Source organism: Rutidosis leptorrhynchoides, chromosome 8 (assembly GCF_046630445.1).
Source record: "Rutidosis leptorrhynchoides isolate AG116_Rl617_1_P2 chromosome 8, CSIRO_AGI_Rlap_v1, whole genome shotgun sequence".
In the NCBI taxonomy this organism is placed as follows: domain Eukaryota; kingdom Viridiplantae; phylum Streptophyta; class Magnoliopsida; order Asterales; family Asteraceae; genus Rutidosis; species Rutidosis leptorrhynchoides.
Genome location: NC_092340.1, coordinates 59813109 through 59885197, shown reverse-complemented (window position 1 = coordinate 59885197; position 72089 = coordinate 59813109). Strand labels below are relative to the sequence as shown.

Here is a 72089-nt window from a genome sequence, read left to right as displayed (position 1 = left end):
TATATATATATATATATATATATATATATATATATATATATATATAAAATCCATAAAAACCTCATTATTGTAACTAATAAAATTCATATAGTTACCTTGATGTAGGAGCTAATAATCACCACAAGACTTGATTAAATCATAAAACTCTAAAGCTAAGAATTATGATTCAATGTGTTTTGATCTTACATATATATATAGTGAATGAAAAAGCATGAATCAACAATTAAAAGCATGATATTATGCCATGTGTTCAAGTCTATGCCATGTGTCAAATTCTATGCCATGTTTCAAATTCTACCATGATAGCTTGCCATGTGTCAAGTCTACCATTCTATTTATTACAATTATATTTAAATCATATTATAAAATAATATTATTTCTACATTTCGTCTAGATCATTAATCGGGGTGTTACAAATCTACTCCCCTTAAGAAGATTCCGTCCTCGGAATCTGGTCAAAGTCATAGGTCACGACAACAAAATTTCATCAATTATAAGTCAGGCAACACGGATTATCATCAATTCAAGCAGTAACCTATCCTACTTCTCTTCTAAACTTACTGAAACTTCTGCATGATCTACCAAAAGGTACGTAAGTTGGCCAGACGTTATACATCTTCATAGATCATACCTCCAATTCACGTCAGAAAGTCTAAGAAATCTAAGTCCAAATCATATAAGCATCTAGCATAGTCAGACTACACTATCTACATCAAAATATAAACACGAAGCAACACAAAAGTACAATCCCATCGTACTCTACTAGGTACAACAATGTAATAATATGTACCTTTATTGAAAAGAAGACATCTTCTGTATCTATCAATACCTCGATCTCACCCGCACCCATGACCCTCTGATATCGGCTAAAAAGCCACGTTTTCACCCCGGTATTAAGGCCCAAAAAACAAGAAAGATTCGAAATTTATCGGCAAAATACCCACTTCGTCAGTTAGAATTGAAGAACAAGTAATTACAAAGACGATGCAAAAAGAATCAAGAGAATCGGAGCTAAAACGAAGATTCTAGAGCGAAAACGGTGAAGATAAGAAATCAAGTTACGATCCAGGGAATCAGCAGGCCAAACGGCTTGCCAAACGGCCTGCCAATGTGAAAAATGGCCTGCCAAATGGCCAGATCAAACGGCCTCATTAAACGGGCTGCCTCAGCAAACGGTCTGGCCAAACGGCCTGCCAAACGGCCTGCCAGCCGTTTGCAGGCAAAAATCAAGCTTATTTAAAGGGCACTTGTCATTCATTTTCAACACACACTTCAATTCACTTCTTTCTCTCTCTTGTACAATATTAGTCATACTTTCAAGGTCTTTGACTCCGTGCGGGAAACCTAGTACCCGGAGAAGAACGCCGAAGATTGTATTAGGAGCGGTCTGGAGTCTTGAAGTTGTCACTTTTGTATTCAGAACTCGTTTAACCTACTTGTAATTCTATCCCTTGTCTTTTTATAATGTCTTCCATTATTATGCTTTGTGATATTGTTGCCATGATTAGCGAGTAGTTATCTTTAGTGTATGTTATGACGTAATCAGTTATAATGCCAAAATTATATTATGGCTTGTGTATGTTGTAAAAATGATTTCCAATTATGCTTTGAACTCAATCGCTTTCCAACTAATAGAACGTAGTTATTGGCTCTGTTATTGGGAAGTCGCGAACCCCGATTCAGAGTACACTATCTGTGTCACCCCTTGGTAAGAGAAGTCTATCGGATACAACGTGAGTTTGACTGAGGCACACCGGTTGTATAAGTCCACCGAGCCTTAGATTCTAACTGAGGACTCTTTCGTAGTGAAACATCTGACTAGACCCCTAGTACATTGTCGGTCCTAGACCATGCTAGTGTAGTCACCAAGCATATAAACTTCGTACGTGCACACTGAAGCACAACGGTTGTTGTAAGCTGTACCTCTGCTAAGTAAGGCCATGGAACACGGTTAGTGTTGACTAGTACACTTCACCATAACGCGGTCTCAAGCATTGCACCCTGCTTGAGGGATTCTTAGTTAATTAAGGAACTGTTTGTTCGAACACATAAAGGATTGGACCGTTAGGATAACCGAACATTTCCTGGAAGTCAGCTTGACTTGGCCATGGTGTTCTTTATGGTTAAACTCTTTGAAGGGCCTAACTATCTTCTAAACCAATCATTAACGAAAGCATTGCGACCCATCACGTCTCTTGGATATGGAAAACCATGTATTCTATTATACTTAAGAAAGTTTAGACCATTTCAGAATGTTAATACGTCACTCAACCGAGTCGCTCAATTGGATGAGCCGTCTGAACGTGTATGCCTGTAGTCAGACTGCACGGGCGTCGGGGGTAAGGGACGTTGCTGTCTATTTAGAATCTTCAAGCCTAACGCATTACCCAGTGACATGTCTTATGACAGGGGTGTTTAGGACTAGTGTAGTAAATAGAAGGTCACTGTCTATCCATGAGCCAGCATTCTACAATACCGGCAAAGTAACTGATGAAATCATAGCATGCACTTGCTTTAGCCTTATCTGAATTACAAATTTTATCATATTTACTTTACTTTACTTTAATCTGGAAAACCCAAAATTAGGTAATCACCAACTACTCCTGCACTTTATAATTATCTTAAGTTTTAGATATAGGTTCAATTCTACTGATATCTCAAAAATACGACTCTAGGTCATACTTCCCTTACTCATAATAAGGAGTAGTACGATTTAGGCCCCGCTAAATATAAATTTAAAACAAGTGTCCCCCCCTGGTGGCCGGCCCTGACGCGCCGCGACCTAACGATATCGCGCGAAATAAAGCTGTCCGTTTCGATCATATCACCCTCCTTCCTTCTGTAACTAATTCTCATCACTGGAACACTATAGACGGTACTAAATAAGTCTTCCATTACTTCATCTCGCAGTCTCTTTTATTACTGAAATTTTCGCCCGTCCTTATCAAAATCCATCATGAAACCATCCTGCGAAGCTCTGACAATGTTGAGGGTCATCAGGGCATCGATAAGGTTCGATCGATCTTCTCACTTGTCTCATCACAACATCTCACACAAAGCTTAGTAGATAACCAGTTAGTATTAATCAACTAACACACAAAACTCCTACATTCACTTAACTCGTCCCCTCAGATATGTTTGACACAATACTAGGTTTGGGAACATGACATTCAACACAATGTACATGCGGCCAAACTAATGCTCTGATACCAAGTTGTAACACCCTAAATTTTTTTTAAAAAATACACAGCTGAAGTCTTGACAACAGAAATACCCTTAAACATACTTAAAGCGTGATTACTACAAATCTATTAAGTTATACTATTACAAACGACCGGTGTTACGTTAAACTACATTTTTTTCATAGACACAAAAGCTTAAAAATCAGAGTTCGAATTTGTCAAACATATCGTCAACCGGAGCACTCCTTTTTATCTAGCATGCAAACTAATCAAAACCTGCAAGGGAGGAATGTGGGGGATTAGCGCAACGCTAAGTGAATAAACTACCTAACAGATCTAGTATACAGTACCAACTTCTACATAAACCACCAAACACAACAACCATAACAAGTCACAACTCCAACTAGAGGACCCAACCTAACAGATCGAGGTTGACCTCTTTGAGTATCACCTGACAGATAACTCCCACTAGAGGACCCAACCTGACAGATCGAGATTGGCCTCTTTGAGTTACCTGACAGATCGAGGGTAATCCACATAGTGCATATATACAGTCCACAAACAACTCAGCAATACAACCACAATACTAAGCATGGCAATCTAGCAACAGTTTAAACTAAGTAGCAAAACTTGCTACTCTATGCTACACTCGAAAGTTGTCCACTCACCAATTACCAGCAAAACTCAGTAGTCTAATGTCACTGAGTCTTCACATCCACTTTATCACCTGAGAATAATACGTACCAAGTCAGTACACTTATCTCAATCACCTTTTATTAAACTAAACAGTTTCAATCATCAAACGGTTCAGCATAACCAAATCATAAAATATATAAACTATATCCATTACAAATTTTAACATATGAACAACATATATTTAGATTTGATCACTACCATATTAGTTATCATAACTAATAAAAACTAAATACTAATCCATATAATATAATTTTACACTTAGAACCATCTATTTTATCATATATAATTATCACATATTCATATAAATCAAGTTATATATATATATATATATATATATATATATATATATATATATATATATATATATATATATATATATAATCCATAAAAACCTCATTATTGTAACTAATAAAATTCATATAGTTACCTTGATATAGGAGCTAATAATCACCACAAGACTTGATTAAATCACAAAACTCAAAAGCTAAGAATTATGATTCAATGTGTTTTGATCTTACATATATATATATATATATATATATATATATATATATATATATATATATATATATATATATATATATATATATATATATATATATATATATATAGGGGCAGGATCAATGGGGAAGTAACCAATCGGGGGGAAGCGGGGGGAAGCAAAAAAAAAAAATTCTTTTTTTTTAGAATTTTTTTTTCGGCATCATGATCACATGAAAATATGAACATTTAGAAGAGACACTTCGTGATGAATGTCATTATTTAGGCGGGAAAACGATCAACAAAAATAACATTCAAGATAATATTGTTCGTGAAGAATATGAACGTCTTTTTTCATGTTTTGTGAAGTAAAATTTAGCCCGATTTAGAGTTTAGGGTTTAGGGTTTAGGGTTTAGGGTTTGGTGTTTTGGGTTTATTCCATAAATCCAAAATACCAAACCCTAAACCCTAAACTCTAAACCGTTCGTGTTAAAAACTCAATCTAAATCCTAAATCTAAACCCTAAACCCTAAATTTCTAAACCCTAATATCTAAACCCTATAAACCCTAATATCTAAACTCTAATATCTAAACCCCAATAGCCAAAACCTCAACATATGCTCGAAAAACACGATAATTGTTATATATTACTTCTTCGAGCGTTTTCCCGCCAAAATAAAAACATTTATCACAAAGTGTCTCTACTAAATGTTCATATTTTCATCTCATCTATAATGTTCGTGAACAAAGTTTTTTCAAAAAACGAAAAAAAAAAGTTTTTGCTTCCCCCCGCTTCCCCCCGAATGGTTACTTCCCTCTTGATCCTACCCCTATATATATATATATATATATATATATATATATATATATATATATATATATATATATAGTGAATGAAAAAGCATAAATCAATAATTAAAAGCATGATATTATGCCATGTGTCCAATTCTATGCCATGTGTCAAATTCTATGCCATGTCAAATTCTATGTCATGTGTCAAATTTTATGCCATGTGTCAGATTCTACCATGATAGCTTGCCATGTGTCAAGTCTACCATTCTATTTATTACAATTATATTTAAATCATATTATAAAATAATATTATTTCTACATTTTGTCTAGACCATTAATCAGGTGTTACATAAATGCCGGTCATAAAGGGTCAGATCAGGTATATCATGGAATGTGGTGGATGTCTATACAGTTGAAGCAATATGTTCCTTCTTCTTTAAGCGAGTTGAAGCAATATCTCTGGGCCCCTCGTTGATTTGTGATGATTTAAATGCATGGCCATAATTAATGGAATATCAGTCTATTTGATCGCCACAAATCTCTATCGAGAAACATAATCTTGAACAATGATGATTGAAACTTAATCATGTCACACGTTCATAAAGATATCTTGAACAAAAGGATGTTTGATGTAGATCAAAACATATGAGTGTAACTTAGTAGACTAGTTGTTACACATGACGTATCTTTTAAGACTAGCCAATATTATTAATGTCAGTGCAAGTTGGAGTCTATTGGAAATATGTTCTCGGGTTGGCTAATAGTTTGACCGTGGTACATATATTCTGAAGGTTTGTCCATGACATTAAATAATATAAAGTCCATTTATCATATTCGATCACACACAAAGACCAATCGTTAATTGTTTGATATACCTTCTAATTGGAAATTAATTTATTAATCATTTGTTAATGATTTAATAAATTAAATAAGTTTTGAGATTAGTTTAATTAGTTAGTTAATTCATTAACTAGTAATTAATTAAATAATATGTAAGTTACAACTAGCTAATGTGTCATGCATGCATGAAAACTACTAGCTAATGTGTTATGCATGCATGCAAACTAGCTAATGTGTCATGAATGCATGCTATATAGATATATGTGTAACTTGCATGCATGCACATCTCATCTTTAAAAGGAATAAGAGCATGCAATCTCAAAAAAAAAAACTCTCCCGCTCTTTCCTCTCTTCTTGATCACTAAAAATAACTAGTTCTATAAGGTGTGTTTTTGTGATTTTAAAAGTAAGAAGAAAGGATTCGTTAAAGTATAAGGTATAGATCGAACAAGGTTGGAACTTTGGGTGCCTACCGTTTAGAGGAACTCTTCTTTGGGTTCTCAACTCCGATCTTCAAAAGGCTACAAAGGTTGTAATCTAAACTTATCTTGTTCATTATATTTTGTTTGCTAAAAGTTTTGTACATGGGTCCTTGAAAGAGTATGATTTTGTAATGTTTTGAATTTACTTCCGCTCGCTTTGTGTTTGTATCATACTCCAACATATAGAACAAATACTATCAATATATGAGATAGGATGGTGACCGTAGTATTAAAAACCCCGAATATATACTATAGCCCGTGACTTCTTATAATAATACGTGATTTTAGTAGTAAATTTACATTATATATTATTAAGATACTTTTTTTTTTAAGAAACAAAAACATATAATTATCTTATACTAAAATGGTTATACCACCAATTATAAATAATATTTATACATGAATGACTTCATAGCACCTGTGATATTTGTATTATGATATTTGATTTACTACCAATTGTATAATAGCTTATACAACTATAACAACAACCAAACTCAATCCTACAAAAGTGAGGTATGAGGGAGGTAATATGTAGACAAGCCGTCACTTATCCAAGAATAAATAGAAGTTATTTCTCCATCCATAGTGAAATACCCCAGAGGTAGAGAAAGTCCTCCCTCTCAATGTTCTATGGATAGAGAGATTGTTTCCGAATGGACCTCCGAACAATATGTAACTCTCATGACTACTCATATTTGGAGAATTCTTACTAAAGATATAGAAAGATTGGCAACAACTTATTATTTTGATCCTTTCTTCTATGCATACTTATTGGCAATAGGGGTTTATTTTGCCATGCGCTATTATTAAAGATATAGAAAGTCTGCTATGGGTTTTCTCCGATGCCAGGGTTCGATGAAGAAAGGTAAAGCTACGGTTAAGGGGTATGATTTATGCTTACCAAAGGAAGAAGGTGGATTGGGCATTAAGCGGTTAAAATATTAAAATGTGACTCTCATGACTACTCATATTTGGAGAATACTTACTAATAAGTCTCCGCTTGGGTTCGATGGATACATATACACATGCTTTGCAATCTTAATTTTTAAGTAGTTCGAGTCGCAGCTAATGCTAGCTAGAGTTAGCGCAAATTATTGGGTATTCGAGATGCTATTTGTGGGCGATCTATCCATCATATTGGCAATAGTGTAAGCGCATCTCTTTGGTTTGATGTTTGGAGTCCTCATGTCCCGTTAGCTTCTTTCATTACACATAGGGTGATTTTCCAAGCGGGGTGGCAAGGAAATTGTATGGTGCATGACGTGGTTGTTCAGAATGGTTGGCAATGGCCGGGTGGATGGTATGCCATGTTTCCTTTACTAGCCTCCATTCTGAACCCTTGTCTTTCTGATCGACATGATTCAGTGTTTTGGAAGGATAACGCATGTAATCTACGTGAGTTTTTTGTTCTAGTGGTATGAGATTCTATTAGACCTCATGCGCCAAAGGTGGAGTGGTATTCGATTATTTGGCATTCCCATTGTATCCCACGACATTCTTATCTTGCGTGGCTTTTATTTTGTCATTGTCTTAAAACGCAGGTAAGTTGAAGCAATAAGAGGTTCATGGATCAGATCTGGTTGTTTGTCCGCTTAGCAAGCAGGTTATGGATTCATATGATCACTTGTTCTTCTCTTGTCCTTTTTGTTTCAAGTGTGGTCATTGGTGAAGAATCACATCGACTTGCCTATTATGATGGTTGGACGGATTTTGCACATATTCTAACTCCTTTTGCGACTCAAAAGTTAACTCGGTATATTATAATTAAACTACTTTTTGGAACATCAGTGTATTTCTTATGGCAATAGGAGAATCGAAGGCTTTTTAAGAAGGCTCACGTACTAGTGAGCAGGTTTTCTAGGCTATTCACGCTACTGTTTGTTTAAAGATGATGTCGTTCAAGTGGAAGAGCTATCCTTATGTATTGGAAGATCCTTTATGGCCTGTTTACTTTTCACTAAATGATTTGTTTGTGTAAAGCACTTAATTCATTAAAGTAAAATTGTTGTTTCTTTGTCACTTAATCTGCCACTTAATCTGAAAATATATATGTTTCTAGGAGACATAGAATCAGATACCCCTTCAGAATAAGAGGCAAATGGAAACAAGCCAAATTCAGAAAAAAGTAAACATCCCCTTAGTTTGTAATTTCCTTTAGGTTGCTTGTGTTATGTTTTTTTAGGTTGAGTTGGTTTGTTTCGAGGGACTATGTGGTCTATCCTATAATCATTATATATACATAGTTCTAAGTACAGTAAGTCAACATCCAATCCCCTCCCCCCACATACATTAAGGGTCTATTCAAGAGTTTAACTCTGAAAGAAAAGAAATGAAGTGAAGAGAAGTGAAAGGGAAGAAACGTGGATCTTTTCAATTTGGAAGGAAATTTTGAAGGGAGAATTAGGTTAAATCTATCCATTCAATTCTTTCCATTCATTTTATCTTAAAACATTTTTTTGTAAGCGAGGAAATCCTCCTATGAACGATCACATTGGCTCCCTATAGAGAGTAAAACCTCGGGTAAACAAGCCCCTGAAGCGAGACCTAGTACCGGGTGAATAGCGCATTATGCGCACCCTCTAGTCACACTCTCTTTTTGAACAATTTAGAATAGCCATGAATTGACCCCGGGGGGTGTTCCATTTAAACTCTGGAACAGAGCCTAAAAACATTGTTGAAACAATTCCCTTCCCAACCCGACCCACAACCCAGGTACAAAAAGTGACAACCAAACAAACTTTAGGGACCTAACTTGCCAAACCATGATTCTTACCCCTTCCTTTTACCAAAAAATAACCAAATTTTCGAATGTCCATTCCATCTCGTTCTTCACAAACTAGGTGTCACAACCATCACTTTTAAACATGAAATACTTTTACGAACAAAATGTAACACCGTACAATTATTTTATTCACGGCGGAAGTCTTAAAACACATGTCGCATATTAATTATACGAAATAGATATAATTACATAGTATCACAGGTGTTACGTTATTACAGAACATTCCAAAACATTGTTTATACAAAACATCAGAGTTATGTGTCAAACATCACTCCGATTCCTGCTTTACCCGTCCCAAAAGAGTATTGTACAATACCTGCAGGAAAGAACACTGTGGGGAAATTAGCGCACCGCTAAGTGAATAGAAATATCTAGATGGACATCACTATAAGCTACAAGCACAGCTTAAGTCACGGTCACTAATCACGTAGTATCACAAGAGGACCGACGGCCTGGCCGGGCCATTAACTACTAGCTGATCGGGCTATAGTTTACCGATAGTCCATATTACTGAACCACTGGTATAGTCGTCCTGACGTGACACACTTGTCATTAAAACTATACCACTAATCAGCAATCACTAGGACCCAACACTTCCACCCGAAAGCACCAAGGTGGAGAGGGTTGACCTCTTACGCCGAAATTCACCATTCGACATATCACTGAGTGTACACATAGTCATGGAGAATCACTACACTGGTCACAGTCTACACTACACAGTCTAATCATAAGGATGTAATAATAGGCATGGCAATGGTCACTATACCATACTACACTATACTTGTCACAGCATAATCATATCCAGAAGGATAGTTCCACTCACCAATTACCAGCAAAACTCAGTAGTCTAATGTCACTGAGTCCTCACATCCACTTTGTCACCTGAGAATAATACGTACCAAATCAGTAAACTTATCTCATTCACCTTTTATCAAACTAAACAATTTCAATCATCAAAACGGTTCAGCATAATAAAATCATAATAGTTATATAACTATATCCATTATAAATTTTAACATATAAACAACATATATCTAGATTTGATCACTACCATATTAGTTATCGTAACTAATAAAACTAAATACTAATCCATATAACGTAATTTTACACTTAGAATCATCTATCTTATCATATATAAATATCACATATTCATATAAGTCATATATATATATATATTACTACCATATTAGTTATCATAACTAATAAAACTAAATACTAATCCATATAACGTAATTTTACACTTAGAATCATCTATCTTATCATATATAAATATCACATATTCATATAAGTCATACACACACACACACACACAGAAGATTCCGTCCTCGAAATCTGGTCACGCTCGAACAAAGAAGTTTATCGGGTCAGTCATCACAGTCTCAAAATCCTAAGTCGAGTTTAAATCATGACCTTGTTATTCATCCACTAATATCATAAAAATAGGTTTCATCAAAGTTGGTAAACTGGTCGGTCTAACAACTTAGTCGATTTAATAAGATTATTACTTTAAAGGCGAACCGTCTTACATAAGTTTACTAGGATTTCTAAATTCTGTCATGAAATCCTCCGAAAATTCAAAACTAGTCATGAATCTCCATTTAGTACAAATGACAACAAAATTGTATGATGAAAAACAGTCACATTCATATACGTTTAACCCAATTTACTTAGAGAAGCCACTTCACTGGTTGTAAGAAAATACTCACTTACTGGTAACATGTCAACATTACCCAAATCATGCTATTCCCTTTCTGAGTTTTTTTTTTTTGAAAATCTTGGTTCTAAATCCATCTTTATACCTTTCTATTCTTAATCAAATATCCCTGTTATTACAACAATTCATACGATTCTTGGTATTAAAGCATAAATCTTCTAGTTTCCACTAAATGTGATACAAACTATTTGATCATGCGTATATGTTCCAAAGGGTGAATACGCATGCTCAATACATTTAAGGAGATTTAAGGATCTTAGAACTTAGCTCTCCGGTTCGGCCACCGTGGTTAACCCTGGCCGACATGATGATGTCGGCAGGGTGGCTAAGTGATTAAGTCCATCTTCGATGACGGTCGTCGATCGTCAGGCCTAAAGTAAGGTTGTAGGCAACAGTCATAAAAGAACTAACCTGTTAACCCTAAGAGAGATGATGATGATAGCTATTACGTAAGATGTGTTACTTGTGATCACTTTAAGAATGATGATTAGCATTAGTATATATAGGCAAACCCTAATTCTAGAATCATCCGTGATTGTGATAATCCTTTCCATAACCAACTCCCCCGTATCTCGGATATAATTATGGAAAAGATTACCAAACGTGGTCAACAAGTAACCGTCATACCGGGAACAGAGTATTCAATGCGCTACCACATACCGCAAAGATTGCATGCGCATGCGTATGCTAATGCTTACCCGCGTACGTATAGCATGCGCTTGCGGGTCGCGGTATCATTATGTCCCCTTAGTTTGGTGTTATATGATGCAAGACATATGATAGCAAACTATTAAGCAAAAAGAAAAGAAAAAGAAAATGTCGAGCATTAAATTTCCCACACGCGGCTCGAGGCCATTAAATGCCTGTCACTGTCGCAGAATCCTGTTCGGCTGACAAGACATAAAGTGACAATGATCAGGCACGTGTGAGCCACTCGATCTACATTGGGAACTGTAAGCAATGATGCACGCGTGTTAAAAAACGTCCGCCGTCAGATTGAGACACGTGTACGCCTACGATGAAACTGTTTCACCCCACTATACCAACACTTCACTATAAATAGGCATGTTTTACCCTCATTTCCACTTTTCTGCCAAAAGCTTCTCCGATACTCTGCTTAATCAACTTCAATCAATCGTCTCATACTCCGGCAAGCCGTAAAAGGCCAGTAACTCTTCGATTACTATTTGAAAATGACGAAAGCCACTGAGACATTTGTAGATAGCGTAGTATCAATTATAGAACTGAAGCATATAGATTCGTTAGTAAAATAGTACCCACCATTGAAGCAATACAAACCCATTCCCCCTCTTGCTCATCAACGTTCCTATGAGCCACCTGAGAAAAAAGTGGCCATTTACGAACATGCCTTCAAACATGGCAATTTTAAGGTTCCTCCCACCAATTTTTTCCTAGGAGTTCTAACTCATTACCAAGTAGGTTTAGGGTAGTTACATCCGTATGCCATAGGGAAGATAGTGCTTTTTGAGATGTGATGTGTTGCATTAAATAAAGTACCGTTAGTGAAGGTTTTTTGCCATCTATACCGCCTGGCCATCCACCACAAGTCCTGGTTCACCTTCTTCGCCCGACAAAACTTTACCAAAACCCCCAAATAGTCGTCAGAGCCAATTTCCCGCAGACGTTAATTTGGTGCGATAGTGTGCCAAAAGATGTGAACAAGACCCCCATTCTTGATGATGAGGAAACAAAACTGTTAGCGGAGTGCACTAATGCACAGCTTGTGCATCGATCGTACGGGAACATTATGTTGTGGTTAGGAAAGATATCCGCACACTGGCCATGTGAGAACATGCGTCCATCCATAATCGCATCAAATGGAAAGGGTAGGAATAGTATACATGCATGTTAATATATTTTCCGCGGCTGCATACTTATATGTGTTCTAACTGCTCGCTTATATTTGCAGAGATGAAGATGGAAAAAGTGCTCATCGCTGAGAGATTGCGGATATCACCTTCCGCAAGCAAAATGTGGAGGAGCAGCTGGAACAGGAGAAAACTGGCGAGTATGAGGTTTCCGCCTCCACGACCTCGGCCACCAAACGTAAGGTAGCCGTGACTCCAACAAATCAGCCGAAGAAGAAGAAACTGACTCTGAAGCAGAAAGAGGACATGCAGAATGACAATTTTGTCCCCGTAGAGCAGCCTTCCGCAGATCTATCTCCCCCCCCCCCCCCCCCCCGTTACTGGTAAGCGTCTTATTATTCATATTCCGCGGGATTGTTTCCTTTATTCTAACACGCATGCTCTTGCAGAGCATATTGATGATACGCAGCAAACACCGCCGCGAGGGAATCCTGATCTTAAAGCCACCGCCACTTTGAAAGACAAGGTCATACACTTGGATTCAGATACCCCTCCGACGCCACCTCGCGGTAGCTTTCGTTTGGTGAACCTGGCCCAGCTCGTCCAGTCTTCCGCCAAAAACACCGCTGAGCAATCTGCCTTCTTACATCAGATATTTTCATCCGAATTCTGCGAGCCACTCTCCGCACTGCCATTTCGCCAAGCTCATGATGCTATTGTGTAAAATGGGCTTGTGTTTTTTGGTATATTTGCGGATTACGCCCACCGCGCCAACAACTTGTATCAAGTGGCGCTGCGGAAGGAAACTGAGCTGGGGTTACTGCAGGCAGGTGTTGATCAGCTGAGAAATGATAGGAAGGATGCGGAAGAGGCGCGTAAAGCTGTTGAAGCTACTGCGGCTGAAACCAAAACCGCATTGATTGCTGAGAGGAAGAAAAACCACGAGCTGGTGGGGGAAGTTGATCAGGGAAAGGGTGAAACTGAGCATCTGTGGGCTGAGCTTGACAGAGTCAGCAGGGAAAAGGATAATGTGACTGGCCGCGAGCTGGCAGAGGCAGATTTGTTGAAACTATGTACCTCTCTTCTGAACCTTGCACAAAAGTTTATAGACTCGGAGCCCGTAACCGAAAAGTTCAACGCTTATGTTGACGCAGTGAAGGAGCATGATCGCAACAAGGTTATGTTGGAAGTGATTAAAGGTTGCGACCTCGCGCCGCCGTACCCCGACATTGTGCAGAAATATTTGAAGGAGGGTACTGCCGCGTCGCTTCTTGAAGCAGAACATGCCATCCAATTGAAATGTCCCGTTCTTATTGATTAAAAACGTTCCATATTAATTGATTTCGTTGCGAGGTTTTGACCTCTATATGAGACGTTTTTCAAAACTGCATTCATTTTTAAAACAAACCATAACCTTTATTTCATAAATAAAGGTTTAAAAAGCTTTACGTAGATTATCAAATAATGATAATCTAAAATATCCTGTTTACACACGACCATTACATAATGGTTTACAATACAAATATGTTACATCAAAATCAGTTTCATGAATGCAGTTTTTACACAATATCATAAAAACATGGACTCCAAATCTTGTCCTTATTTTAGTATGCAACAGCGGAAGCTCTTAGTATTCACCTGAGAATAAACATGCTTTAAACGTCAACAAAAATTTTGGTGAGTTATAGGTTTAACCTATATATATCAAATCGTAACAATAGACCACAAGATTTCATATTTCAATACACATCCCATACATAGAGATAAAAATCATTCATATGGTGAACACCTGGTAACCGACATTAACAAGATGCATATATAAGAATATCCCCATCATTCCGAGACACCCTTCGGATATGATATAAATTTCGAAGTACTAAAGCATCTGGTACTTTGGATGGGGTTTGTTAGGCCCAATAGATCTATCTTTAGGATTCAAGTCAATTAGAGTGTCTGTTCTCTAATTCTTAGATTACCAGACTTAATAAAAAGGGGCATATTCGATTTCGATAATTCAACCATAGAATGTAGTTTCACGTACTTGTGTCTATTTTGTAAATCATTTATAAAACCTGCATGTATTCTCATCCCAAAAATATTAGATTTTAAAAGTGGGACTATAACTCACTTTCACAGATTTTTACTTCGTCGGAAAGTAAGACTTGGCCACTGATTGATTCACGAACCTATAACAATATATACATATATATCAAAGTATGTTCAAAATATATTTACAATACTTTTAATACATTTTGATGTTTTAAGTTTATTAAGTCAGCTGTCCTCGTTAGTAACCTACAACTAGTTGTCCACAGTTAGATGTACAGAAATAAATCGATAAATATTATCTTGAATCAATCCACGACCCAGTGTATACGTATCTCAGTATTGATCACAACTCAAACTATATATATATTTTGGAATCAACCTCAACCCTGTATAGCTAACTCCAACATTCACATATAGAGTGTCTATGGTTGTTCCGCAATACATATATAGATGGGTCGACATGATAGGTCGAAACATTGTATACGTGTCTATGGTATCTCAAGATTACATAATATACAAGTTGATTAGGTTATGGTTGGAATAGATTTATTACTAACTTTCACGTAGGTAAAATGAGTAGTTTTTATCAATCTTGTTTTACTCGCCATTTCTTCGTTTCTAATCCGTTTTGAGAGATTCCAGTGGCCACGATTTCGTATTGAACTTAACTTTATGAATATAAATAGAAAAAGTATAAGTTTATTGTTGGAAATACAAGTTACAGGTCGTTTTTGAAAGAGGTAGTCATTTCCGTCGAAAGAACGACATCTTGATGACCATTTTGAAAAACATACTTTCACTTTGAGTTTAACCATGATTTTTGGATATAGTTTCACGTTCATAAGAAAAATCATTTTTCCAGAAGTATAGCTTTTAAATCAAAGTTCTTCTTAGCTTTTAATTATCCCAACCAAAACAGCCCCCGGTTTTACTACGACGGCGTATATCCAGTTTTATGGTGTTTATCGTGTTTCCGGTTTTTAAATCATTAAGTTAGCATATCATATAGATATAGAACATGTGTTTAGTTGATTTTAAAAGTCTAGTTAGAAGGATTAACTTTATTTGCGAATAAGTTTAGAATTAACTAAACTATGTTCTAGTGATTACAAGTTTATAACGTTGAATAAGACAGCTTTTTATGTATGAATCGAATGATGTTATGAACATCATTACTACCTAAAGTTATTTGGATAAACCTACTGGAAATGAGAGAAATGGATCTAGCTTCAAAGGATCCTTGGATGGCTTGAAAGTTCTTGAAGCAGAATCATGACACGAAAACAATTTTAAGTAAGATTTCCACTCTAAATAAGATTGTTATAGTTATAGAAATTGAATTAAAGTTTGAATATGATTATTACCTTGTATTAGAAAGATAACCTACTGTAAGTAACAAAGGTTTCTTGATCTTGGATGATTACTTGGAATGGATTTAGAAAACTTGGAAGTAAACTTGCAATCTTGGAAGTATTCTTGATTTTATGAAACTAGAACTTTTGGAATTTATGAAGAACACTTAGAACTTGAAGATAGAACTTGAGAGAGATCAATTAGATGAAGTAAATTGAAGAATGAAAGTGTTTGTAGGTGTTTTTGGTCGTTGGTGTATGGATTAGATATAAAGGATATGTAATTTTGTTTTCATGTAAATAAGTCATGAATGATTACTCATATTTTTGTAATTTTATGAGATATTTCATGCTAGTTGCCAAATGATGGTTTCCACATGTATTAGGTGACTCACATGGGCTGCTAAGAGCTGATCATTGGAGTGTATATACCAATAGTACATACATCTAAAAGCTGTGTATTGTACGAGTACGAATACGGGTGCATACGAGTAGATTTGTTGATGAAACTGAACGAGGATGTAATTGTAAGCCTTTTTGTTAAGTAGAAGTATTTTGATAAGTGTCTTGAAGTCTTTAAAAAGTGTATGAATACATATTAAAACACTACATGTATATACATTTTAACTGAGTCGTTAAGTCATCGTTAGTCGTTTCATGTAAATGTTGTTTTGAAACCTTTAGGTTAACGATCTTGTTAAATGTTGTTAACCCAATGTTTATAATATCAAATGAGATTTTAAATTATTATATTATTATGATATTATGATGTACAAATATCTCTTAATATGATCTATATACATTAAATGTCGTTACAACGATAATCGTTACATATATGTCTCGTTTCAAAATCATTAGGTTAGTAGTCTTATTTTTACATATGTAGTTCATTGTTAATACACTTAATGATATATTTAATTATCATTTAACATAATTAACCAAGTGTATCAATATCTTAATATGATTCATATGTACCTAGTAAGACGTTATAACGATAATCGTTATATATATCGTTTTCGAGTTTCTTAATTTAATAGTCTCATTTTTATGTATATAACTCATTGTTAAAATACCTAATGAGATACATACTTATAATAAAATCATGTTAACTATATATAACCATATATATGTCATCGTATAGTTTTTACAAGTTTTAACGTTCGTGAATCACCGGTCAACTTGGGTGGTCATTTGTCTATATGAAACCTATTCCAATTAATTAAGTCTTAATAAATTTGATTTCTTAACATGTTGAAAACACTTAATCATGTAAATATCAATTTCATTTAATATATATAAATATGGAAAAGTTCGGGTCACTACAGTACCTACCCGTTAAATAAATTTCGTCCCGAAATTTTAAGCTGTTGAACGTGTTGACGAATCTTCTAGAAATAGATGCGGGTATTTCTTTTTCATCTGATCTTCACGCTCCCAGGTGAACTCGGGTCCTCTACGAGCATTCCATTGAACCTTAACAATCTGTATCTTGTTTTGTTTAAGTCTCTTAACCTCACGATCCATTATTTCGACGGGTTCTTCAATGAATTGAAGTTTTTCATTGATTTGGATTTCGTCCAATGGAATAGTGAGATCTTCTTTAGCAAAATATTTCTTCAAATTTGAGACGTGGAAAGTGTTATGTACAGCCGCGAGTTGTTGAGGTAGCTCCAGTTGGTAAGCTACTGGTCCGACACAATCTATAATCTTGAATGGTCCAATGTACCTTGGATTTAGTTTCCCCCGTTTACCAAATCGAACAATGCCTTTCCAAGGTGAAACCTTAAGCAAGACCATTTCTCCAATTTCAAACTCTATATCTTTTCTTTTACTGTCCGCGTAGCTCTTTTGTCGACTTTGGGCGGTTTTCAACCGTTGTTGAATTTGGATTATCTTCTCGGTAGTTTCTTGTATTATCTCCGGACCCGTAATCTGTCTATCCCCCACTTCACTCCAACAAATCAGAGACCTGCACTTTCTACCATAAAGTACTTCAAACGGCGCCATCTCAATGCTTGAATGGTAGCTGTTGTTGTAGGAAAATTCTGCTAACGGTAGATGTCGATCCCAACTGTTTCCGAAATCAATAACACATACTCGTAGCATGTCTTCAAGCGTTTGTATCGTCCTTTCGCTCTGCCCATCAGTTTGTGGATGATAGGCAGTACTCATGTCTAGACGAGTTCCTAATGCTTGCTGTAATGTCTGCCAGAATCTTGAAATAAATCTGCCATCCCTATCAGAGATAATAGAGATTGGTATTCCATGTCTGGAGATGACTTCCTTCAAATACAGTCGTGCTAACATATCCATCTTGTCATCTTCTCTTATTGGCAGGAAAGGTGCTGATTTGGTGAGACAATCAACTATTACCCAAATAGTATCAAAACCACTTGCAGTCCTTGGCAATTTAGTGATGAAATCCATGGTAATGTTTTCCCATTTCCATTCTGGGATTTCGGGTTGTTGAAGTAGACCTGATGGTTTCTGATGCTCAGCTTTGACCTTAGAACACGTCAAACATTCTCCTACGTATTTAGCAACATCGGCTTTCATACCCGGCCACCAAAAATGTTTCTTGAGATCCTTGTACATCTTCCCCGTTCCAGGATGTATTGAGTATATGGTTTTATGAGCTTCTCTAAGTACCATTTCTCTCATATCTCCAAATTTTGGTACCCAAATGCTTTCAGCCCTATACCGGGTTCCGTCTTCCCGAATATTAAGATGCTTCTCCGATCCTTTGGGTATTTCATCCTTTAAATTTCCCTCTTTTAAAACTCCTTGTTGCGCCTCCTTTATATGAGTAGTAAGGTTATTGTGAATCATTATATTCATAGATTTTACTCGAATGGGTTCTCTGTCCTTCCTGCTCAAGGCGTCGGCTACCACATTTGCCTTCCCCGGGTGGTAACGAATCTCAAAGTCGTAATCATTCAACAATTCAATCCACCTACGCTGCCTCATATTCAGTTGTTTCTAATTAAATATGTGTTGAAGACTTTTGGGGTCTGTATATATAATACTTTTGACCCCATATAAGTAGTGCCTCCAAGTCTTTAATGCAAAAACAACCGCGCCTAATTCCAAATCATGCATCGTATAATTTTGTTCGTGAATCTTCAATTGTCTAGACGCATAAGCAATCACCTTCGTTCGTGGCATTAATACACAACCGAGACCTTGCTTTGATGCGTCACAATAAATTACAAAATCATCATTCCCTTCAGGTAATGACAATATAGGTGTCGTAGTTAGCTTTTTCTTCAATAACTGAAACGCTTTCTCTTGTTCATCCTTCCATTCAAATTTCTTCCCTTTATGCGTTAATGCAGTCAAGGGTTTTGCTATTCTGGAAAAGTCTTGGATGAACCTTCTGTAGTAACCAGCTAGTCCTAAAAACTGGCGTATGTGTTTCGGAGTTTTCGGGGTTTCCCACTTTTCAACAGTTTCTATCTTTGCCGGATCCACCTTAATACCTTCTTTGTTCACTATGTGACCGAGGAATTGAACTTCTTCCAACCAAAATGCACACTTTGAAAATTTAGCGTATAATTCTTCCTTCCTCAATACTTCTAACACCTTTCTCAAATGTTCACCGTGTTCTTGGTCATTCTTTGAGTAAATAAGTATGTCATCAATGAAAACAATGACAAACTTGTCAAGGTATGGTCCACACACTCGGTTCATAAGGTCCATGAACACAGCTGGTGCATTAGTTAAACCAAATGGCATGGCCATAAACTCGTAATGACCGTAACGTGTTCTGAAAGCAGTCTTTGGAATATCATCTTCTTTCACCCGCATTTGATGATACCCGGAACGTAAGTCAATCTTTGAATAAACAGACGAGCCTTGTAGTTGATCAAATAAGTCGTCGATTCTCGGTAGTGGGTAGCAGTTCTTGATGGTAAGTTTGTTCAACTCTCGGTAGTCGATACACAACCTGAATGTACCATCTTTCTTCTTGACAAACAAAACAGGAGCTCCCCACGGTGATGTGCTTGGTCGAATGAAACCACGCTCTAAAAGTTCTTGTAATTGGCTTTGCAGTTCGTTCATCTCGCTGGGTGCGAGTCTGTAAGGAGCACGAGCTATTGGTGCAGCTCCTGGTACAAGATCTATTTGAAATTCAACGGATCGATGTGGGGGTAATCCTAGTAATTCTTTCGGAAATACATCGGGAAATTCTTTTGCGACGGGAACATCATTGATGCTCTTTTCTTCAGTTTGTACTTTCTCGACGTGTGCTAGAACAGCATAGCAACCTTTTCTTTTTAGTTTTTGTGCCTTCAAATTACTAATAAGATGTAGCTTCGTGTTGCCCTTTTCTCCGTACACCATTAAGGGTTTTCCTTTTTCTCGTATAATGTGAATTGCATTTTTGTAACAAATGATCTCTGCTTTCACTTCTTTCAACCCGTCCATACAGATTATCACATCAAAACTCCCTAACTCTACTGGTATCAAGTCAATCTTAAATGTTTCGCTAACCAGTTTAATTTCTCGATTCCGACATATATTATCTGCTAAAATTAATTTACCATTTTCTAATTCGAGTAAAAATTTACTATCCAAAGGCGTCAATGGATAACTTAATTTAGCACAAAAATCTCTACTCATATAGCTTCTATCCGCACCCGAATCAAATAAAACGTAAGCAGATTTATTGTCAATAAGAAACGTACCCGTAACAAGCTCCAGGTCTTTCTGTGCCTCTACCGCATTAATATTGAATACTCTTCCGTGACCTTGTCCATTCGTGTTCTCCTGGTTCGGGCAATTTCTAATAATGTGGCCCGGTTTTCCACATTTATAACAAACTACATTGGCATAACTTGCTCTGACACTACTTGCTCCGCCATTACTCGTTTCGAAACCATTTGTTCCTTTCGTTCTGTTAACCCCTGGTCCGTAGACCTCACACTTCGTCGCGCTATGACCATTTCTTTTACACTTATTGCAAAATTTGGTGCAGAACCCCGAGTGATACTTTTCACACCTTTGGCATAGCTGCTTCTGATTGTTGTTGTTGTTGCGGTTATTATTGTTGTTAAGATGATTGTTGTAGTTGCTGTTGTTGTTGTTGGGCCGTTTGTTGTAGTTGCGATTGATGTTGCGATTGTTAGGATAGTTGTTGCGATTATTGTTGTAATTGCTGTTGTTGTTGTATTGGTGATTCTTATCACCGTTTTCCTCCCACTTTCTTTTGACTTGCTTCACATTGGCCTCTTCAGCAGTCTGTTCTTTAATTCTTTCTTCAATCTGGTTCACTAGTTTGTGAGCCATTCTACATGCCTGTTGTATGGAGGCGGGCTCGTGTGAACTTATATCTTCTTGGATTCTTTCCGGTAATCCTTTCACAAACGCGTCGATCTTCTCTTCCTCATCTTCGAACGCTCCCGAACACAATAGGCATAATTCTGTGAATCGTCTTTCGTACGTGGTAATATCAAATCCTTGGGTTCGTAACCCTCTAAGTTCTGTCTTGAGCTTATTGACCTCGGTTCTGGGACGGTACTTCTCGTTCATCAAGTGCTTGAATGCTGACCACGGTAGTGCGTAAGCATCATCTTGTCCCACTTGCTCTAGATAGGTATTCCACCATGTTAACGCAGTACCTGTGAAGGTATGCGTAGCGTACTTCACTTTGTACTCTTCAGTACACTTACTTATGGCAAACACCGATTCGACCTTCTCGGTCCACCGTTTCAATCCGATCGGTCCTTCGGTTCCATCAAATTCCAAAGGTTTGCAGGCAGTGAATTCTTTGTAGGTGCATCCTACACGATTTCCTATACTGCTAGATCCAAGGTTATTGTTGGTATGTTGCACGGCCTGTACTGCGGCTATGTTTGAAGCAAGAAAGGCACGAAATTCCTCTTCACTCATATTCAAGGTGTGTCGAGTAGTCGGTGCCATTTCCTTCAAAATAGTCAAATGAAACGAGTTAATCATATAGAATATCAAGAGTAGTCAATAGTATTTCGTAGCGTAATATGAACTTATTTATAAAAGCTCTTTCTTCATATTAGCGTTTTATACTCTTTAATTCGGGTAGTACCTACCCGTTAAGTTCATACTTAGTAGCTAACATACCATTTCAACTACTACAATTCTATATGAAAAACTAACCACAAAAAAATATATATCATATTCAAACCTTTATACAATAACTTGCAAACTTACAATACCGGTATTTTACATATAGCATGAAATATAGCACATAAAACTTTGATACAAAGTAGTTGCGAAGATAATTCTAGTTAATAAATAAGGCGTTCAGCAAAGGCAACAAAGACACGTAATTCATACGTCCAGAAACAAGTCATGCATTCTGGTTTTACTAATACCACTTCCCATCCTTGGTCTTGTGGAACGTAACCGTTGTGACCGATAGTATGACAACGTGTTGTAACGTCGTCAAAAGGACGAAGGTTACGTAATGACCAACAGTCTCGTAATAACCTAAAAACCTCATTTCTTACCCCAACTACCGACTCCATCACTTGTGGGAACATTTTGTTTAATAGTTGTAGCCTGATGTTCTTTTTCTCACTTTGGTGAGAAGCGAACATTACTAACCCGTAAGCATAACATGCTTCTTTATGTTGCATGTTAGCCGCTTTTTCTAAATCATGAAGTCCTATATTCGGATACATTGAGTCAAAATAATTTCTTAACCCGTTGCGTAAAATAGCATTTGGGTTCCCCGCAATATATGCGTCAAAGTAAACACATCGTAACTTATGGGTTTTCCAATGTGATATCCCCCATCTTTCAAACGAAAGCCTTTTATAAACCAAGGCATTCTTGGAACATTCTTCGAATGTCTTACAAACTGATTTTGCCATAAATAGTTGTGCCGAGGAATTCTGACCGACTCTAGACAAGATTTCATCAATCATGTCTCCGGGTAAGTCTTCTAAAATATTGGGTTGTCTATCCATTTTGTGTTTTTATACTGTAAAATAGACAAGAGTTAGATTCATAAAAGATAATTATTAATACAAGCAATTTTTACATATATCGTAAAGCATAAGCACACTATATTACATATATTACACCGCACAAATACAACTATCTTATTCCGACTCACTCATTTCTTCTTTTTAGAACTTGGTTCTTTTTGCTAAGTTTTTAGGGATATATGATGTTCCCCTAATACGAGCCGTCGTTTTTCACATTGGTCTAGAAAAACCTGGTGGTTTAGAGGTTCCCGGGTTATTGTTACAACTTAAGAAATACGGGTGTTGACGATACATATAAAGTTCATCGGGGTTGGAATCAGATTTCTTTATGCCCTTTCCCTTATTGTTCTCTTTTTCCTTTTTAAATTCAGTTGGGGTAATTTCTATAACATCATCGGAATCCTCGTTGGGATCCGATACATCGGAGAATTGGTAATCCTCCCAATATTTTACTTCCTTGGCGGAAACACCGTTGACCATAATTAACCTTGGTCGGTTGGTTGAGGATTTTCTTTTACTTAACCGTTTTATTATTTCCCCCACCGGTTCTATTTCTTCTTCCGGTTCCTCCTCCTCCGGTTCCGATTCTTCTTCCGGTTCCGATTCTTCTTCCGGTTCCTCTTCGAGAACTAGTGAATCAGTCCACGAATCATTCCAAATTACATTTGACTCTTCATTATTATTAGGTGAGTCAATGGGACTTGTATTAGAGGTAGACATCTATCACATAATATCAAACACGTTAAGAGATTAATATATCACATATTATTCACATGTTAAAAATATATAGTTTCCAACAAAATTTGTTAAGCAATCATTTTTCAAGTAAACACGGTCGAAGTCCAGACTCACTAATGCATCCTAACAAACTCGATAAGACACACTAATGCAAAATTCTGGTTCTCTAAGACCAACGCTCGGATACCAACTGAAATGTCCCGTTCTTATTGATTAAAAACGTTCCATATTAATTGATTTCGTTGCGAGGTTTTGACCTCTATATGAGACGTTTTTCAAAGACTGCATTCATTTTTAAAACAAACCATAACCTTTATTTCATAAATAAAGGTTTAAAAAGCTTTACGTAGATTATCAAATAATGATAATCTAAAATATCCTGTTTACACACGACCATTACATAATGGTTTACAATACAAATATGTTACATCGAAATCAGTTTCTTGAATGCAGTTTTTACACAATATCATACAAACATGGACTCCAAATCTTGTCCTTATTTTAGTATGCAACAGCGGAAGCTCTTAGTATTCACCTGAGAATAAACATGCTTTAAACGTCAACAAAAATGTTGGTGAGTTATAGGTTTAACCTATATATATCAAATCGTAACAACAGACCACAAGATTTCATATTTCAATACACATCCCATACATAGAGATAAAAATCATTCATATGGTGAACACCTGGTAACCGACATTAACAAGATGCATATATAAGAATATCCCCATCATTCCGAGACACCCTTCGGATATGATATAAATTTCGAAGTACTAAAGCATCCGGTACTTTGGATGGGGTTTGTTAGGCCCAATAGATCTATCTTTAGGATTCGCGTCAATTAGGGTGTCTGTTCCCTAATTCTTAGATTACCAGACTTAATAAAAAGGGGCATATTCAATTTCGATAATTCAACCATAGAATGTAGTTTCACGTACTTGTGTCTATTTTATAAATCATTTATAAAACCTGCATGTATTCTCATCCCAAAAATATTACATTTTAAAAGTGGGACTATAACTCACTTTCACAGATTTTTACTTCGTCGGGAAGTAAGACTTGGCCACTGGTTGATTCACGAACCTATAACAATATATACATATATATCAAAGTATGTTCAAAATATATTTATAATACTTTTAATACATTTTGATGTTTTAAGTTTATTAAGTCAGCTGTCCTCATTAGTAACCTACAACTAGTTGTCCACAGTTAGATGTACAGAAATAAATCGATAAATATTATCTTGAATCAATCCACGACCCAGTGTATACATATCTCAGTATTGATCACAACTCAAACTATATATATATTTTGGAATCAACCTCAACCCTGTATAGCTAACTCCAACATTCACATATAGAGTGTCTATGGTTGTTCCGCAATACATATATAGATGGGTCGACATGATAGGTCAAAACATTGTATACGTGTCTATGGTATCTCAAGATTACATAATATACAATATAAGTTGATTAGGTTATGGTTGGAATAGATTTATTACTAACTTTCACGTAGGTAAAATGAGTAGTTTTTATCAATCTTGTTTTACTCGCCATTTCTTCGTTTCTAATCCGTTTTGAGTGATTCCAGTGGCCACAGTTTCATATTGAACTTAACTTTATGAATCTAAATAGAAAAAGTATAAGTTTATAGTCGGAAATACAAGTTACAAGTTGTTTTTGAAAGAGGTAGTCATTTCCGTCGAAAGAACGACATCTTGATGACCATTTTGAAAAACATACTTTCACTTTGAGTTTAACCATGATTTTTGGATATAGTTTCATGTTCATAAGAAAAATCATTTTTCCAGAGGTATAGATTTTAAATCAAAGTTCTTCTTAGCTTTTAATTATCCCAACCAAAACAGCCCCCGGTTTTACTACGACGGCATATATCCAGTTTTATGGTGTTTATCGTGTTTCCGGGTTTTAAATCATTAAGTTAGCATATCATATAGATATAGAATATGTGTTTAGTTGATTTTAAAAGTATAGTTAGAAGGATTAACTTTATTTGCGAACAAGTTTAGAATTAACTAAACTATGTTCTTGTGATTACAAGTTTATAACGTTGAATAAGACCGCTTTTTATGTATGAATCGAATGATGTTATGAACATCATTACTACCTCAAGTTCCTTGGATAAACCTACTGGAAATGAGAGAAATGGATCTAGCTTCAAAGGATCCTTGGATGGCTTGAAAGTTCTTGAAGCAGAATCATGACACGAAAACAATTTCAAGTAAGATTTCCACTCGAAATAAGATTGTTATAGTTATAGAAATTGAATTAAAGTTTGAATATGATTATTACCTTGTATTAGAAAGATAACCTACTGTAAGTAACAAAGGTTTCTTGATCTTGGATGATTACTTGGAATGGATTTAGAAAACTTGGAAGTAAACTTGCAATCTTGGAAGTATTCTTGATTTTATGAAACTAGAACTTTTGGAATTTATGAAGAACACTTAGAACTTGAAGGTAGAACTTGAGAGAGATCAATTAGATGAATAAAATTGAAGAATGAAAGTGTTTGTAGGCGTTTTTGGTCGTTGGTGTATGGATTAGATATAAAGGATATGTAATTTTGTTTTCATGTAAATAAGTCATGAATGATTACTCATATTTTTGTAATTTTATGAGATATTTCATGCTAGTTGCCAAATGATGGTTCCTACATGTATTAGGTGACTCACATGGGCTGCTAAGAGCTGATCATTGGAGTGTATATATCAATAGTACATACATCTAAAAGCTGTGTATTGTACGAGTACGAATACGGGTGCATACGAGTAGATTTGTTGATGAAACTGAACGAGGATGTAATTGTAAGAATTTTTGTTAAGTAGAAGTATTTTGATAAGTGTCTTGAAGTCTTTCAAAAGTGTATGAATACATATTAAAACACTACATGTATATACATTTTAACTGAGTCGTTAAGTCATCGTTAGTCGTTTCATGTAAATGTTGTTTTGAAACCTTTATGTTAACGATCTTGTTAAATGTTGTTAACCCAATGTTTATAATATCAAATGAGATTTTAAATTATTATATTATCATGATATTATGATGTACGAATATCTCTTAATATGATCTATATACATTAAATGTCGTTACAACGATAATCGTTACATATATGTCTCGTTTCAAAATCATTAAGTTAGTAGTCTTATTTTTTTACATATGTAGTTCATTGTTAATACACTTAATGATATATTTACTTATCATTTAACATAATTAACCAAGTGTATCAATATCTTAATATTATTCATATGTACCTAGTAAGACGTTATAACGATAATCGTTATATATATCGTTTTCGAGTTTCTTAATTTAATAGTCTCATTTTTATGTATATAACTCATTGTTAAAATACCTAATGAGATAAATACTTATAATAAAATCATGTTAACTATATATATAACCATATATATGTCATCGTATAGTTTTTACAAGTTTTAACGTTCGTGAATCACCGGTCAACTTGGGTGGTCATTTGTCTATATGAAACCTATTCCAATTAATTAAGTCTTAATAAGTTTGATTGTTTAACATGTTGGAAACAGTTAATCATGTAAATGTCAATTTCATTTAATATATATAAACATGGAAAAGTTCGGGTCACTACACCAATCCATCCCAATCCCCAAGCTGAACACTTTCTCTGCGGATCCGAATGCGTCCCTTGATAAATTTCTCAAGGAAGATTTGTAATTTGAAAACAATTATCCCACCGTTTGCACCGTAAGTCCTATGCTTAGGCAGGTTATTGTAATTAATTCTTTTGGACCCCTAAGTCCCATGTTGGGCAGGTGTTTAGGACAATGTTACATTATTAAACTTTCATATGTACATTATTTTATATGCATGCGTCTGTGTTAGTATATTGTTTATGTATCGCGAATTAAAACAACCATGAACCACATGCCTATGCACATGAGTTAACCAAAACTCGTGCGCATACGCAGGCACTGCGTAAAATAAACCAATATTTTACAAATATACCCTAAGTGTTTGACTCAAAAGCTACTGCACTACTGTGTTCTTGCTTTTTCATGTACTAGAGGTGCACTTTAGTTGTATGGTAAGCAACGCAACTAAAAACAAACCAATATTTTTATACTTAAGAGTTCCTCAAGCAAACCAATGCATGAGAGTAGTTATGCACAAGCAAACCAATGCTCGTATTTTAAGTCGACTTTGCAGCCTTCTAGTCTGCGTGGCGCTTGGCTAGGGGAAAACCAATTCCCTTCACCTGCTGATAATGCTAAAAACGAACATATATTTCATAGCATTATCCCTCAAGAAAGACAAGCTTTTAGTTGCAATTGTTCTATTTACAAGTAATATTCGTTTAAATAATAAAAGGTGAAGACAAAAGACAGATTCGACGATTTGAAGACGCAAACGACCAAAAAGCTAAAAAGTACAAAGTACAATCAAAGTGGTTCAAATTATTGATGAGAAACGTCTCAAAATTGCAAGAGTACAAGACGCAAAATGCAAAGTACAAGATATTAAATAGTATACAAGGACGTTCGAAAATCCGGAACCGGGACCTAAGTTAACTTTCAACGCGCGACGCAACAGGCCAAAAATTACAAGTCAACTATGCACATAAATATAATATAATATATAAATAATTCTTAAAATTATATATATATTATATTTATATTTTTTAAAAACCGTCGGCAAAGCTAGGATCCAAAGTGTGAGCTGGAATCCACATATCCGCACTCGCGGAGCTTCGAAGGCAAGAAAAACCGCACTCGCGGAGTGTACAGTATCCAGATGGGGCCTATAAAAGGCAACACATTTTGCTGAATTCGATACATCTTTTTCTTCTTCATTCACTCGTATAATATATATATATATATATATATATATATATATATATATATATATATATATATATATATATATTATAATTTTAATTTTAATTTTAATTTTAAATTCTAATAATAAGGGTATGTTAGCGAATGTTGTAAGGGTGTAAGTCGAAATTCTGTCCGTGTAACGCTACGCTATTATTAATCATTGTAAGTTATGTTCAACCTTTTTAAATTAATGTCTCGTAGCTAAGTTATTATTATGCTTATTTAAATCGAAGTAATCATGATGTTAGGCTTAAATATTAAAATTGGGTAATTGGACTTTGTACCATAATTGGGGTTTGAACAAAAGAATGACACTTGTGGAAATTAGACTATGGGCTATTAATGGGCTTTATATTTGTTTAATTAAATGATAGTTTGTTAATTTAATATAAAGATTTACAATTGAACGTACCTATAAATAACCATATACACTCGATCGGACACGATGGGCGGGATATTTATAAGTATTAATAATCGTTCATTTAACCGGACACGGGAATGGATTAATAGTCTATGGACTTATTAAAACAGGGGTGAATTATATACAAGGAAAATTGGTGTAATTATAGTTTAAGTCCCCAATTAGTTGGAATATTTGACTTCGGATATAAGGATAATTTGACGAGGACACTCGCACTTTATATTTATGACTGATGGACTGTTATGGACAAAAACCAGATGGACATATTGAATAATCCAGGACAAAGGACAATTAACCAATAGTAATAAACTAAAATCAACACGTCAAACATCATAATTACGGAAGTTTAAATAAGCATAATTCCTTTATTTCATATTTAATTGCACTTTTAATTATCGCAATTTTATTTATTGTCATTTTATTATTCGCATTTTAATTTATCGCATTTTAATTATTGTCATTTACTTTACGCTTTAAATTAAGTCTTTTATATTTTTAATATTTTACATTAGGTTTTAACTGCGACTAAAGTTTTAAAATCGACAAACCGGTCATTAAACGGTAAAATCCCCCTTTTATAATAATAATATTATTTATATATTTTTGTAATTTTACAATTATATGTTTTAAAAATATAGCGTTAAACTTGGCGAGTTCCCTGTGGACGAACCGGACTTACTAAAAACTAAACTACTGTACGATTAGGTACACTGCCTATAAGTGTTGTAGCAAGGTTTAGGTATATCCACTCTATAAATAAATAAATACCTTGTGTAAAATTGTATCATATTTAATAGTATTTTGTTGTAAAAATATAACTATTTTATACACCACCTCGCACACATCAAGAATTTTTGGCGCCGTTGCCTGGGATAGTTAAACGCCGAAAGCACAACGCTATATAAAAAGAATTTTTATTAAGTTTTAGTTTATTTTTGTAAAAATACGTTTTAAATATTAAAAATACAAAAATATAAAAAAAATATCTATATATCTTTAAGAATTTGTTTAAAATATATAAAATTATACAGTAATTCTATTTCTATTTTTCAAATTATAAGTTTTTATTTATTTTATATAAATATTTTATAAAACAAAAAATTAAAATAAAAAGTAAAAAAAAATTAAATAAAACAAACTGAGCCTGCAAAATTCGACCTGCATCTCATCTGAATCTGTGGCATCCGCACTCGCGGTACTATTTGCCAGTTGGCATCCGCACTCGTAGAGGTCTCTGACAGGTCAAACATTGCAGCATTAATTACGAAATTAGGGTTATTTATTTATTTATTATTACTAATTAGGGTTTAGTTTTTAATTAATTAGTTTAGTTTTTATTATTAATTTGTATTTTTAGTTTAATTAGTTTTATTAATATATAAAAATTAATACTTTTATAAATAATAATATAAAAATAATATTTTTATAAAAATTGTGTTTTTATAACTTTAAGTTTATTTTTATATTTTGTATCTTTTTATTTGTTTTAGCGTAATATTTATATTTTTCACTCGTAATTAGTTTTAAGTCATAGTTTTTGCCATAGTTATTTTTATTTCTAGATTTTTAGGCTTTGCCGTAAAATCCCTTAAGTGCTTTTTCTTTAGACTAAGATTTAGGTGCTTTAGAATTTTGCGACGCCATTTTATAAATTTTAGTACTTTTTAAGTTATTATCGTTTTGGATATAGTATTTCTTTTAAGCTTTAATATTTTTAGACGCAACTTTTAATTCTTAGTTTTTAGTTCCTTTTTAAGTTTCGACGCGCTACTTTCTTATTTTTATTTTTCGACGCCTATTATTTTTAGACCATTTATTTTTTTTTGACGTTTTTCGACGCGCTCTTTTTCTTTCTTATTTCTCGCCGCTCTTGTTTTTAGGACATAGAATTTTCTATTTCTTCTCTAAATTTTTTTTAAATTTCAACGAAAAATTATTTTAAGTAGTTAAATTGATAGACATCTAAAATTTTCTGTTTCGTAGTAATAGTTGGATTTGTTAGTGGCTGAGTTGTGAGCTTCCGATTTAAAGGGTTCTGGCTCCCTGCTGCATCTATTGGCTATTCGAAACGTGAGCAAAAGCAGAAAAGTCTATTAATTTGATAACTTATATAATTTTTATTTTTTTTAACTAATAGGATATTCAGTGAATGCACCGAGCAAAACGTTCACCACCTTTTATACGTTCACCACCTGTAACTCAATCAAGACATCTAGCCAATATTGTCGCCGTTGACTTTTCTTTAGAATCATCATCCAGTAGACCAAGTACTCCAATTCAAATTTCCAATAATCCATTTTTTGAACCCGACTTCACAATTGAGAATCCGGAGGATATTCAGGGACAATTCAGAGATCCTGAACCATTAATCTTTCCTCTGGAACCACCAATCATTCAAACAGAGATTGTCGAGGAACAACCCATTAAATCAGAATCCTCTAGTGATTCAGATTCAACAAATTCAATCATGGAGAATCTGGAACCTCTAAGTATGGAAGACCGAATGCGAGCTAAACGCACTGGCCAAGGTCACGCAATTACTCAACCTGACATTAATGCGCCAGATTATGAAATCAAAGGACAAATTCTACACATGGTAACTAATCAATGCCAATTTAATGGTGCACCGAAGGAAGATCCAAATGAACATCTTCATACATTTAATAGGATCTGTACTTTATTTAAAATCAGAGAAGTGGAGGATGAACAGATATATCTCATGTTATTTCCCTGGACTTTAAAGGGAGAAGCCAAAGATTGGTTAGAATCGTTACCTGAAGGGGCGATTGAAATATGGGACGTTTTAGTTGAAAAATTTCTTAAACAATTCTTTCCGGCATCTAAAGCCGTGAGACTTCAAGGAGAAATTGTTACGTTCACACAAAAGCCAAATGAAACTCTATATGAAGCGTGGACAAGATTTGGAAAGTTATTGAGCGGATGTCTGAAACATGGTTTAGACACCTGTCAAATAGTACAAATATTCTACCAAGGATGCGACATCACTACAAGGAAAGATATAGATATAGCATCTGGTGGTTCTATTATGAAGAAAACTGCAACTGACGCTTACAAAATTATTGATAACACTGCTTCCCAGTCACATGAGTGGCACCAAAAAAAAGATATCATTAGATCATCTAAAGCAGCTAGAGCCGATTCTAGCCATGACTTCGATTCCATTTCGGCAAAGATAGATGATGTCGAGAGACGAATGGAAAAGATAACTAAAGATATTCACTCAATAAGAATTAGTTGTGAGCAGTGTGGAGGACCACATTTGACAAAAGATTGTCTCGGTATTGAACTAACAATGGAACAAAGAGAGAATGTTTCATACATAAACCAAAGGCCTGGAAATAATTATCAGAATAATTATCAACCGCCAAGACTAATCTACAATCAAAATCAAAATTATAACCGAAATGTTCCATACAACAACCAACAAGGTCCTAGCAATCAACAAGTATCCAATAATACTTACAATCAGCAAAGACCTATTTTTCAAAACAAACCACAACAAACTGATGATAAAAAGCCAAATTTAGTAGATATGATGTCGAAGCTAGTTGAATCTCAAACTCAATTTTTCACATCTCAGAAATAAACCAATGAAAAAAATGCTCAAGCATTTAGAAATCAACAAGCTTCTATTCAAAATCAGGAACAAGAAGTAAGTAACCTAGCAAGGTTAATAGGTGAAAGAAAACCGGGAAGTTTACCTAGTGATACAAATGCTAACCCCCGGAATGAAATAGCTAAAGCCATTACCACAAGAAGTGGTATTACACTTAAACCACCTGAAATGCCTGTAATTTCTGATGAAGCTATTCCTACTCCACAAGAACCACAACCTGAGCAAGATAAGGAAAAAGAACCGGTAGTTGAAAAGGTTAATGAAGATAACACAGTTAAGGCTAAACCTTATGTTAAACCATACCAACCACCACTTCCTTACCCTAGTAAAATAAGAAAAGAGAGACTTGAAGCCGAGCAATCCAAATTTTTGGATATGTTTAAACAGATAAATGTAAATCTTTCTTTCATTGATGTGATTTCAGGAATGCCTAGATATGCTAAATTCTTGAAAGATCTAATCACAAATAGAAAGAAAATGGAAGAACTCTCGGCTGTTACTATGAATGCAAATTGTTCTACAGTGCTGTTGAATAAGATACCAGAAAAATTATCAGATCCAGGAAGTTTCACAATTCCATGTTTTCTGGGTAGTCTTAGTTCAATAGAAGCATTGACAGACTTAGGTGCTAGTATAAATTTAATGTCATATTCACTATATGCTAAACTAGACCTTGGAGAATTGAAACCAACACGAATAAGCATACAACTAGCTGATCGATCAGTAAAATATCCTAGAGGGATAATGGAGAACATGCTAGTTAAAGTTGGTACTTTAGTATTTCCAGTAGATTTTGTTATTCTGGATATGGAAGAAGATTCTCGAGTTCCTCTCATATTAGGAAGACCATTCTTTAACACGGCTAAAGCAATAATAGACGTGTTTGGTAAGAAACTGACCCTAAGTATAGAGGACGAGAGTGTTACCTTTTCTGTTGATAGAGCCATGCAACAACCGCAATCTGCAGATGATACATGTTATTATATTCAAACTATAGATTCACATACAGAATTGTTAGAAGAATTTCCAGAATTACAAGGAACAGGAGAATGTTCTTTAGGAGAAGGAACTGAACCAATTGATGAAACTGAAATGTTAGCTACACTTATGGCTAATGGATATGAACCAACAACAGAAGAAATTCAAATGCTAAAAGAAGAAGACAGATATCGATACAAATCATCGATAGAAGAACCACCGACATTAGAGTTAAAGTCACTTCCAAACCATTTGGAATATGCTTATTTACATGGTGAATCTGAATTACCTGTAATAATATCGTCTTCTCTTACTGAAAATGAAAAATCACAACTCATTTCTGTGCTAAAAGCTCATAAACCAGCTATTGCATGGAAAATTCATGACATTAAAGGAATAAGTCCTTCGTATTGCACACATAAAATCTTTATGGAAGAAGGTCATAAAACGTATGTGCAACGCCAACGAAGACTAAATCCTAATATGCATGATGTTGTTAAAAAAGAAATTATTAAACTGCTAGATGCAGGTTTAATTTATCCAATCTCTGATAGTCCATGGGTAAGCCCAGTTCAATGCGTACCTAAGAAGGGTGGCATGACTGTCATCACAAATGAGAAAAATGAGCTTATTCCTACTAGGACTGTAACAGGATGGCGTGTTTTGTATTGATTATAGAAAATTAAATGATGCCACCAGAAAAGATCACTTTTCCTTACCTTTCATTGATCAAATGTTGGAAAGATTAGCCGGAAATAGTTACTATTGTTTTCTTGATGGTTTTTCCGGATATTTTCAAATTCCAATACCACCCGAGGACCAATAGAAAACCACGTTCACATGCCCTTATGGTACTTTTGCTTATAAACACATGCCATTTGGGCTTTGTAACGCCCCTGCAACCTTTCAAAGGTGCATGATGGCGATTTTTCATGACATGATAGAAGAATGCATGGAAGTTTTCATGGATGACTTTTCAGTCTTCGGTGATACTTTTGAAACATGTCTAGTTAATCTTGAACGAATGCTTATTAGATGCGAACAATCAAATCTAGTACTTAATTGGGAAAAATGCCATTTCATGGTTAAAGAAGGCATCGTTCTTGGTCATAAAATTTCAAAGGAAGGAATTGAAGTGGATAGAGCTAAAGTAGATGTAATAGCTAAACTTCCACATCCCACCAATGTTAGAGGAGTTAGGAGTTTTCTAGGGCATGCTGGTTTTTACCGACGTTTCATAAAAGATTTTTCTAAAATTGCCACTCCTATGAATAAACTCCTAGAAAAGGATGCTCCATTCATATTTTCAGATGAATGCATCAAATCTTTTAATATTCTTAAAGAAAAACTCACTAATGCGCCAATCATGATAACACCAAATTAGAATCTACCATTTGAACTCATGTGCGATGCAAGTGATTTTGCAATGGGAGCCGTTTTAGGACAAAGGATTGAAAAACGATTTCAACCTATTTATTACGCTAGTAAGATGTTACAAGGAGCACAAACGAATTACACAACTACTGAAAAAGAACTCCTTGCTATTGTCTTTGCTTTTGACAAATTTCGTTCATATCTCGTTCTAGCTAAAACGGTGGTCTATACCGACCATTCTGCTCTTAGATACTTATTTTCGAAATAAGATGCTAAACCACGATTAATCCGTTGGATCTTACTCTTACAAGAGTTCGATATTGAAATCCGAGACAAAAAGGGAGCAGAAAATCTCGCCGCTGATCATCTTTCTTGTCTTGAAAATCCCGAATTAAAAGTTCTAAATGAATCGGCCATACAAGATAACTTTCCTGATGAATATCTATTGAAGATAGATTATAATGAAATTCCATGGTTTGCAGACTATGTAAACTATTTAGTATGTGGATTCCTTGAAAAAGGGTTGTCGTACCAAAAACGAAAGAAATTCTTTAGTGATATAAAACACTATTTCTGGGAAGATCCACATTTGTTTAAAAGTTGTCCCGATGGAATAATACGCCGATGTGTATTCGGGGATGAAGCTAGTCAAATATTAAACTATTGTCACACGGGACCAACAGGAGAGCATTATGGGCCTCAACTTACATCAAGAAAAGTTTACGATGCTGGATTCTATTGGCCTACAATTTTCAAAGACGCACACCTTCTTTGCAAATCCTGTGATGCTTGTCAAAGGGCCGGAAAAATAAGTCAACGTGATGAAATGCCACAAAATGTCATTCAAGTATGTGAAGTATTTGACGTTTGGGGTATTGACTTTATGGGTTCATTTCCAAAATCTCATAATAATCTCTACATTCTCGTTGTCATTGATTATCTATCTAAATGGGCAGAAGCACAAGCTCTCCTGACTAACGATGCACGAGTTGTAGTCAACTTTTTAAAACGTCTTTTTGCCAGGTTTGGAACACCGAAAGCTTTAATAAGTGATCGGGTTACTCATTTTTGTAATAATAAACTTGAGAAAGTTCTCAAAAGATATGGAGTAACTAATAAAATCTCAACCGCTTATCATCCACAAACAAGTGGACAAGTTGAAAATACCAACCGAGCTTTAAAATGTATTCTAGAGAAAATAGTAGGATCAAATCCGAAGGAATGGTCCATGAAATTGGAGGATGCACTCTGGGCTTTTAGAACAGCCTACAAAACTCCAATTGGAACCACACCTTTTAGACTCGTTTACGGAAAAGAATGTCATCTTCTAGTAGAAATTGAACACAAAGCATTTCGGGCTTTGAAAACATGTAATCTTGATTTACATGAAGCTGGACGTCTACGGTTAAGTCAACTAAACGAATTAGAAGAATTAAGACATGAAGCATACGAAAATTCGTTAATCTATAAAGAAAGAACAAAGAAATGGCCTGATAAAAGAATAAGAAGTTCAAAAGTATTTAAAGAAGGGGACAGAGTTCTTCTTTTCAATTCACGATTCAAGCTATTTCCTGGAAAATTGAAATCAAGATGGTCTGGACCATTCATAGTCAAAAGAGTTTTCCCGTACGGAACAGTAGAGTTAATAAATTCAAATGGGATTGAATTTAAAGTTAATGGTCACAGAGTTAAACATTACATAGATAGTCCAATGAAAGTTGAAGATGAAGTTAATCACAATTTTAACACCACAGCTAACTAAGTGTGGGAAGGTTCGAATCTTTTTAGGGTAATGTGTATTTCTGTTAGAGATAGATATTCTATTTTCATGTAGTTTCCGAGAATGGAATCCGAATGGTCTTTCCCTAGCAGACCCTAAAGAACTAGTCTTCTCCCCCCATTATGAATTTTTTATTTTTTTAGGTTTTACGAGATGAAGAATTCCTTTGATCTGAACCATGGTCTAATGCAACACGCTTTGATTACTAAACGTAATAATGACACACTCCCGAGTGACCTGGTGTCAGTAATAAGAAGCAGATGTGACGAAATAAGGAAAGAACTCAGAAAAGATCATCATAAGATACATTTTGGTAAAGGAAAATTAAAATCCGCAACAAAAAGAAGAGCACGACACCTTGAAAGATGTTACAAATGCGGAAAATGGTCACACGAAGGTAAATGTTCAAATAATCAAACATATTCAAATACCGAATTTGTTACTCTATGCAGAGAAGGACCATTCATATGTTTAGAAGAAAAGATATTGAAGATTCGAGGTTATGCATACGTAGCTATGGAGAACCAAATCACACGACTCTCCTATGAGTCGGCTAAAGCAGGTCTCTGCTCACAGGTAAGTATGTACAGTTTTTATTTTTATTGCTTTTAACCTTTTGATAATAAACGCTAAATCGTTCGCTATAAAGTATTAAATTGGTATTCAATAAAATTAGGTATGCGTAACCGAAATTATTGATATCATACAAAAATTTATTACATCACTGCGAAATTTACCGTTTATTCTTAAGGTATAAATATCTTTAATCAATCAACCCAAAATATTTCAAAAATTCGTCAGGAGTAAAACTAGGTAATATAACCGAAATTACTTTACCGAAAAGTGTGGCATATATTTTTGACAATATTTGATTGATTAAAGTGGGATAAAAGACCAAAAAGATTTTTAATTTTATTTTTACTTTGTTTTTAAAATTAATATTAAATTATTATTGTAAACTTTTTAAAATCAATATATTTAAGTTTGTAAATATTTGAAAAATTAATATTTTTAATAAGTTTGTATGTATAAAAATATTAATAATATGAATTTTTAATTTTATGCATTTTAAATTTAAGTTTGGTGTGAATTTAAAAACAAAAATTTACTTTATTTCCTTAAGTTAAAAATTTGATATTTAAAATTCATCGTGAGTTGAAAACTAGGTCGTTGAACCGAAATTGTTCTACCTAAGGGAGGGACGAGAAATTTTATTATCATTATTTTTAATCTTATTGATTTAAAGTATGCCAAAAACATTAAAAAAAACCCCAAAAATCTTTGCTTTTGAAACAACGCTTTAAAATGACAAATTTTTTAAAAATTTTGTCGAGGGATGGACTAGGTCAACATACCGAAACAACCTCGTCCTAAATAAAACAGAAAACAAAAGTTTAAATTAATCAAGTAATTGTTTTATTAATAAAGGTTTTATATTAAAAAAACAGGGTAAAACAGCGCATTTTCAAAGACTGGCATTAAGTTCAGCAAAAGCAACTAATTTTGACGACAAGATGTAAAATATATGTGAAATAACAACTGCATGAATGAACAAATGATGTGCATCATTTATCATTCAACAAACAAACGCCAATATGTTTGGAAACTTTGGTAAAATTTAATCATTTTTTCTACGCTAATCACCCTCAATAATTTAAATTGTTACTGATTTCTTGCAAATGAGGGCATTGCAAGATCTTAAGTGTGGGAAGGGGTTAAATTATTTCGGATTTTTAAAATTTTTGACTTATACACTTGGTTACCATTAAAAATGTAGTGACCCGGAAAATTTCGACTAATTTTAAATCAAACTCTCGATACGATATTGTATTTTCAACACGATAAGCAAAGTCTGTTAGGTTGGATCTCAAAATTTTTGAACTGTTTTCATAAATTCATTTACCCTTTGACTATTCCCGACGATTCACGAATAAGTGTTTGCAAATAGACATATGTTTATATATAAAAATATGTATATATATATATATATATATATATATATATATATATATATATAATAACTTGAAATATGCTGGTAAACTATTATATGAATTAGTTGTTATGTATAATAAAATGTATTATTAAAACGTGTCTATATATATATATATATATATATATATATATATATATATATATATATATATATATATATATATATATATATACACTATATCAAATATAGATGTTAAGCGATAGTAACACTTGTTTGTCAATTCAGTTACTCTTAAATAAGATTAAATGCATTTATGAGGATTTTAAATAAACGTTAGTCACTCTGTATATCTTAATTAAGACTGAAAACAAGTGTCAGACTACATTTTATGACCAAGTTTATAAGGGTGAAAGACAAAAATAAATTTACCTTTTTAATTTAAGAAAATGGGATTTTTTTTTTTTTAAGACTTTTATCCGTCACGATTTAGCAAGAAGGCTGAAAATTTAAAACTAAAAAAGCATCGGCAAGATAATTAATAGATGATAATTGTTTGAGCACATTTGATGCTCTACTCATTCAATTATCATTACTTTTATTTAAGTAACCCTACATACATCAAACATCCATCCCACTATCTATATCTATTTGTCTTCTTGTTTTGTTTAGTAAAAAAATAAATAAATATATAATAAGACCAAACCAACACCCTCACAAATATCCAACGACCTACTGTTGTTTTATTTTTATACTTGTCATGTGAAAAGTTTTTCACTTATCTATCAAAGCTTTATTTCATGCACTGCATTTAAATAAGTTTTCTTTATGTTTTGGACACATACTCTATGTATATATTGAATCCATATTATTATGTTATTATTATTATATTATAATTATTATCATATCATTATACATTTGCATACATGCATCGACACCTACCCCAACATTTGTTTTCTTTTCCTTCTCCTCTCTCCCCCACTTCTTACCCACTTCTTATTGTTTTGATTAATAACAGAATTGTGCTTACTTACATGAAAGGACCCGTTCATATACATTATAAACGATTCACAATAGTTGATTACATCGCGAGGTATTTGACCTCTATATGATACATTTTACAAACATTGCATTCGTTTTTAAAAGACAAACTTTCTTTACAATGAAAGTTGACGGAATGCACACCATTTCATAATACATCAAACTATAATTGGCTTAATAATAATCTTGATGAACTCAATGACTCGAATGCAACGTCTTTCAAAATATGCCATGAATGACTCCAAGTAATATCCTTAAAATGAGCTAATGCACAGCGGAAGATTTCTTTAATACCTGAGAATAAACATGCTTTAAAGTGTCAACCAAAAGGTTGGTGAGTTCATAGGTTTATCATAACAATCATTTCAATATATTAATAGACCACAAGATTTCCGTTTATAAATATATGTACACTCGCAAGTGTATAAAAGTATTCTATAAGTTGTAGGCACCCGGTAACAAGCCTTAACGTTCATGTTTTACCCTCTGAAGTACACCAGATCAGGTGTGTTTAAAATAACCTCGAAGTACTAAAGCATCCCATAGTCAGGATGGGGTTTGTCAGGCCCAATAGATCTATCTTTAGGATTCACGCCTACCGTACATAGACAAGTAGTTTAATGTTACCAAGCTAAGGGTATATTTCTGGTTTAAACCCACATAGAATTAGTTTTAGTACTTATGCCTACTTCGTAAAACATTTATAAAACAGCGCATGTATTCTCAGCCCAAAAATATATATTGCAAAAGCAATTAAAAAGGGAGCAAATGAAACTCACAATACTGTATTTCGTAGTAAAAATACATATAACGTCATTTAACAAGTGCAAGGTTGGCCTCGGATTCACGAACCTATATTAATTATATATATTTATATGTTGGTCAATATTTGTCTAACAATTTTTGGTCAAGTCATAGTGTACCACAATCCTAATGCTCGAGACTAATATGCAAAAGTCAACAAAAGTCAACTTGACACAAAATGACTTCTAAAATTTATACGTGTTTATTATATAACTTAACTATAGTTGTTTTATATGTTTAAATATATTTATTAGATTTTATAATAATAAAAGTCATTCATTAATAAAAATTTATATTAACGTTTATATATGATAAAATATACTTTTATATATCTTAAGTAGTAAAATTTATAAAGTTCACTTAATATCTTAAAACTATAGTGGTAAGTATTATTAATGTAATTATATTACGCGTGGTGAAAAATATCTTTGTATCCCCTATTTATTTGATAAAATAATATTGATCATAATAATAATAAGTAAAAGTTGTATTATTTTGTAATAATAATTATTATTATTCTATAAAAAAAATAACAATATTTATATTTACTAAAAATGTTATTATGATAAAATGATAATACTAACATAATAGTAATAATGATATTTTATAATAACAATGATATTTCTATTAAAATAATAACGACGATAGTAATAATAATCATTTTAACAATAATACTAAAATTCAGTTGACTATAACTTCAAATCCATTCATCGAAACCATTCGATATCTAAATGAAAAGTTCTTAATTTTTCGCTAGCTTTCTAATGACTTACATATCATATACCCTATCTCAGTAGCATATGTATCTAATTCAGGATTCAACAAACCTATCTAAGGACAATATCGAATGTACAAGCATGCATAATCCTATATACTCGAGCACTAGTCAGGGATACACTATTGATATATAAAAGTTAAGTTATGAGTACTCACGTATCAATATTGAGATTCAATATTGCAGGAAATTACGTAGACGCAACGGAGATGATAAACACTAGATTGACCTCACGAGCATACCCATGAACCATACCCATCACCTCCATAGCTATAACCCATAATTTCCTTAGCTTCGACTCATTCAAAAAAACTATTTTGAAATCACTCGGACAGTACTCCGTCGTAATATTTTATGTATACTAATAATATCTTGAAATAGTACAGAGCAAATATATATATATATATATATATATATAAATCGATTGACAGAGTTTAGAGAAATATATTTTCAAGTTTCTATGAAATAATGAAACCTATTGAATTCTATTTATAATAAATTTTTGAATTATTAAAGTGAATTATTAAAGTATGAATTATTAAAGTGAATTATTAAAGTATGAATTATTAAAGTGAATTATTAAAGTATGAATTATTAAAGCGAATTATTAAAGTATGAATTATTAAAGTGAATTATTAAAGTATGAATTATTAAAGTGAATTATTAAAGTGAATTATTAAAGTATGAATTATTAAAGTGAATTATTAAAGTTAAAGTAAAGTAAAAGTAAAGTAAATGTAAAGTTAAAGTATAGTAAAAGTATAAAAACTATGTATGTATAATACGCGTATAAATATATATAATATTAATTTAAATCGTTATATATATTTAATGAAATAAAATATAAATATCGTTATATTTATTATACTGGTTAAGTAATGAGTTGTCAAAAGTGATTCTAGATATTTATAAAAGTTATATACGTTTTAATAATAAAGTTCCTTTTAAACTGAAAACGTTTTTGTACGTTTGAAAATAGATTAATAGAATATTATGAAAACCAATTCTCCACTAGCTTTTGTCTAACTTTCGTAAATGACACTTTTTATTTTTATTTATAAATAGCTTTACAAATTATTCCGAATATCGTTAAGAGGAATAGATTTCTCAAATCATAGTGGACCTCTCAACAGAGACTTGTAATCATAATTCAATGTTTCTGATAATTCAATCATTTAATATATTTTTTTTAATTTCGTAGATAATCATATTGAAACAAATACGTTCATATAAAGCATTATACTTTTAAATACTTTGTTGACATTTTCAATTTATAACATATACACATATACATACATATTCATATATGTTCATTTAATGGTTCGTGAATCATTGGAATTTGGTCGAGGTTTAAATGAATGTATAAACATAGTTTAAAATCCTTGAGATTTAACTTAACAAACTTTGCTTATCGTGTCGGAATAATATAAAGATTAAAGTTTAAATTTGGTCGAAAATTTCCGGGTCGTCAGAGTACCTACCCGTTAAAGAAATTTCGTCCCCGAAATTTGATAGAGGTTGTTATGGCTAACAATGAGAATGTTATTATGACGATTATGAAGTTTTATCATGTCTAAGAAGTATGGATAAAATAATTCGATTACTCAAAGCGTATGAGGGAAGTTATCGTAAATGAAGGAAATAAGATTATAGTGATTCGTCATATCTTTTGACGTCATCACAATTGATCTCCGAATTTAAAGAAAATCTTTGTAATCTATGTTGGATTTGATGCTTCGGTGATTAAGGAGATTATGATTCTCTTCGAATTAATACGATAATCCATCTTGATTTCTCTGTCGGGTATTTCACTATAAATCCACCTCCTTCATTTCCTTACAACTCACACCTTCTATTCTTTCTCCCTCAACTCATATTTTAAAGTATTTGTCAATATGCTTCATCCAGTACTGATTCTCGATATACTCCTTACTTTCATATCTGTCGTTCTTCTTTTTCATCTGCCTCCGGAAGAATCTATTTACTTCTACTATACTCTCGGTTTTATAGTGTTTTTAGTTCTTTCGTGTCTTTATATTGCTATATGCATCGATATATACGGTTTATAATTTTTGGGTGGTTGTTGGGTTTTATATCTTCCCTTATATTTCAAAGCCCCTACTTTTGTCTTCTATAATCATTGACATCCACAGTTAATGCTCCCTTCTATTTGCTGCGATTTATACTCCAATTTCTATTTTGGAGTTTTGTCCTTTCGTTTCTTCTTCTTGCGATTAAGCAACGTTTGTAATGGTCCAGTATTCGCAGATATGAATTTCAGAATGAACATAGTTAATGTTCTAAGAAGGAAATGGTAATGGAACGATCTTGATTTGTTAATTTACCAGAATACCCTGAAAAGACCGAATCATCAAGAAAATATATTCTTGATATTTGTAGAGATTAAATAGAATACAAGAGTCGTGTAACATGGAATATGATGACGGCATGGTCTGTGAATCGTCATGTCCTATTAGAAACTCAGCATGACTTACTGTAATATAATCACGTTGATCAAGTGTCATTATATTATACTAACTCATGCTTCAGTTCCCAACACTACTTCAAAACATTCATAATTTAAACTCGAAAGTTTATAGAATATAGAAACTAATAGTTTCTTATATGATGTAACACTGTTAGCGCAAAGAGATAAATGACTTCAGATAAGATTAGTTGTGAAAATATCTTCAGAAATATCGCGGATATTTATAATGAAAGATATGATAATATCTTAGAATTTCTAATATTGATGGATGATGATGAAGATTTGTCTGTAAATGTTTAGAATAAAGAGTAAGGTATTCGTTAATGACTTTAGCAGGCACTGAATCATTTGGATTCTTTGAAGGCAGATTTAGTCTTTGTGATTTGTCCACAGCCTCCTTCATAGTCTGTTCAATCCGTTTTCCAGTTCCAAACCTTCTCTTCTTCTCAGCTTTACCACCTTACTATTCTTTGTCATCAAACTTTTTACTGTTAAGATCGTTTACAGTTTTTGATGCTTTGTCAGCATTTCAAGAACTAGTTTGCAGTTCAAAATATTTTTCAGAACTTCACATTCAAAGTATGTAAGTCCAGGAGATAGACGTTTTACGTACACATATAACTGTTGGCATAGACATGCTACGAGATTTCAAAATACTGGTTATTGTTTTTCGATGATTCGTATGACAATTCTCGTTACAAGATGCGAATGAGTAAATGATGTGATTTCAATAAATATAATGATTTTTCGAAAAGTCAAAGATAATTGAAGTTGTTGGTAAGTTTATTGCTAAGGTGGCGAGAAATGAAAGGTCCCCAGTAACGACGACGAAAGGGCAACGTATCAATTGAGGTTATAATAAGACTAGTCCTACTAAAAAGTCGAAGTTGACTTGCTGGATCTGTGACAAAACTGTCTACTTTGAAAAGGAATTGAAAAGTCATTTTAGCTAATAAATGCCAAAGGGTCTGACACGGATACGCGTCGAACTATGACTTTGGCTTCGAGAGCTTTTTAGGTACATAAATGTGGGTAATATGTGGTTGGATCATCATCTCGATTGTTCATTGTTTGAAGTGTCTTCAAAAACTTCGGAGAGTTTGAACACAGTTTGTAATCGTTAATATACATATGATGTTCTAACACGGTTTTGAAGTCAAAGTATAGCTTTGAAAGATGTAGGAATCTAAGAGTGATGTCTTCTGTTAAATCATGACTTGGATTTTGATTTGTCAAAATCAGAATGCGTAATCAAATTTGGGTGAGAATGGTTGTTTTGATTTCTATACAAGAATGTATATTGTTGTGAGATTTTGGGAGTATAGTTGATGATTTGCTTAATCAGATTCAAAAAATGTAATATATTAATTGTGAATTTATATATCTCTGGGGTATTACCTACCCGTTAAAAAAAAATTTCACAATTAATATTTTGTACAACAGAATTTTATTACAGTCTTTATGAAAATATATATGTGCATATTTTCTTCAGATGTAACATAGATTTAATGAGTTAATATTAAATTAAACTCATTTGATTTACGGTTGAAACTAGAACTGAATAATCCCTAAAGACTTTAGAAATTACATAACTTTTGCGGAGTATTTATTCAATAAAATTGAAATTATGAATTAATACTTCGTTATTTGTTGGTGTTTGTAACCCTTGCACCATATTCTCTAAAGCCACTACTCGAGCGCGAAGCTCGTTGACTTCTTCTATTACACCGGGGTGATTGTCGGTTCGGACGAGCGGATAAATAAAATCTAGAATTTGATGTAGTATATAATCGTGACGAGATACTCTGAAAATGAGAGAGAAAATGGTGTTTCGGATAGGTTCGCCGGTAAGTGTTTCAGGTTCTTCGCCAAGAGGGCAATGTGGTGGATGGAAGGGATCACCTTCTTCTTGTTTCCAATGATTAAGGAGGCTACGAACCCATCCCCAATTCATCCAGAATAGATGATGACTAATTGGTTGATCCATTCCGGTCACACTGCTTTCGGAACTTGAGTGGGATTCCATTTCGGAATCCGAAGGACTTGAACTAATGACGAATTCCATTTCGTATGATTGAATAAAGAATTTTTCGATATGAAATGATTTTCCGGTTATCGGGTGGTATTCTAATTATATAGAGCAAAAGGTTTCATAGATTACGGGGGAATTTACGGAATATGTCAGGCAAAGTTTACAGTAACAGATACGCTAAGATATGAATTAGCAGATACGCTAAGATATGAATTTTGTCTATACACTATTCATGCAATCAATGCAATAAGATGTGTCTAGACTAAGAATGATAAGCAGGTAATTTCTGACAAAAATGATGAGCAAAACTTTTGACATGCAGAAACGGTCGAAGTCCAGAATCACTAATGCATCCTAACGACTATCAGTTAGACACACTAATGCAGACCTGGTTCGCTAAGACCACCGCTCTGATACCAACTGAAAGTTGGGGACGCATCCCACTCAGTGCCTTCTCAGCTAACCGCCTGTGACCACTGAGCGTACCTCAGACACTGATTTTACGGCCCGCCTCTCGGCAGTACAGCCAACCCTAATAGGGACCGCGAGGAGTAAGAGCCAATGCTTCGTCACAGGTAACACTGTGAGAACCCCCTCTACGATTAACCCGCTAATAAACGGCATTAAACCAGCTCTGATACCAACTGAAAGGACCCGTTCATATACATTATAAACGATTCACAATAGTTAATTACATCGCGAGGTATTTGACCTCTATATGATACATTTTACAAACATTGCATTCGTTTTTAAAAGACAAACTTTCTTTACAACGAAAGTTGACGGCATGCACACCATTTCATAATACATCCAACTATAATTGGCTTAATAATAATCTTGATGAACTCAATGACTCGAATGCAACGTCTTTCAAAATATGCCATGAATGACTCCAAGTAATATCCTTAAAATGAGCTAATGCACAGCGGAAGATTTCTTTAATACCTGAGAATAAATATGCTTTAAAGTGTCAACCAAAAGGTTGGTGAGTTCATAGGTTTATCATAACAATCATTTCAATATATTAATAGACCACAAGATTTCCGTTTATAAATATATGTACACTCGCAAGTGTATAAAAGTATTCTATAAGTTGTAGGCACCCGGTAACAAGCCTTAACGTTCATGTTTTACCCTCTGAAGTACACCAGATCAGGTGTGTTTAAAATAACCTCGAAGTACTAAAGCATCCCATAGTCAGGATGGGGTTTGTCAGGCCCAATAGATCTATCTTTAGGATTCGCGCCTACCGTACATAGACAAGTAGTTTAATGTTACCAAGCTAAAGGTATATTTCTGGTTTAAACCCACATAGAATTAGTTTTAGTACTTGTGCCTACTTCGTAAAACATTTATAAAACAGCGCATGTATTCTCAGCCCAAAAATATATATTGCAAAAGCAATTAAAAATGGAGCAAATGAAACTCACAATACTGTATTTCGTAGTAAAAATACATATAACGTCAATTAACAAGTGCAAGGTTGGCCTCGGATTCACGAACCTATATTAATTATATATATTTATATGTTGGTCAATATTTGTCTAACAATTTTTGGTCAAGTCATAGTGTACCACAATCCTAATGCTCGAGACTAATATGCAAAAGTCAACAAAAGTCAACTTGACCCAAAATGACTTCTAAAATTTATACGTGTTTATTATATAACTTAACTATAGTCGTTTTATATGTTTAAATATATTTATTAGATTTTATAATAATAAAAGTCATTTATTAATAAAAATTTATATTAACGTTTATATATGATAAAATATACTTTTATATATCTTAAGTAGTAAAATTTATAAAGTTCACTTAATATCTTAAAACTATAGTGGTAAGTATTATTAATGTAATTATATTACGCGTGGTGAAAAATATCTTTGTATCCCCTATTTATTTGATAAAATAATATTGATCATTATAATAATAAGTAAAAGTTGTATTATTTTGTAATAATAATTATTATTATTCTATAAAAAAAATAACAATATTTATATTTACTAAAAATGTTATTATGATAAAATGATAATACTAACATAATAGTAATAATGATATTTTATAATAACAATGATATTTCTATTAAAATAATAACGACGATAGTAATAATAATCATTTTAACAATAATACTAAAATTCAGTTGACTATAACTTCAAATCCGTTCATCGAAACCATTCGATATCTAAATGAAAAGTTCTTAATTTTTCGCTAGCTTTCCAATGACTTACATATCATATACCCTATCTCAGTAGCATATGTATCTAATTCAGGATTCAACAAACCTATCTAAGGACAATATCGAATGTACAAGCATGCATAATCCTATATACTCGAGCACTAGTCAGGGATACACTATTGATATATAAAAGTTAAGTTATGAGTGCTCACGTATCAATATTGAGATTCAATATTGCAGGAAAGTACGTAGATGCAACGGAGATGATAAACACTAGATTGACCTCACGAGCATACCCATGAACCATACCCATCACCTCCATAGCTATAACCCATAATTTCCTTAGCTTCGACTCATTCAAAAAAACTATTTTGAAATCACTCGGACAGTACTCCGTCGTAATATTTTATGTATACTAATAATATCTTGAAATAGTACAGAGCAAATATATATATATATATAAATCGATTGAGAGAGTTTAGAGAAATATATTTTCAAGTTTCTATAAAATAATGAAACCTATTGAATTCTATTTATAATAGATTTTTGAATTATTAAAGTGAATTATTAAAGTATGAATTATTAAAGTGAATTATTAAAGTATGAATTATTAAAGTGAATTATTAAAGTATTAATTATTAAAGTGAATTATTAAAGTATGAATTATTAAAGTGAATTATTAAAGTATGAATTATTAAAGTGAATTATTAAAGTGAATTATTAAAGTATGAATTATTAAAGTGAATTATTAAAGTTAAAGTAAAGTAAAAGTAAAGTAAATGTAAAGTTAAAGTATAGTAAAAGTATAAAAACTATGTATGTATAATACGCGTATAAATATATATAATATTAATTTTAATCGTTATATATATTTAATGAAATAAAATATAAATATCGTTATATTTATTATACTGGTTAAGTAATGAGTTGTCAAAAGTGATTCTAGATATTTATAAAAGTTATATACGTTTTAATAATAAAGTTCCTTTTAAACTGAAAACTTTTTTGTACGTTTGAAAATAGATTAATAGAATATTATGGAAACCAATTCTCCACTAGCTTTTGTCTAACTTTCGTAAATGACACTTTTTATTTTTATTTATAAATAGCTTTACAAATTATTCCGAATATCGTTAAGAGGAATAGATTTCTCAAATCATAGTGGACCTCTCAACAGAGACTTGTAATCATAATTCAATGTTTCTGATAATTCAATCATTTAATATATTTTTTTTAATTTCGTCGATAATCATATTGAAACAAATACGTTCATATAAAGCATTATACTTTTAAATACTTTGTTGACATTTTCAATTTATAACATATACACATATACATACATATTCATATATGTTCATTTAATGGTTCGTGAATCATTGGAATTTGGTCGAGGTTTAAATGAATGTATAAACATAGTTTAAAATCCTTGAGATTTAACTTAACAAACTTTGCTTATCGTGTCGGAATAATATAAAGATTAAAGTTTAAATTTGGTCGAAAATTTCCGGGTCGTCACATTACATATTCTTTATTTTTCCTTTGTCAAACCCCACACAAGTGGCATGCAAAACAAATAAATAAAAATAAATAAATCTGAACTTTAGTTTAACAGTTTTGATTACAACACTTATACTGAGTTCTTGAGCATATATATGCATGCTTTTGTGTATGGGATTTACACTGCTAGCCAAGTATCCTTTTTGTATTATTACGTTTAAAGCTACTTACAGTTTCGAATTATTTCATATAAGGTATCACTCTTGCCAATCAACCATGGTGTTTTCTAGTACATGTTTCATAAATAAGCCATAACACAAACATCCAACAAACAATCATCATCGAACCATCACCTTTTATCACAAACCAATTCCCATTTTTCTGTTTAAATCGAGTCCTACACCACCATGACACCATTACTGCCACGCTCTCTCCCTCTCTTTTATTCGTGACCCATCATCTCAAAACCCACCACCATCGTAAACATATTAACCTGCTTCTGTTCACGCCACCAATGAACCACCACTCGCCACCCTAGCTGATTCGTTGTCTTCTGTTTAAAACGCAAGCTCAAACCAGAATCCAAGCCGCTACTATTCCAAACCATAGCCATGGTTACCTTCAATTTTTCTGTTCGAAAAACCAAGAACAAAACCGTCGAAACCCAATCGTTAAACTATTACTACCATTCGTTTCGGTTATCAACCCACCCGAACACACCCTACAATAGCTCCTGTTTCTATTCGATAATACCCAAAACCGATCACCGCTACTGTTTGCTGCTATAACTCTCTCGCTGCATTATTATTTTTTTTTTACAGTAACCAAAAAAAAAAAAAGTGATCACATTACGTGATGTTTTTTTTAAGGATAATGATAAAGAAGTTTGTTGATGAACCAAAGTTTAATTGGTTTTGTCAATGCTCCGGTTACTTTGATTATTCAAAACCACAAAAACCCATTTGATAATGATGTATCGAGATATGATGATACATGATATCATGATATAGATGATAATATTTAGTGGGATGATTTTATAATAAACCACTTTGACGTGTTGGGTTATAGTAGGGTTGACAACCACCTCGACCTTCCACTTGTTTGATAAAAAAAAAAAAAACGATGGCTGCTTGTTGATCCTGATCGACGAGTAATTCTTTTGGGCAACCAGTGTATTGTGTTTAGCATTGGGCTTGATTTAGTTATTGGGCCGAAATCAAATTTTCTGTTGGGCTTATGAATATGTGGTTGGGCTCCTCAAAACGGGTTAAGTATATGGGGGTTACAAATTAATTCAGGAAAGCAAGCATGGTCCGATGGTTAAGTGTGTTTGTGTGTGGGCAGGAGGTCACGGGTTCGAGCCTGGTCTTTAGCAATTCTTTTTAGAGTGGCTTTTAAAGGGGTTCGTGAATCCGAGGCCAACCCTGCATTATTCAATATAGTCATATGTATTTTTACTACAAAATACAGTAGGTGAGTTTCATTCGCCCTTTTTACTCTTTACATTTTTGGCCTGAGAATACATGCAAATGCTTTATTAACTGTTTTACAATAATTATATGCGTGAGTTTCATATGATCCCTTTTACTCTTTACATTTTGGGCTGAGAATACATGCAAATGTTTTAATAACTGTTTTACAATATTTATATGTGTGAGTTTCATTTACTTTTTTACCCTTTATATTTTTGGGCTGAGAATACATGCGCCATTTTTATAAATGTTTTACGAAGTAGACACAAGTAATCAAAACTACATTATATGGTTGAATTATCGAAATCGAATATGCCCCTTTTTATTAAGTCTGGTAATCTAAGAATTAGGGAACAGACACCCTAATTGACGCGAACTCTAAAGATAGATCTATCGGGCCCAACAAGCCCCATCCAAAGTACCGGATGCTTTAGTACTTCGAAATTTATATCATGTCCGAAGGAGGATCCCGGAATGATGGGGATATTCTAATATGCATATTGTGAATGTCGGTTACCAGGTGTTCAATCCATATGAATGATATTTTGTCTCTATGCATGGGACGTATATTTACGAGAAATGAAAATCTTGTGGTCTATTAAAATGATGTAAATGATTATTTATGTTAAACTAATGAACTCACCAACCTTTTGGTTGACACTTGAAAGCATGTTTATTCTCAGGTACGAAAGAAATCTTCCGCTGTGCATTTGATCATATTAGAGATATTACTTGGAGTCATTCATGACATATTTCAAAAGACGTTGCATTCGAGTCTTTGAGTTCATCAAGATTATTATTAAGTCGATTATATTTGGATATATTATGAAATGCTATACATGCATGTCAACTGTTGATGTAACGAAAGTTTGTCTTTTAAAAACGAATGCAATGTTTGTAAAATGTATCATATAGAGGTTAATTACCTCGCGATGTAATCAACTATTGTGAATCGTTTGTAATCGATATGGACTTCGTCCGGATGGATTAGGACGTGTCATCACAGTTGGTATCAGAGCGGTGGTCTTAGCGAACCAGGTCTTGCATTAGTGTGTCTAACTGATAGTCATTAAGATGCATTAGTAAGTCTGGACTTCGACCGTGTCTGTATGTCAACAGTTTTGCTTATCATTTTTGTCGAAAATCATCTGTTTATTATCCTTAGGAAATTACCTTCTTGTCATTCTTAGTCTAGACACATCTTACTGCAATGATTGCATGAACAGTGTATAGATAAATTCATATCTTAGCGTATCTGATATTATTACCTTTGCCTGACAGCTTCCGTAGATTCCTCCGTAACTTATGGGATTTTAGTATTTGTAAATTATGTATTGCCGGGTACTAATCTACATCCTATAATCTATTTCTTATCAAAATCTTTCATCTGATCGTACGAGATGAATCCTTCAACCAGTTCGAGTCCCTCGAATTCCGATAACTATTCCAATAGTTATTCCGACGGCTATTCCGACATGGACGTTCACCTAAGCTCTGAAAGCAGCGTCACCAGAATGAATCAACCAATCATCCATCCCCAATTCATATGATGAGTTCGTAGTCGACTTAATCAATGGAGACGCGAAGAACGCGATCTTTTTCACCAACCAAATTGCCCTATTGGCGAAGAACCTGAAACAATTATCGGAGAACCTATCCGAAACACCATTTTTAGCCTCATTTTCAGAGTATCTCGTCACGATTATATACTACCTCAGATTTTGAACCTTATTCATCCGCTCGTTCTGATCGACAATCATCCTGGAGTAATGAAAGAAGTCAACGAACTTCGTGCTCGAATAATCAATTTAGAGAATATGGTGCAAAATTTATCAGCTTCAGCAACATCACCGGCACCAACAGTATCATCAGTAACAGCACCAGTACCATCAACAAGCCATACCTCAACATCTCATTCTGTACCTCGAGTAGAATCATCGTTCTACGTATCGTTCTACATCAATTATCTTCGTTCTTCATGGCGATTATGTAATCTCTAATGTTTTAGAGATTATATATTCTTGTTCTAACCAAAAATCATATGAGTTTAATATCATATTAACTCATTAAATCTACGATTTCATCTGAAGAAAATATATATGTATATATGTTTTCATAAAGATTGTAATTAAAAATTCTTTTGTACAAACTGTTAATGGTGAAAATATTTTAACGGGTAGGTAATACCCGAGGAATATTTAGATTTCGCATTAATAAGTTACACTGTACATTCTTCGAATCTGATTGAACAGTCATTTACTATCCTACTTGCAACCACAGCTATATGAATCCGTTCATCACAGAATAACCATTTTCATTCAATTTCATATTTGGATTTTGACCTATCAGAATCCGACAAGTGGCATAATGAAGAAAACATTGGACAAAATAAAATTTGTTAGAAACAAACAAATTAACTATGAGAAATTTTGTTAAGAATCCACGCTAACAAAATCCTAGCTAACTGTTCCTAGCTAACTGATTACATTTTGTTTATCGCAATTTATTTTATCGCAATTTACATTCTCGCAATTTTATTTATCGTCATTAAATTTCTGTTATTTACTTTACGCACTTTATTTATCGTTATTTAATTTTCTGTTATTTATTTTACGCACTTTAAATATCGGGACACGTATACAAGGTTTTGACATATCATATCGACACATCTATATATATTATTTGGAATCACCATAGACACTCTATATGCAGTAGTGATCGAGTTCTCTATACAGGGTTGAGGTTGATTCTACAATAATATATATAGTTTGAGTTGTGATCGAGTCTGAGACGTATACGGGTCACGACACGTATTAATTAATTCGAATATTATATATTAAACTATATATGAATTATTGGACTGTCAACTGTGGACTATCGACTGTGGACTAATAACATTGGACAATTAAAATGAATTAAAATATTGATTATAACATATGAAACTAAACAATTCTTCAAGTTGCCACTTGATTTCATCTTAAACATCATTTGTATCTTCACGATTACATTCTGCATTCAGACCTTTCATGATTCTTGAAAACACCTCAATCGAGAGGATGAATCAACCGCACTTCATTTACGGGAGAAAAGATTGATGCATATAGTTATGCACCTGGAAACACTCGGAACCTGAGTAAACATTTAACACGTAGCTATGCTAATTCCTTTAGCGTTATTATTACCGAAAATAACTTTGCATCTGTTGTTCGAGATAGCCAGTTTTGTCACAGCTCCAGCAAGACAACTTCGACTTTTCGTACGAAACAACCTTATTATAACGTTGATATATACGCGTGCTCTTTTATTGTTACCAGGGAACCTTTCATATTCCACCATATTACCATCAGCGTTTAATCATCTAAAAACACAATTTTCCTGAAACCACCTCGGATTAATAACCGATGATTCAGATATCATAGCATTAAATGCAGAGGAAACAGAAAAATGGTAGATGGTCTAAACGACCAAAAGTTTGATGATAAATAAAGGAGTGTTAGGAACGCTCGATAGAAAATTGGGTATTGAAAAACAGATTGAGCTACCCATGAAGGAGACCAAGGACAAATACAAGGACCAAACCCTATATTCAAAGGATTCAGGTAATTCTGGATCCGTTGAAATCTTTAGAGAATATCTTGCTCCGAAGTCATGTTAAAATCTTGCGGAAAATCTTTCTCCATCAACCATCGAACTTAGAAATTCCAAAATATCATTATCAATATCTTCGATATTTCTGAGGATATTTTCATAAATATTCTCGTCCGAAATTATATACCTCCTCGTGCTTCCTATGTATCATTATATTGGAAACATTCAATAGAAAATTTAGTACCGAAAAGTAGATTATGCGAAACTAGGAAGAAAGCCATAGACAAATCACAAAGAATAAGTTTGACTTCAAAGAATCCAAATGATTCAATGTCTATTGAAATCTTTAGCGAATACCTTGCTTCTGACTCCGAACTATTGCGGACAAATTTTCTTCACCATCCTTCAATATTATAAATTCCAAGATATCATCGTATCTTTCATTATAAATATCCTCCATATTTCTGAAGATATTTTTATAAATATTCTTGTCTGAAATCATTAATTCCTTCGTGCTATCAGTGTTACATCATATAGAAACTGTTAGTTTGTATATTCTGTAAAATTTCAAGCTTAAAATATGAATGTTATTGAAGTAATGTTGGGAACTGATGCATGAGTTAGTATAATATAATGACACTTGATCAACGTGATTATATTACAGTAAGTCATGCTGAGTTTCTAAATAGAACTTGATGATTCACAGATCATAACGTCATCATGTGCCATGTTACATAACTCTTTTATTCTGCTTAACTTCTGAAAATATCAAGAAAATATATTCTTGATAGTTCCATTCTCAGTGATTCTGGTAGTTTGACAAATCAAATCGTGCTATTACGTTCTTTCTTGTTTAGAACCTTAAGTTCATTCGAAACTCAATACTTACGAATTCTAGACCATTAATCGCTTTACTAGAGGTCGAGAAGAGAATAAAAAGGCAAAGAGCTCCAAGATATAAGAGAAAATATAAAGCCCAATAACAACACGGAGGTTACAAACCGTGGATATTAATACGAATAGTAATATAAAGACACGGTATAGTTAAGAATAGTATCACCCCAAGGTAATAGTAGAAAAGAATAGATTCCTCTGGTGGTAGTTGAAAAAGAAGAGTGATTGTTACGATAATCAAGAAGATATTAAGGATTAGAACTGGACTAAGCATTTTCACAATCTTTTGGATGTATGAACTAAGAAAGAAAGTACAGGAATGGTGAGAATAATGGAACAGAGGAGTTTAATTTATAATGGAAATATTTGATAGAGTAATCGAGGCAGATCACCGTATTTAATTACAGAGATCTAAATCTCCTTATTCGCCGAAGAATCAAATCTCTCAGATTTCGAAGATTTTCTTTAAATCCCTCGAATTCCGGAATTCAATCGCGACTACATCAAAAGTTATGGAAAATCTCCATTTCTTCATCTCGATCTTTTGTGATAACTTCATTCATACGCTTCGATTAATCGAATCATTTTATCCATATTATTCAATGATAATAAAACTCTATTTATCAACTCATATTCGTCATGAAAACATTTTTATTGATAACCATGACCACCTCACTCAAATTTCGGGACGAAATTTCTTTAACGGGTAGGTACTGTAGTGACCCGGAAAATTTCGACTAATTTTAAATCAAACTCTCGATACGATATTGTATTTTCAACACAATAAGCAAAGTCTGTTAGGTTGGATCTCAAAATTTTTGAACTGTTTTCATAAATTCATTTACCCTTTGACTATTCCCGACGATTCACGAATAAGTGTTTGCAAATAGACATATGTTTATATATAAAAATATGTGTGTATATATATATATATATATATATATATATATATATAATAACTTGAAATATGCTGGTAAACTATTATATGAATTAGTTGTTATGTATAACAAAATGTATTATTAAAACTTGTCTATATATATATATATATATATATATATATATATATATATATATATATATATATATACTATATCAAATATAGATGTTAAGCGATAGTAACACTTGTTTGTCAATTCAGTTACTCTTAAATAAGATTAAATGCATTTATGAGGATTTTAAATAAACGTTAGTCACTCTGTATATCTTAATTAAGACTGAAAACAAGTGTCAGACTACATTTTATGACCAAGTTTATAAGGGTGAAAGACAAAAATAAATTTACCTTTTTAATTTAAGAAAATGGGATTTTTTTTTAAAAGACTTTTATCCGTCACGGTTTAGCAAGAAGGCTGCAAATTTAAAACTAAAAAAGCATCGGCAAGATAATTAATAGATGATAATTGTTTGAGCACATTTGATGCTCTACTCATTCAATTATCATTACTTTTATTTAAGTAACCCTACATACATCAAACATCCATCCCACTATCTATATCTATTTGTCTTCTTGTTTTGTTTAGTAAAAAAATAAATAAATATATAATAAGACCAAACCAACACCCTCACAAATATCCAACGACCTACTGTTGTTTTATTTTTATACTTGTCATGTGAAAAGTTTTTCACTTATCTATCAAAGCTTTATTTCATGCACTGCATTTAAATAAGTTTTCGTTATGTTTTGGACACATACTCTATGTATATATTGAATCCATATTATTATGTTATTATTATTATATTATAATTATTATCATATCATTATACATTTGCATACATGCATCGACACCTAGCCCAACATTTGTTTTCTTTTCCTTCTCCTCTCTCCCCCACTTCTTACCCACTTCTTATTGTTTTGATTAATAACAGAATTGTGCTTGCTTACATATTCTTTATTTTTCCTTGTTCAAACCCCACACAAGTGGCATGCAAAACAAATAAATAAAAATAAATAAAGTCTGAACTTTAGTTTAACAGTTTTGATTACAACACTTATACTAAGTTCTTGAGCATATATATGCATGCTTTTGTGTATGGGATTTACACCGCTAGCCAAGTATCCTTTTTGTATTATTACGTTTAAAGCTACTTACAGTTTCGAATTATTTCATATAAGGTATCACTCTTGCCAATCAACCATGGTGTTTTCTAGTACATGTTTCATAAATAAGCCATAACACAAACATCCAACAAACAATCATCATCGAACCATCACCTTTTATCACAAACCAATTCCCATTTTTCTGTTTAAATCGAGTCCTACACCACCATGACACCATTACCGCCACGCTCTCTCCCTATCTTTTATTCGTGACCCATCATCTCAAAACCCACCACCATCGTGAACATATTAACCTGCTTCTGTTCACGCCACCAATGAACCACCACTCGCCACCCTAGCTGATTCGTTGTCTTCTGTTTAAAATGTAAGCTCAAACCAGAATCCAAGCCGCTGCTATTCCAAACCATAGCCATGGTTACCTTCAATTTTTCTCTTCGAAAAACCAAGAACAAAACCATCGAAACCCAATTGTTAAACTATTACTACCATTCGTTTCGGTTATCAACCCACCCGAACACACCCTACAATAGCTCCTGTTTCTATTCGATAATACCCAAAACCGATCACCGCTACTGGTTGCTGCTATAACTCTCTCGCTGCATTATTATTTTTTTTTACAGTAACCAAAAAAAAAAAAAAAAGAGTGATCACATTACGTGATGTTTTTTTTTTTTAGGATAATGATAAAGAAGTTTGTTGATGAACCAAAGTTTAATTGGTTTTGTCAATGCTCCGGTTACTTTGATTATTCAAAACCACGAAAACCCATTTGATAATGATGTATCGAGATATGATGATACATGATATCATGATATAGATGATAATATTTAGTGGGATGATTTTATAATAAACTACTTGGACGTGTTGGGTTATAGTAGGGTTGACAACCACCTCAACCTTCCACTTGTTTGATAAAAAAAAAAAAAAAAACAATGGCGGCTGAAAACGATGGCTGCTTGTTGATCCTGATCGGCGAGTAATTCTTTTGGGCAACCAGTGTATTTTGTTTAGCATTGGGCTTGATTTAGTTATTGGGCCGAAATCAAATTTTCTGTTGGGCTTATGAATATGTGGTTGGGCTCCTCAAAACGGGTTAAGTATATGGGGGTTACAAATTAATTCAGGAAAGCAAGCATGGTCCGATGGTTAAGTGTGTTTGTGTGTAGGCAGGAGGTCACGGGTTCGAGCCTGGTCTTTAGCAATTCTTTTTAGAGTGGCTTTTAAATGGGTTCGTGAATCCGAGGCCAACCCTGCATTATTCAATATAGTCATATGTATTTTTACTACAAAATACAGTAGGTGAGTTTCATTCGCCCTTTTTACTCTTTACATTTTTGGCCTGAGAATACATGCAAATGCTTTATTAACTGTTTTACAATAATTATATGCGTGAGTTTCATATGATCCCTTTTACTCTTTACATTTTGGGCTGAGAATACATGCAAATGTTTTAATAACTGTTTTACAATATTTATATGTGTGAGTTTCATTTACTTTTTTACCCTTTATATTTTTGGGCTGAGAATACATGCGCCATTTTTATAAATGTTTTACTGTCATAACCCGTCCTTAACCATAAGAACGCGTTAGATAACGTATGATTTCATTGCGAGGTATTGACCTCTATATGAGACATTTTTGAAAGAAAACTGCATATATTATACATTACAAACCATAACCATTATTTTTGTGACAAGCTTAAGACAATAAAAAGAAGATTAACGTTTAGCGATAATCTTCGACTTACAAACTTTACAAATGATGACAACAACACGGTTTCTAGCATATTTTACAATACAACATCTCGGATATGCAGTTTTATTTTTGACACAAACATGCGTACGCAAGATCCTGGTTAAATCCAACATGATGCAGCGGAAGCTTTAGAAATCACCTGAGAATAGACATGTTTTAAAAAGGTCAACATAAAGTTGGTGAGATATAGGTTTAATGCCGGCAGCAATATATATATAGACCACAAGATTTCGTATATAAACAGTTTAATAAAAGTATTCTAAGTGGTTGAGCACTTGATAACCATACTTAACATTTTCACGTCGCATATTCCCTTTAATATGAAATCTTACTACACCGTACCAAGTGTAGTCACAAAACGAAGTACTGTGCAACCGTTGAATACTGGTCGTCCAGTCCGGTTGGGGTTGTCAGGCCCGATAGATCTATCAACAGGATTCGCGTTTACAATACCGCTGTAAATATTAGTTACCAAGCTACAGGGAAGTATGCCAGTGGTACAACTCAACGTAGAACATATTTTTCAGTTACTTGTGTCCATATCGTAAAACATAAAATACATGTATTCTCATCCCGAAATATTTAGAGTTTAAAAGTGGGACTATATACTCACTCTTGTCTTGATGATATATATATAATTTGACTCGGTCTTCCGGTTGATATCACGAACCTATCCATATATAATATATCAATATGTTTTCATTTTTAAACAAACGTTATAAATATATACTTGTTATACTTTTAATACTTTGAATAATTCCTTAGTCCGTAGTTAGCAGTCCGATGTTAGTAATTCAATTTTAATGGTTCATTTTTAGATGTTTAATATACCCGCAATGAAATAAATAAAACCCCCAACGAAATAAATAAAACCCCCTCGTATATGTATTGGTCGAGATTAATCTTGACCCATGGTACCGGTGTTGTCAAATGACGTGTTGCGTACATAAAGTACCGGTGTTGTCAAATGACGTGTTGCGTACAATCATGGGATCTTATGATTAATCTTCTCGTATTGTTTACGGGTGATCCTGAACCATATAAAATTGAATTATAAGTACATATATATAAAATATCATGTTATCTTAGAAATATGTGATTTATATCTTTTTTTCCAATTGATCCCGTAGTTGAAATGATCTAGGATAACCAATTTTGTTTCGGTCATAGTTTCTTCGTTACAAATCCGTTTTCGTTGATTCAAATTGCCATCTTCTTGGATCGAGTTCTTCTTTAAGACTATGAACTGTAAATACCTTGGTTTGTATTCAAAATCATACGGCATAAGTGAAACATTAGTGAAACATATGAAGTTAAACATTTTTGTTACAACAAAATCATTTAATGACCATTTTTCTAAAAATACTTATACTTTGAAAAACCAAGTTTTACCTTGTTAAATTAGCATATACATAAGTTATATTACAGGTCTTGAAGTATTTTAAAAGTTAAGTTAGAAGGATCTATTTAGTTTGCAAACAAGTTTGAAAACATTCAAACTATGTTCTTGTTGTTAAACTTGTATACCACAAAATATGATAGCTATATATATATGAATCGAATAAGGTTATGAACATAGATTCTACCTCAAGTTCCTTGGATGAAGTTGCTGTAAAAGAGAAGTAAGAAGCTAGAATCAAAAGGGTACTAGAGGTGGATGAAAGATTGGAAGTAAGTTGGTGTTCTTGGAAGGTTTTCTTGAAGTGTTGTTGTAAGAGTTTTCTTATGGTGTTTTAGTATGGTTTTTATGGCTAGATCTTCTTGGTTATTTGCTGGATTGTTATGGAGTTTAGAGAGTAAGAAAGAGTGTGTGTTTTTGATAAGAAAATGGTAGTAAAAATGGATCAAAATGAGCATGTATATATACACAAAAAAAAAACGTGAATGGGGGGTATGGAGACAAAAATTCAAGCTATCATTTTATGTATCTAGTCTTATTTGCATCCAAGTTCAATTACCTAGCCCTCATGGCATGAATAATGGCTGGTTAGGTGGTGATTTTGATGTGTATTTACTATTAGTAAATACGTATAGGAGCTGGGTATGATACGGTACATATACCGTAGATATACGTATAGAAATTTTGTGAAAAATGGAATGAGGATTCAAATATAGCTATCTTTTGTGAATACACTTATATGGTTTTATGTATTTAAGTCTTTAAAAGTGATTAAATACGTTACTTATACAATATATGTATAACATTATAAGTCTTAAGTATTTATGTCAAATAACGTTACGTATAGTTATCGTTTTGAAAACTTAAGTTAGTAGTTTCAAAATATACTTGTAACTTATTGTTATTAATACAAAATGAGATATTAAAACATTCTTTAATCATGTTAAATATGTATATATACATATATATACACAAACGTATAATTATCATATATTGTATAGTTCGTGATATCATCGGTCAAACTAGACGGTCAAACGTTGTGTAAAACTCTTTTCGGAAACATAAGTCTCAACAATTTGGATTGCTTATCAAGTTGGAAATGTTTATTTTATGTAAATATTAATCTTATAAGTATAGTATGATCGAAAAAGTGCGGGTCGTCACATTTACGAAGTAGACACAAGTAATCGAAACTACATTATATGGTTGAATTATCGAAATCGAATATGCCCCTTTTTATTAAGTCTGGTAATCTAAGAATTAGGGAACAGACACCCTAATTGACGCGAACTCTAAAGATAGATCTATCGGGCCCAACAAGCCCCATCCAAAGTACCGGATGCTTTAGTACTTCAAAATTTATATCATGTCCGAAGGAGGATCCCGGAATGATGGGGATATTCTAATATGCATATTGTGAATGTCGGTTACCAGGTGTTCAATCTATATGAATGATATTTTGTCTCTATGCATGGGACGTATATTTACGAGAAATGAAAATCTTGTGGTCTATTAAAATGATGTAAATGATTATTTATGTTAAACTAATGAATTCACCAACCTTTTGGTTGACACTTGAAAGCATGTTTATTCTCAGGTACGAAAGAAATCTTCCGCTGTGCATTTGATCATATTAGAGATATTACTTGGAGTCATTCATGACATATTTCAAAAGACGTTGCATTCGAGTCTTTGAGTTCATCAAGATTATTATTAAGTCAATTATATTTGGATATATTATGAAATGCTATACATGCCTGTCAACTGTTGATGTTACGAAAGTTTGTCTTTTAAAAACGAATGCAATGTTTGTAAAATGTATCATATAGAGGTCAATTACCTCGCGATGTAATCAACTGTTGTGAATCGTTTGTAATCGATATGGACTTCGTCCGGATGGATTAGGACGGGTCATCACAAAAAGTACTAGTAACGCAGTAGTTGTATTAGAATCTAGTGCTCTCTGATAATAAAGAACAGCCCTAGTCTTATATACTGACTACCCAATTCTAGTAAAAATTTTCAAAATTTTTAAATAAATGAATTCAAAATCATGTTTATACATATTTATGAACGATAAAACTAGGTGTTAACACCAAAATTATTGTTACCTCGGAAAGGACATAAATTGAGAAACAACCTAAAATGTTAGAATTCATTTAAAATGGAATAGAGGACAATAAAAAGGCAAATAAAGAAAAATAAAAGCCAAGTGTGGGAAAAATTTACCAAGTTCTTTAAAACATATATCACATATTTTGTACAAAGATACTTTTGTTTTGGACAAAATTAACCATTTTACCCGATTTATTGTAATACTTTTGAAAGAATAGATGGATCTACACGATGAATCAATTCCGTCATTAAAAGGAAGTAAAGTCTTTCGAAAAAGACACGCGCTTCTTGATTTAGGTCAAGAAGTTGTCGTCCAGACCAGTTGTAGAGTCTACGAAAAACCTTGAAAAGTTTTCTCGAAAATCAGCTGGAAATCCACAGACCTCAGCATCAAACAGGGTCGCCAAGTGGTCAGACTTATCCTAACCATGAGAGGATCTGTCTCGTAAAATGGGGAGGGCGCCGTGCAAATTAGCTTGATAAGACTAATGAATCAGACCCCCAGAAAGGATAATCTCCTTAAAGATCAAAAATCAGCTTTTAAGACTGATATTACTCAATCCTAGAGATTGACTTTTAAAGATTGAGAATTCAAACTCATGAAATTCGATGATATCTAAACTCGAGCTTGAACGAGAAAATATTTTGATCAAAATTACAAACCGATTTATTTTCTGAAAACCCATTTTTAATGCGTTCATTACCATTGAACGTAAAATCCTAGGAATTCACCTGGAATTCATTAGGTCACCTGAACCAAATCGGGTGTCAACCGTAAGAACGGTGGTTGCATAGCATGGTCGAAGATAGGACCTTGTGCCAGACTGAAAAACTATAGGGTGAGCTTTACTATTGCTCCTACAAAGGATAGTAATTGCATCCGACACGTTATAGACCATAATTAAAAGCATGTCAGGGGACATTGCCTTAACAGTTGCTTGTTCAACGCTTTCCTTTACAACCGGATGGTAGTTTACCGAAAGGTAATATACGGAGCAAGTATACTGGACGTGTTGCTTTTCTAATACAAGGTTAGCAAGTGGGTGACACAAAACCATAAGTTTTGAGCTAAAATTTTCAAATCTGAAACCCACCAAACCCACAAAAACATTTTGCAAACACCGGTGAAGGGTTATTCCGGAAAACTTATCTAGGGTAAAAACTAGATTGAATTTTCAAAAGATCAAATGTTTTCATAAAGATTCAATTTCCTTAAGGATCTAAATTTTCATAGTCATATGGGACTGTAAACCACAACGTTATTACCATTGTTCATACCGCCGTATAGAATTCACTGATGTACAAAGTGTGAAGAATAAAGAAGTGATTCTAGTATTTTTATTTCAAGACTATATTGCTTGAGGACAAGCAACGCTCAAGTGTGGGAATATTTGATAATGCTAAAAACGAACATATATTTCATAGCATTATCCCTCAAGAAAGACAAGCTTTTAGTTGCAATTGTTCTATTTACAAGTAATATTCGTTTAAATAATAAAAGGTGAAGATAAAAGACAGATTCGACGATTTGAAGACCAAACGACCAAAAAGCTAAAAAGTACAAAGTACAATCAAAGTGGTGATGAGAAACGTCTCAAAATTGCAAGAGTACAAGATGCAAAATGCAAAGTACAAGATATTAAATAGTACACAAGGACGTTCGAAAATCCGGAACCGGGACCTAAGTCAACTTTCAACGCGCGACGCAACGGGCCGAAAATTACAAGTCAACTATGCACATAAATATAATATAATATATAAATAATTCTTAAAATTATATATATATTATATTTATATTTTAAAAAAACCGTCGGCAAAGCTAGGATCCAAAGTGTGAGCTGGAATCCACAGATCCGCACTCGCGGAGCTTCGAAGGCAAGAAAAACCGCACTCGCGGAGTGCACAATATCCATATGGGGCCTATAAAAGGCAACGCATTTTGCTGAATTCGATACATCTTTTTCTTCTTCATTCACTCGTATAATATATATATATATATATATATATATATATATATATATATATATATATATATATATATATATATATATATATATATATATATATATATATATATATATATATATATATTATAATTTTAATTTTAATTTTAATTTTAATTTTAATTTTAAATTCTAATAATAAGGGTATGTTAACGAATGTTGTAAGGGTGTAAGTCGAAAATCTGTCCGTGTAACGCTACGTTATTATTAATCATTGTAAGTTATGTTCAACCTTTTTAAATTAATATCTCGTAACTAAGTTATTATTATGCTTATTTAAATCGAAGTAATCATGATGTTAGGCTTAAATATTAAAATTGGGTAATTGGGCTTTGTACCATAATTGGGGTTTGGACAAAAGAACGACACTTGTGGAAATTAGACTATGGGCTATTAATGGGCTTTATATTTGTTTAATTAAATGATAGTTTATTAATTTAATATAAAGATTTACAATTGATCGTACCTATAAATAACCATATACACTCGATCGGACACGATGGCGGGATATTTATAAGTATTAATAATCGTTCATTTAACCGGACACGGGAATGGATTAATAGTCTATGCACTTATTAAAACAGGGGTGAATTATATACAAGGAAAATTGGTATAATTATAGTTTAAGTCCCCAATTAGTTGGAATATTTGACTTCGGATATAAGGATAATTTGACGAGGACACTCGCACTTTATATTTATAACTGATGGACTGTTATGGACAAAAACCAGATGGACATATTGAATAATCCAGGACAAAGGACAATTAACTCATGGTAATAAACTAAAATCAACACGTCAAACATAATGATTACGGAAGTTTAAATAAGCATAATTCCTTTATTTCATATTTAATTGCACTTTTAATTATCGCAATTTTATTTATTGTCATTTTATTTATCGCATTCTAATTTATCGCATTTTAATTATTGTCATTTACTTTACGCTTTAAATTAAGTCTTTTATATTTTTAATATTTTACATTAGGTTTTAACTGCGACTAAAGTTTTAAAATCGACAAACCGGTCATTAAACGGTAAAATCCCCCTTTTATAATAATAATATTATTTATATATTTTTGTATTTTTACAATTATATGTTTTAAAAATATAGCGTTAAACTTGGCGAGTTCCCTGTGGACGAACCGGACTTACTAAAAACTACACTATTGTACGATTAGGTACACTGCCTATAAGTGTTGTAGCAAGGTTTAGCATAGTTGACGTTGAATCTAAAGGATCTACTGCTGGATAGATACCTTTGGCGGCTAATCCTCTTGATAGTACGGTAGTAGCATCTAAATGTGCAAATGTCGTAGCAGGAGCAGGGTCGGTCAAATCATCTGCAGGTACACTCTATAAATAAATAAATAACTTGTGTAAAATTGTATCGTATTTAATAGTATTTTGTTGTAAAAATATAACTATTTTATACACCACCTCGCACACATCACCTGCCGTGCATGTCTAGCCTTGTAACCAAACAGGCTTCTGCCGCGCAGGGGCTAGAGGACACCCCTTATGTAGGCAGGAAACCGCATACGAAAATATGAAACATATATATAGAAAAAGTATGCGCGAGTAAATATTTTCATTGGCATTAAATGTGATTACAACCGCGACACATCCAAACGAACGGAAATTACATAAAAAAAAAATAATGTGCTAAATCATGTTGGAATGATCAGGTCCAACCAACTACTTGTAACACTTTTTCAACAACGTCGCATGCCAAGTGCGTTTCACAGGTTTCCCATCTAATGTAGCAAGATGGTATGCCCCGGTGTTGCTTGCTCCCACTACCCTGTATGGGCCTTCCCAACAGGGGCCCAACTTACTAGTGTCCTCCGCATGACTTACGTCATTCTGACGTCATACTAGATCCCCACACTTGTAAGAGCGCGAACGCACACGCTGATTGTAATACTTTGCGATTTTCTGCTTATTGTTAGCTTCCTTGACTGCCGCAGAGAGTCTGCGTTCTTTTAGCAAATTAAGATTTTCCCGCAAAGCTTTCGAGTTGGATTCTTCATCGAAATTCTGGATGCGGAACGTTGGTACCCCAATTTCTGCGGGCACAACAGCTTCTGACCCATATACTAAACTGAACGGAGTCTCACCAGTGCTTGCTTTAGACATGACCCAGTCTAGATTTTATTCCGGCCACGATATCTCTGTTGGTAACTTCACATTGGCCATTTGCTTGCGGGTGCGCAACGGATGTGAAAGTTTGCTTAATATTAAGCTCTGCGCACCAACTGCGAAAAGGATCCCCCGCAAACTGCGTGCCATTATCACTAACAATTTCGTTTGGTATACCGAATTGACAGAGAATGTCTTCCCATACAAAATTCTGCACTCTTTTCCCTGAAATTGTTGCCAGCGGTCTCGCTTCTACCCACTTTGTCAAATAGTCTATTGCAACAATCAAGAATTTGATATTTCCTGCGTATGCAGAGTATGCGTAAGATACTGATGTATGTAGTGTAATTATGATATTAAATAAATGGTTATATTACCTCGGCCTTTTGAAAATGGTCCAACTATGACAATTGCCCATTTGCAGAATGGCCATGGTGAGGAGACTGGAATCATTGGATGCGCAGGTGCTCTGCTGATTGGTGCATGTAATTGGCAAGATTCACAGCGCTTAACTATGCTTGCAGTATCTGCATACATGGTTGGCCAATAATAACCTAGCCGCATAATCTTAGACACAATAGACCTGTGCCCCGAGTGAAGAGCGCATGCACCCTCATGCACCTCGCGTATAACCTCATCTACTTCATTTGGACAAATGCATCTTAAATGCGGTCCTAAATAATTTGTTCGATATAGGACGTCACCCTCAAGAGCATACATTGGTGCCTTGGTACGAATTTTCTTTGCGTCAACAGAATCCGCGGGCAACGTGCCATCCTGCAGAAAAGCAATGATGGGAGTCATCCATGTTGAACTGGATTCCTCAACAGGTGCCACTAAGGGCATCATAACCATGGATTTCGCATGCAGTTCTTCTATGAGAATTCTTTTCCCCAGATGATCAAAGGCTAATGCGGCCAACTTGCTAAGTGCATCCGCTTTTTTATTTTGCCCTCGCATTACATGAGAAACTTGAAAAGCTTCAAACTGATCGGCCAGGTTATGAACAATCGATAAATACTGCTGCATGGCTATGTCATGCGCTTCAAAGTTGCCGTTAACTTGGCTGCACACTAGCTTTGAGTCCACATAAGCGTGCAGTACTTTTACATTCAATCTATGCGCAATCCGCATACCCGCTAACAAAGCCTCATATTCTGCTTCATTGTTTGTAACAGCAAAATTAAATCGCAGCGCATACGTATGCTCTTCACCATCCGGGCCAGTTAAAATTACCCCTGCACCCGCACCAACTGCGCTACAGGCACCATCGGTGTATAACTCCCACGGCGTCAGAATTGGTGCAGGCGTGTCTTGATGTTCAGCCGATGCTTCAACATCTGCGGGTAACTCTGCTAGGTAATCCGCAAGTATTTGACCCTTAATCGTGCTTCGCAAAGAAAAATTTATTTTGTGCTCCCCTAACTCAACTGCCCATTTAGCCATTCGGCCAGAAACCTCAGGCTTGTATAACACCTGTAAGAAAGATAATTGCGTTAGTCAATGCGGTATTCCCGGACATTGCCGCAATATAGGCAGTTACCAACCTGTTTAATTGGCTGGTCGGTTAGTACCACAACTGGGTGTGCTTGAAAGTATCGACGCAAACGTCGCGCTGTGTGGACCAACACATATACTAGCTTCTCAATTGGTGAATAATTTACTTCGCTCGCTGTCAGCGTCTTGCTTACGAAGTATACTGGCATTTGCGTCTGAGAAAACCTCAGCGTTAATTGCACATGAAATAAATAATTCATACATATAAACAAAAGAAAATGGATTACCTTTCCACGATCAGCGATGATGTGACACCGCTAAAAAAAAAATTTTATACGTGGCGGAAGCATTTATTTATTAATTACAAAATAAACAATAACTATTGTTAATACAGTACAACCAGTGTCACATGTCATTTCAACAAAATACATGTTTATACGGAGAAGACGCATTTACAATTATGTTTACAAAAGATCACTGTTTTACAAAGCAATACAACATCAGAGTTGACTCCTGTCAAACATAACATCACCATGCCCGTCTTCTCCCCAAAAAGCATCACTTACAAAAACTAACAACCTACAGGGAGGAGATAGAGGGGAATTAGCATGAAGCTAAATGAGTACGACTAACTACAGTCAATAGTATATAGAACTGTTATACTAATCATGTCACATAGGCTAACACACAAACATCACCCAAGTGCCATCTACAGAGACTCTGGCGGCTCGGCCAAACCATTAACCACCAGCTGATCGGACTAGGACTTACCAGAAGTTCCTCCACCACCGTGTGTATATATATAATCCACACGCGACGGACGCATCATTCACATATATATACACCTTGATTGTCTAGTCTACCACATGAGGAACCCAACCCGCAGTTTGATCTCTCCTACTGAGGCTACCACACAATAGGGACGCACTGGGCTCCAGCAGACAAGCATCAACTAACATGCAGTCATCACAACGTACTAACTAACCATAACAGTAAGTATATCTAACAAGCATGGCAATCATAATATAACATGCTACTCTATACTATGTGCTCCATTTAGTCCCACTCACCAATTACCAGCAACCAGCTCAGATAATCTACTACTGAGCGGCTTCTTTATCCTTATCACCTGAACATAAGGCAAATCAAGTTAGTTACTGTCCATTAACATCAAATAACACAGTACAAAAATTTTTGTAACAAAAAGCGTCCGCTAAAATTTTTTGCTTAACACTTACACTTTCAAAATTTACATCCTGAACATCAAATACAAACGGGCAGCATAACGGCTAAAAATCAACACTTAGTAAAATATTTCACTGCCAAAGACACTCGGTCGACTGTCATAGACAGTCGGCCGACTGCCTACACTCACTCGGCTGAGTGTCTAGTCACTCGGTCGATGGTCTTTCACATACACACTCGACCGTGGGTCATACACACTCGGTCGATGGTCGAGTCGGTCGGTCGAGTGTCTCGAGACACTCGGCCGACTGTGTTTATCTTCAGAAGCTGAAGACAAAGTGACGGGTTTCACCCAAATTCATCCAGTTCTTGCTCTAGAGCTCGATTATGACCTCAAAACTGACCAAATCAAAGACACTAAACATGTAGAAACATAAACCCACAACATTTGGACTCAAACAACATCAAATCTAACCATTTTGACCCAAATTACACACTTTGTAAAAACTAACACAAAAACTCAATTTTCTTGAAGATTAGAACATGAAATGCTATGATTCTTATCAAATGCCCCGTCCTAATCCATCTGGACGAATACATTACATTTGGTTACATTGCGAGGTACTTGACCTCTATATGATACATTTTACAAACATTGCATTCGTTTTTAAAAAGACAATATTTCATTTCATCGAAAGTTGACGGCATGCATACCATTTCATAATATATCCAACTATAATTGACTTAATAATAATCTTGATGACCTCAACGACTCGAATGCAACGTCTTTTGAAATATGTCATGAATGACTCCAAGTAATATCTCTAATATGAGCAAATGCACAGAGGAAGATTTCTTTCATACCTGAGAATAAACATGCTTTAAAGTATCAACCAAAAGGTTGGTGAGTTCATTAGTTTATCATAATCAATCATTTTCATCATTTTAATAGACCACAAGAATTTCATTTCCAGTTCTCATAAATATACATCTCATACATAGAGACAAAAATCATTCATATGGTGAACACCTGGTAACCGACATTAACAAGATGCATATAAGAATATCCCCTATCATTCCGGGAAATCCTTCGGACATGATAAAAACAACATAAAAGTACTAAAGCATCTGGTACTTTGGATGGGGTTCGTTAGGCCCAATAGATCTATCTTTAGGATTCGCGTCAATTAGTAGATCGGTTTTCTAATTCTTAGGTTACCAAGCAAAAGGGGCATATTCGGCTTCGATCAATCACCCATATAATGTAGTTTCAATTACTTGTGTCTATTTCGTAAAACATTTATAAAAGTGGTGTGTGTAGCGTGGTGTACGAAATAGTTATATATTTTTAATGCGGAATGCTACAAATTATGACAAGTTTTAATTATTTATTTATCGAGTGGGATATACCAAAACCTTGCTACAACACTATAGGCAGTGTACCTAGTCGCGGAGTAGTATAGTTTTTAGTAAGTCCGGTTCGTTCCACAGGGAGACGGGCTTATGAAACACTTATTTTTATATAAATATTTTTGTACAACAATATAAAAATATATATATAATAATATATAAAAGTGGGGTTTTACCGTTTAATGACCGGTTTGTCGATTTTAAAACTTTAGTCGCAGTTAAAACCTAATGTAAAATATTAAATAAATAAAAGACTTAATTTAAAACTTAAAGTAAATAACGATAATGAAATTGCGAATAATAAAAATGCGATAAAATAAACTTGCGATAATTAAAAAGTACGATAATTAAAAGTGCGATTAAATAACAATAAATAAAAGTGCGATAATTAGAAGTGCAATTAAATATAAAATAAAGGAAATTAAATATGAAATAAAAGAATTATGCTTATTTAAACTTCCGTAATCATGATGTTTGACGTGTTGATTTTAGTTTTATGCCCATGGGTTAATTGTCCTTTGTCCTGGATTATTTAATATGTCCGTCTGGTTTTTGTCCATAACAGTCCATCAGTCATAAATATAAAGTGCGAGTGTCCTCGTCAAATTATTATTATACCCGAAGTTAAATATTCCAACTAATTGAGGATTCGAATTGTAACAAGGTTTTAATACTTTGTTTAATGAATACACCAGGTTATCGACTGTGTGTAAACCAAGGTTTTACTACTTTGTTAACAATTACACCAATTACCCTTGAATGTAATTTCACCCCTGTTTTAATTATTCTAGTGGCTATTAATCCATTCCCGTGTCCGGTTAAATGAACGATTATTCGTACATATAAATACCC

At 33.7% G+C, this 72089-nt stretch overlaps 1 protein-coding gene across 1 annotated transcript; it reads right to left on the bottom strand.

The window, feature by feature from the left end:
* Positions 1-50162: 50162 nt before the first annotated feature.
* LOC139863448 (uncharacterized) lies at positions 50163-68591 on the bottom strand. The gene is made up of 3 exons (XM_071852083.1): positions 67779-68591; positions 66263-66359; positions 50163-50350 (listed from the first exon to the last, which is right to left on the bottom strand). The coding sequence occupies exons 1-3, from the start codon at positions 68589-68591 to the stop codon at positions 50163-50165; spliced, it is 1098 nt and encodes a 365-aa protein (XP_071708184.1).
* Positions 68592-72089: the final 3498 nt, after the last annotated feature.

What these genes read in the sequence shown, in the direction of transcription:
- LOC139863448 (XM_071852083.1), bottom strand. Translation starts at nt 68,591, where the DNA reads ATGGCTAAATGGGCAGTTGAGTTAGGGGAGCACAAAATAAATTTTTCT. An exon ending in GTCCAAATGAAGTAGATGAG is followed by an intron (nt 66,360 to 67,778) that starts GTTATACGCGAG and finishes ATTTATTTATAG; the next exon opens with AGTGTACCTGCAGATGATTT. An exon ending in AAGAGGATTAGCCGCCAAAG is followed by an intron (nt 50,351 to 66,262) that starts GTATCTATCCAG and finishes TTTTTCGAACAG; the next exon opens with AAAAATTGAAGGTAACCATG.